We start from the raw sequence: 60,948 nt of genomic DNA, 5'->3' as shown, positions 1-60,948 counted from the left end.
TAGGTAAAGGAAAATTATTGAGTCAGATTTACTGCAATCTGAGGCTATATTGAGAGCTGTAATGAGCCCCCACAACAATGTGGGAAGTCCACCTGAGATACTGGTTCGCAGTTTGAACTTCCCTGGTTGCTGCAGCTGTTGCATTTATGGCTAGCTGAGAACTCGCTCCTCAACCTGCTGTCTGAAGGTTATTCACTTCTTGTACCTTAGAGCTGCTGCCTGGGTGGCAGGAGCACTGCTGCCCAGAAGAGGGATGAATGTGTCACTGCTTGCTTGTCCTTCTGATACCAGTCTTCTAGGGCTTTTACTCCCTGGAGAGTCAGTAAAAATTATTCTCTGGAGAACAGCCCAGGAAAATAGAGATTGTGTTTGTCTATCATAGCCACTTAACACTTCAGTGTTATTTATCTTTCTCAACTTTGAGTGGAGTTGCTTCCCCCCTGCCCAAGAATGTTAGAAGGGATACCTTACTGATACTGTTTAAATACCCTTACATGTCACTTATAACATCTGGCTGGTATTACACTCTTACCTCTCAATGTACAAAGTAATACATTTTTCCCATTATGACAGTTTAACTTGACACTTCCTACTAGAATTGGACAATTCAATGAATCTTGTATTTTAGGATATGATTTCTTAGGTTTGCCTTAAAACATTGTTTGTTTCTGTGTGATGATTTACTTTTTTATAGGATAGGATACATTGTGAGTTTGCAGAAGTTTGGATGTGAATCCTGGTTTGGTAAGTCTAAGTAACCTCTAAATAAACCAGGACTTTTAAAGAGATGACTCAGCCCTATTGCTTTACATACTTTTCTCCCTCACCTACTGACTCTGCCTAGGTCCAGGCACCCTGAACAGAATCCTTTTCCACAACAGCAGGAGTAAGAATGAAGGGACATTTCTCTTGATTCAAGATGCAAGAATATTAAGACAAGTCTTCAGGGACAGAAGACTGGAAAGCAGGAGCTTTTTTTTTTTCCTTTTCCTTTTTCTCCCACATAGCTTCCAGCTTCTTCACAAGAAGAAGGATATCTCCTTCTCTTCATTTTGATGTTTTGTCTACTGCTTTACAGACACTCCCCAATGACCTTGATGATGGTTTTCTATATGAAAAACTAGTTTTTGTTAAATAGAAATTTTCATCCCTTTCCTAAATAAGCTTTTTCTGGAAGAAATGTGAAGAAATGTGAAGAAAAAATGAGTGATTGTAGAACATTAAAAGAAAACGAAATATGCAAAGCTTACACATTAATCTACATAAACTCTTCTTCCAACTTGTGAAGTGATTTTACGCAGAGAAGGTGGAGTCTATAATGATAATTCCTTTAATGGGATTTGCAGACAGCTGAGGTGGGAGGTGTGTCCTCCTCTATACTACCTTCCCAGAGTGCAGTGTCTTTTAGGGCACGTTCCCACATGTTCACTCATGTAAAAGGTGTTTTGCCTGACTTGTTCAGCTGTCTATTTCAAAATTGCTTAGGTGTTTTTTTCCAGAGGAATTCAGAGATACATAAGGAGGATGATTACTTCTAAATTCTAGACTTCAGAAACAAAATACTAGAAGCCTAGGACATTGATGATGTATGAATTCTTCAGTGCTGTATAGGGTCTTTATGAGTGGTAAGACTGGTGGTGAGCTACTTCTAAATCAGACACACCTTTGGGTTGGGCTATTTTGGAAACTAAGTACTTGATGAGGCTCAAGGTATGGTCTGCTAGGGACAAGTGATTTTATTTTGTGTTTTTACATGTACTTTGATCAGCTGTTTGCAGCTGACGGACAGTCTCCTCGGTAAGTAACAGACTGAGGGTGGAGGAGTCGTGACCTGTACTGAGCCTTCCCTGACTTTTTCCTAAGTGGTGATTGCTGGCTTTCAGACAGCTAGGCAAGAGAGAAAAAGGGACGTGCTATGGGGGTACCTTTATTTGGGGATAGCAAGCCCTTCTATTTCCGGATCTGGAATGGACTAAGTCAGAAGTTGCAAGGCAAAAAGTCCTGGGATAAACATCTGGATGAACTCTACTTACTCCAGCAGAAAAGGTACAGTACATTTCATCCCTCTTGTCTTCCCTTTCTTCTGCTGCTCTCTCCCTGTAGCTGATTCTCACTCTTTTCCCTTAGGCTTTTCTGCTAGTAGATAAACTTTAAACAACCCTGGAGCACTTTTCTCTATCAGATATATTCTTTCAAGGTGGAATGCTTCTGGAGTTCCAATCTTATCTGCTTTCACAGGTGGGTTTACTGGGTCGCAATTGAATTACCCTGAGTGCAGGGCTTCAGTAACAAATGAATAACGTATACTTTTGTCTTTCCTGCTTCATTGGTAAAGTTCACAAGAAAATGCAGGAGGGTTTTTTTGTTGATTTTTTTTTTTTTTTAATTATTATTAGGAGCATGTGTCATGTATATGCTGCAGTCAGCTGAAATTACGGCCTTTTTGCAAGGATTCTGCTTTCTGTCTCTCTAAAGTTTGCCCTTACTGTGGGATAGAGTGGATTCATTGTTGTTCCACATTCTGGTGGTCAGTCACTACCTGGATCAGACTGCTGTTTCTCACCCCCATGGCCCAGGTGTCAACATGTACATTTAGACCTCACATTGTCAAGAATATTGACTGTGTCTTCACATTTAAATAGTGAATCAAGGCTGTTTTTACTGCTGTGCAGAGTTGTTCCCTCCACACACAGGAATTCAGGAATATTTATGTAAATCCAGCTGAATCTGTTTTCCATTGTCTCTTGTCATTTCTGCATGTACAAACACTGCAGTACTCAAACAACAAATTGCTTCCAGTTGCTTGTAAAATTTGTTTTTGCTTTCCTCACAAAACTGAGGAAACATCTAAACATCTCTTGGGACAAAAGGGTGGCTGTGTGGGACAAAATCTATCTATCTGTACGTGTGTACAGATGTATGTATACACACATATACGTATAGAAATAAGTAGGATAGTACCTTCAGAGGGACAAATGTACATATCTGTCTTTAGGGAAAGAACTTGCATATATCGTCATCTAACTTCTGAGGAAATATCAAAAGCCTGTTCTTTTTTACTTCAGAGCAGTGGGACTTAAATACACTTAAAATGGGAGAAACAGTGGGAACAATAGTGTCTCCATAGAATGCTGACGTGTTTACATCTTGGTATGTCCATGAAAAGCATCACAGGTAACTTAATAATAAGTTCTCAGCAGATTCTGTAATATACAAATGAATGTGTGAAAAGTCTAAATATATTAATATTTTTATAAATATAAAATACAATTTTAATAAATATATATTCACATTTTTAAGTCATAGAGATGTAGAAGGGACCTCTGGAGATCTCTATCTAACCTCCTGCTTGAAGCTGGACTATTGCCAGCAATAGATCATGTTGCTTTGGCTTTGTCTAGCTCAGTCTTGAAAGCCTCCTGGGACATGGATCCCACTGTATGTCGGTATGTGTTACAGTGTTGTAGTAACCTCCTCAAGAAAAAGTTTTTTCCTAACGTTCGACCTGAACTTTCAAAATCATCATTTTATGCTGTAGCCCCTTGTTTTACCATCTGCTGTTGCCAAGAAAGATTTGGCCCCTTCCTTTTTGCTGCTCCTTTTCACATAGGCTGCTGTTAAACTGCCCTTCAACCTTCTCTTTGCTCGACAATCCTAATTAGTCATGTGCTGCAGGCCCATGAACAACTTATGTGTTGCTACTGATAGATGAAAACAGAAAAACTCTTAAGCATGTAAACCATTCTTCATAAACTTCTCTTAGATCACTATAGTGCAACCCTAGTGCTCCCCCAAACTAACATTTCTCTGTTTCATTATAAAACTCTGCATAATGACATATGTAGTGCATACGATATCATTGTCTGTGAAATCACAGTTGCATGTGGACACAATTGTTCACTTGCATTTTAGGTCTATGTTTCCCATAGCTTTCAACTGACATAAATTAACCTCTGCGATTTGTTCAGAAATTACATGGTGCCAATATGTAGATACTCTTTCCCTAAAGAGGGGCAGGACCATTTCTCTCCATCTCTCTTATTATCCTACTCTTTCCTTTGCTTTCCTTTCTTGTCCCCAGAGATACTCAGAGTTTGAGGGGAAAGAAAATGAACAACTTGCAGAGGACTGGAATCAGTTTTATTGCTTTCATATTCTCAGTTATGTACTGATAGAAAAACACAACAGGAAAACATTCTGTGGTGACCTGTGTATGGGAACTACTCTTATAAACCTTTGCTTTTGTGAAAGAACTGTTGTAAGCCAAGAGGGCTTTTACTTCATCCTGTCATTTTGTTGTGTGGAATTGCAGTGTTGTGGCTTCAGCTTGAGTTCTTCTTAGTGTTAATGGTGTTGGAATACATACAGTAATAAGCAAGAATTAAATTCTATTATTGAAAGCCAGTGGTAAACATCTTATTATTAAACTAGTATGCTCTGACTGCACACAGAAAGTCTGCAAGAGAACAATGTTTTTTCCTGTCCTACCACTGGTGATAATACCTGAAAGCTGTTTCGGTAGTTCTCACCTTCACTGGAATTGCTGTTCATTCTCTTTCTTCATGTGCAATAGTTCTTAGAATCTTATCAGCCGCTGATCTCAACATTATCCACAGTGAGGGATTTCTTTGGCTTAATCCTGCACTATATAACATTTCCCAAAGGGACATCCAAGATCAGGAAATGTGATACAATCTCCTAATATTAAAGAGGAGTTTGAGTTTATTTTGCCTTTCTCTGATGGTTTCTTTCTGTTCAAGACTCTCCTTTTTAAAGAGATTGTAGCTCAGTGTGGTGTCCCAGGGGCAGTGGTCACACCTCATATGTCCCTTCTAGAATTATCTTTGGAAGTAAACTCCGGGATCTACATAGCCTGGAGCATATGAACATAAAACCCCAATATAGTCCATAATCATGGGAAACAAAGAGGTAAATACTTATGAAAATTCAGGTCTGATAGATGTAAAGAGGAATCACATGCCTGTCACAGTCTAATAGATCTTGCAGAAATTATGAGAGTTATTCCTTGTTTTATTTTTTTTTAGTCTGGCTTTCAGTGTAAATGGTTCTAAGGAAATGTGTAAAAAATCTTCCTAGCATGTAATTTTAGAAATTCTACCGTATGAGAATTGAACTGTTCATTCATACAAAATAATTAATAAATAAATTAGGGCAAGTGAGTACATGGATCCAGGACAATTATGTTCTATTTTTCTTTCTGCTGTTGCCTGCCTCTGTGATTTCTGCGTGTCTCTTCTCTCTCACAGCTGCTGCTTAGGGATTAGTGGTATCACCTGGCCTTTGTGGGTTGCTCTGAGCCTTAATTAGTCTCATGACAATAAAATACTTAACTTGTGTGATACATTAAAAAAAAAATTAAAAAAACAAACCAAAACAAAATATTTTTACACATTAATTAGTTGTAGAAATCTGTTCTATGAGAAATAATACTTTAGAGGTGCTTGGGAAAATTTGCATAACTTGCAGAAAGCTATGGTCATTCCAAACATGTCACAGTAAAAACTTTATATCCCCTTTAGTTTCCAAATTTTTTTGTGGTTCTTTAGTCTCACAGACATATTAGTGAAGTGCTTTTATTTGCTTACCCTTAAAACAAACATGGCACAAATAAATAAAAAGTAGCTCAGCCTAATGCTATTAAACTGAGTTGCTTAAGAGCTGTATAGGGACACATAGAGCCTTCAGCTTCTAGACAAATATTTCTTAAGCTGGTAGTGAGAGATGTCACCATAGTTCTGCTCTTCATTTGTCTAAACATTACTGAGTTTTCAGTGTAAAAATTGACATAGGACTGTCTTAAAATCAACAGTGCCTGTCAGTATTAATTGGTTCCTTTGCTCACAAAGATGACAGTGGAATAAAGATGTCAGCTCCCAGTTCCACCACTTAATTTGTAATATGTGTCAACAACAGTGCTTCTGAGTAGTCAATATGCAAAGCCTGTTGGAAACTCTGCTGCTGCATGTAAAATAAAGTCAAAAGTATCACTGTCAGCATTTCTGGTCTTTTCCTATGCTGTTACACCTTCATCCTAATGGAAGTTTTGAGTCTAGTAATGGAAACCAAGCCTCCTTAATTTCACAAATGTAAAGGTCCTTCAGAACTCACATTTCCCCAATAAGGCACACACATATGACCTCGGTGCCCAAGACATGGCTTAGGCTCACAGATTTAGAAAGCTATTTGCCTTCTTAAACTGAGCTATAGGTTTCCTTGAGAGGAAGTAAACATGAGATTTGTGTTCTGAAAAAAACCCACCCCAAATTAAAAAAGTTGTTAGAGAAAACTAATTAAAGGAAGGGTAAGGAATGCATCCCAGAATAAAACTGCCAGAAAATTCCTATTGAAGAAGGTTGGAAGTTTTGATGTAGGATGAGGTTATGCTTCAGAGAACAAATTAGTTTTATGAATAATGCAGTGATAATAAATAATAACTAACATCTGCTGCACTGTTAATCTAGTTCTAGCATGAGATTATTTTTAGGATGGTTTCAGATGCAGAATTTAAAAAAGGAGATTAATGCAAGTAGGTTGCTCTGCTGGAAGTGACTGAGCAAGATTTCTATTGCTTAATGTGTTAGAATGCTAAATATATGAAGCGATAAGGTTTCCCCATCAGTTTTTTGTCTAGTAGCATCAGCAATTAGTATCCTGTTTAATTTATTTCCAGAGAAGCTCTGTTTACTGTCAACTGAAGGGTCTTCAACATACATGCACAAAAGGTTCCTGTTAATTTGCCTAGTCTTGCTGTCAGTGCTGAAGAAATTTGCTGACCCTGTCCCTGCATTGATTTTTGAAAGCCCCTGTTGTCTCTCTCCTTTTCATTTCATCCTATTACTTCCTAGCTCATTCTTTAGCATCTTGTTAGATGATTGTATTGATCCTCTTTCTGGCTGGTTAGCTTCCTCTGAGCACTCCTCTGCTCTCATGAAGTCTTGCACACATTTCCATAAGCATACTTAGGAAGGGAGAAGATGAATCTCTCTTGGCAATTTCATGATGGAGTGTTGACCATGGATATTCTGAGCAGCATAACAAGGAAAGAAAAGAAAACTGAAATAATATACTGCTGATAAATTTATAGGTCAGTTAGAAAGAATTGCTTTAGACCCTCAGTAACTGACATAGTTATGGGGATAAAGCATGAAGCTAGCAGATGCCAAACTTATACTAGAGAAAACAATAGGAAAAGTCCATAAAGTGAATGACTCAAGTTGTAGAATCTGACAAGGGAAGGAAAGAGGAGAAAGAGATGCTCTGTTGCACCTTTGGTGAGCTCAGTCTTGAAAAAGAAGCTTCAGATTGGTTGTTGTCCAGACAGTTCACATATTTAACATATGTCCGTGTTTAAAAAGAATAACCATGTAAATCCAAAATCTTCTTATAACAGAGTTAGGACTTATGGACTTGTCCTTGCATTCTTAATCTCTTCATAAGTGTAATGAGCAGAATGCATTTGAAAAGAACTGCTTAAGAAGCTGTAAATCCAAAAGGGTACATATTACCAGCAGAAAGTGCTTGTGAAATCCTTAACCTTGTTAAAACTATTTTACATGACTCCCTCAGTCAGAATCTGACCTACATTCTATCTTCTCTTTGTTTCACAATGGATTTTCGGGTGTTCCTGATTTTGTCCTCACCTATATTGAAAAACAACTCACAGCTTCCTGAGCATATTGAATCACCTGTTAAGAAAACTGACTGATAGTATTGCATGATCAAGTCTTACTAAGTGTCTCAACACAGCTACATTCCTTAGCTCAGTAAGAAGAAGCCAGGAGCATTCCAGGTGGCTTTCATTGCCCATCAGAACTACTGGTTAGCTATGTGCCTGTGCTTATCCTAATCTGATCCTATAAGGCAACGTGAGTACTGCCTAGTATTACAGACCTAACTTAGCTGGTTAAATTAGGACCTTAGTGTCTCTTGACATGAATGATTTAGAACAGGAGCTTAGATGTGCTGAATTACCTTTTCAGAGTGTTTCTGATGAATCATTCTCTGAAAGCCACCCTCTCTATCCAGTGACATAATGGTACTCTATGGAAACTAAGCATCTAATCTAGGCAGGTCTGTTAAGAGACTAAGCCACAGATGTTACCTGCTGCTGCTTTGACACACGGGAGCTAGAACTGTAAAATATAAAATTCATACTGTGTTTGATGGGTCAGGAGGAAAATTGGTTAAACATGCAGAACTTAAAGAAATTAAAGTGTTTGGAAGGTTCTAGATTCAAGTGACTTTGTTTTATTTTTTATATTAGTGAATTTGTCTCACCTAGCACTTGATATTTATATGCTCACCACATTGCTGTAATGTAGTAAAAATGAGTTGATAATTATAATGGTATGTTTTAAATGAGAGTAAAATATTTCCCCAATTATGGGACAGAAAATTAAATGAGAGTAAAAGCTTATGGTATAAACATGTAGGTCATGGACCTTTGAGGCATCAGAGGCAGTGTGCCATGACATTTAACAATGCTTCTGGGTTCTTCACCAGCTTGCTATTTGACCTGGGATCTCTGGTTTTTTAAGCCCAGTTAGAGGTTCCTACAATAAGTAGAAAAGTTTTGCAATTTTGCACTAAATTTATGAAATCTAAGTATAGAAGGTATTAGGTGTCTCCATCTTAGCAGGCTTGTAATTTAATTAGTTGTTTACAAGGTCTTTAGAGAATTTTGTGAGAAAGGTATTGTTTATGTCCTCCCACATTGTCTCTTGCTCAATCCTTCCTCCTCTGTGAGGTCATCGGAGGGATAAAGGCCTACCCAGTAAAGAATCAACATACTAATTGTAGCATTGTTTATACTATTGAAATCTTTCCTCCTGCCCACTTCCTGCCTCTGAAATTTACATTCTCCAGGAACACAGAGCCTTTCTCAGCCAAAATAATGGCAGAGTTGGCAAGCTTGCTTCACTGATACCGAATCTTACAACTTTTGCTCAGAGTGCCTCTTTATTTTGTTCCTGTTTGTCTGATCCTAGATGCAATGTTCTCATCAAATAATCTTGTAATTAGCAACTAACACAACTAATGCATGAGTAAACTAAAGAAGGGATACTTCCTAAAGTAGAAAGGCTAAGAGTTTGAAGGACACACAAAAAATATCTCAGGATGGCTCCCTGGTTTCTTCAGGATGGTTTTTTATATTCTGAATGTTTTTATTTCTCCTCTGTTCTTTAGCGGTTTTCTAGTCTAGTCTCTAGTGACGTAGATAATAAGGTGCTGTTGGTGACAGGAAATGCTCCTTTTATGGAATTATAAATATAATGTTCAGTTATGATTTTATTACTTCTAGCTCATGCCCAATAATTAGAATTATTCCTATTTATTTGTGTAATTCTGATACTCCTCTTTTTTTTGCTTTATCCTCCAAGTTCTCTCAAGTGTGTCAGTGTCTTTCGTCTATAAAGGGGTGCAGAACTCACACATTTTAGGTGGATTACATCCAGAGATAATGGCATATCAAATAATACTTTTTTTGCTTCAAGTTTCTATTGTTCATAAATGAATAATTTAAAGCAAGAAATACATATTTCTGTAAGCCATAGAATTTATGTTTCCTGTTTTCCTATGGTTTTATCATTAAATTATGCTATACCTAATAAGCACAAGTTCTGAGAAAACATTTTGTTCAATAAGCTATTTATATTCTCTCTCTTTCTCTGATGTGGATTTTCTTGTGGCTTATGATAGAGCTATACTCATAGATAATGTATTCTAACATCAGTGTTATCACTTAATGCAAAACACCTATTGCTTTATACAGTATTTGTCCTATAAACTGTATCCTCAAAATCTCATAACTAAATAATACCAGAACAGAAGGAAGAAAATTGGGACATTACAAAGAGAAAGCATTGAATATATGTCCAGATATATGGTTTAATTAATGTATTTGACCCACATGCTCTGTGTGTATGTGAGACTAACATCCAGTCTATTGGCAGTTGTTAGATTGTAGGAAAAGGACAGACTGGGGCTGATAGGCAAATGAGGGCTGATGTTCTCCTTGTACATATCAGCTTGAATTTGTCATTGTTCTACTATGTTCCTTAGACTTATTTCATATCACACATTATAGCTTGAGCTGAGCCATGCTAGATAATTAAGAATATATTAAACATCTGTATTACAAGAAGCAGGGGTTAGATAAATGTAAAATTTACATCTGAACAGAGGTCTAAAATTGAACTTATCGTATCTGGAGAGAGGAATCTCTTTCTATTTCATACTGAAAATTCATGAGACATAGGCTGTTTCTTTGGGTTTGAAGGTCTTTTGTCATCTAAAGCCTTTAGCTCCTGAATTTGGGCTAGCTAGAATTCTTTATTTGTATAAAAAAAAAAAAACAAAACAACCACCCCAAAACACTTATGAATTAAAAGATGAATCTGAAAATATTCAAGGAAAACAGAAATATTTACTATAAATTAGTAGATTTTGTTCTATTTTTTGTGATTTTTGGGTGGCTAACCCATTATTTTGAATATTGTCAAAGCTTACTTGGATGCTGAGCAAACAGGCATTGCAGGTAACTCTTTGCACCTTAAGATACTTATACACATGGATAAGAACCCCATCCAAGCCTTCTCTTCTCCAGGCTAAACAGTTCCAGCTCTCTCAGCCTTTCCTCGTATGAGAGGTGCTCCAGTACCATAATCATCTTTTGTGGACCTTTGCTGAACTCTCTCCAGTAGCTCCGTATGTCTTTTGTACTGAGGATCCTAGAACTGGACACAGGACTCTAGGCATAGCCTTACAAGAGTAAGTAGAGGGGGACGATCAGCTCCCTTGACCTGCTATTTGCATCAAAGGACCTTGCTGTCGTAAAGTTTGGTGACTGTACTTGCACATTCTTCATCATCCGCAAAGGATCTACTCAAATAATCTAGAGGCTCATGGAAGACCCAAGGACATTCTTCAACTATAAGTGAACCATTTAGTCTGGGATTTTCCCAGGACAAGCATACATTTCAGTTCTCAACAATTTCCTCAATTTTCTCAGCATTAGAGAAAAAAATAGTATAGCTAAGCTTTCAAATTTTTTTCTCATAACTTTGTATGATGAGAAACTACATTTCAGAGCTCATTCTTTTAATTATACCATAGGAAGTGTTGCTATGACACAGGAGGAATTATTGTTTGTACTTTTTCTTTTCCATCCATTATGGGAGTAATTCAGATGCCACCCTTTTTTATTTTATTGTGCTGTGTAAAAAAAACTACTGGCTTTTTCTGGCTCCTGAGATTACTAGTCTACTGGCAGTAGGGCTATCAAATGACCCATCGTTCTCTACCTTCTGTGCCTCAAAATGTGGGCTATATAAACCAGAAACTTCTGGTTATTCATTTCTCCTATCTTTCCCTCTGCTGCCACCATATGGTTAAGTGTCAGTAAGCCAAGAGATGGTGAACTACCTGCGTTTTTTAGCACTGCACTTGCCTGCTTTTGCGAGTTCTTTTTTTTGCACTCAAAAAATATGTCAGATAGTAGGTGTGCCTTACCAATCTTTCAGTGAAAATGTTGAAGATACGTACTGTCTCAAGCATTGGCCATGCTAAGTCTGGAGAGAGGCACCATGTGTTTGACCGTGTTTCTTATCAGACACGTTTTCTTGACTACAGGATCTGGGAATCCCCGCTCCTCCAGGCTGCCAAAGAGAACAACCTCCCAGTCATTAGGAAACTTCTCACTGATGGAACATGTGATATCTATCAGAGAGGTAACTCAATTATTTGTGACAAATGGTTTTCTGTATAAGGCAAGAACCTGCTACAAGTAGTATGTTTGTTAGTTTGCTAAAACATTTGCATTAGCAGACTCAAACTACTTAACTATATGTCAGCAGCTTTGCAACAAAGTGAGTTTTCTAACTTGGAGAGCTCATCAAACCCTAAAGGAATGATGAAGATCGGAGGTTTACAGCTCGAATAGACCTTTTTTTCTAGAGGGACTGAGGGAGGTGGTTTACTGTGGAAGGTGGTCCCTAGAAGGCCTGTGTGCTCACCCATTTCATGCCTAAGTCTGCTGTCACTCACAAACACCTGAAGTCTCTGTTCAGCTTTCAGATTTTGGACAGGGTGAAGGATAGTGGCTATGTAGTCATGTGGCTTTTACCATGTCATATGGTGAGGTGGCACCTGGCAGTACTCAAGGGAGGACCAAGCACTCCCATAATTCTCCATGCCAATAAATCCATTTCTGCTTTTGTCCCATATAGTTGAATGTCTAGATGACTCACATGTTTCTCCTACTGTTTTTAGGTGCAGTGGGGGAGACTGTCCTTCATGTAGCTGCCTTGTATGATAATGTGGAGGCCGCAGTGATTCTGATGGAAGCAGCTCCTGAGCTTGTCAATGAGAGGATGACTTCAGAACTCTATCAAGGTAACACCTCAGTGAATGAGGATGGGCAGGATTCTCTGCTGGGGGAGGGAGAAATTTAGTACATTTAGGAAAGTAGCTTATACTATTCTTGTTCAATATATTGCTAAACTGCTACATAGAAAAACAAGCATACAAATGGCTCCTGACCATTTGTGGAAGGTTGAATTATATTAAATCGAAGTACATACATGTGAAAACATGCAAATGCATAATTGACAAACTCTTAACCACAGGTGGGCCTGTTTCCTATAGCAGGATTGCAAATATATGTACAGTTTACTTTCTGCCATAGTCATGTGTAACAAAGGGGACATGCATACATACATCAGACATTACCTGATCTCCTCTGAAAGGAGAGAAAAAAAGGTTCTTCGGTTGACAAAGAATAGGGACTGAAAGCAAATGAGGGCCACTGCTTTTGAGTCTAGACTCTGAGACTGGTTTTTAAAGAATGGTTCTGATTGACCACACCGCAATGCCAGACAGAATCCTGAAACCACTAAAATAATAATGATGGGTTTTTAGAAATTCTAATACCTAGTTTCATGGATTAGAGCAAACCTTCTCTGGGAGCTTTGTATTGATCTCACCTTCATGTCCCATGAAGGAAAGCATAGTCCTTCTGAGAGACATGACCTTTCAGTGTGCTCCTTGGAAGAGTGTGGCAAGTTTTGCTTTCCCCCAGAAAAAAAGCTAGAAAGTGTATAGTGGGTTTTGGCAGGTTGTAAAGTCAGTTTGCATGAATTCCTAAAAGGTTTAAATAGAATGGCACCTCTGGAAAATCTGTAGTCCACTCTTCTGTACACAACAGGGATAATTTCAAACATAAATCATATAGCCACTATGGATGCAGTTCCAAAAAACTTAGAGTTACCTTGAGTGAAATGTGAACTGCAGGCTACTGATCAGACTGAAGTTGCTTTCTTGGAAGGCAAGGTTTTATTTCTGTGTCTTACAGGGCAGACAGCTCTCCACATTGCAGCAGTGAACCAGAACATCACTTTGGTGAAGGCTTTACTCAAGAGAGGGGCCAATGCCCGTACAGCACAGGCCACTGGGCACTTCTTCAGGCGCAGCTCCCACAATCTTCTCTATTTCGGTACAGCCTTATCTTCTCCCCTTGCTGCTATGAGAGGGAACCAGCAGAGTGGTGTGAGAATATAAGGCAGGCTTGATTTAGTCCCCATCTAAACTGGATGAGCAGAGGTTCCTGTCTCCAAGTGTTGGCAGTCACACACCTTTAAGTAGACAGTAAGACTCCATCTGAGTATGTAAATGCTATATAAATAGAAATAGAAATAGAAATAGAAATATAGAAATAGAAATATCATACACATCTTATATATTTGCATGTATAAAAATATATTGCATAGGAATAATAATTTAATTTCTTCCTAGCAGCATATACTGCAACATACTTGTCAACCTTCTTATGGAGATAATCTGAAAAGAATACTTCTTCCTTTTAGTGTTGTGTGGGGCAGGCCCTCTTCTCCTTTCTGAGTAGGATAAGGAGTGGGGCAGGAAATTTACAGGTTACTGGAAGTAAGTCTTCGTTTCATAACCTCTGGCTTCATAGCATGGATAGTTTTCTCTCAGTGTGCTTCAACCTCTCCTGCCACCTAGGGTCTTAAAGTTGTTTCTCCTCTTTCCTTTCTTTGCAGGAGAGCATGTTTTATCATTTGCTGCCTGTGTGGGAAATGAGGAAATTGTACAGTTGCTCATTGAAAATGGAGCTGACATCAGAGCTCAAGATAGTCTGGGTATGTGCTGTGGGGCCTAGTGAATTGCATATAGTGGATCTGGACACTTTAAATCAGACTGTTATCTGTGCATGGACATATTTTTCTCTCATTACAAGCAGCTGTGGGATGAGGGATGTGAGGAAAACAAAAGCCATTGTTAATGGCATCAGTCAATTGCCAGTCTTTGCACAGGGCTGGGCTATTCCATATACTTTATCTGGTCTGCTTCCTTCATAGGTAACACTGTTCTTCACATCCTGGTTCTCCAACCTAATAAGACATTTGCCTGCCACATGTACAGCCTGATACTTTCCTATGACAGGAACAAAGAGGGACCAGGATCACTTGAATTGATTCCTAACAATGAGGGGCTTACTCCATTCAAACTGTCTGGAGTGGAGGGCAACACTGTGGTGAGTTTAAAAGTGACACAGTTGCCTCCATACAAAAGGGGTTATTCAGAAAAGGTCAACATCATCCAGACCAAGCAAGTTTGTACATGTTCTTAGTGGGTAGAAGATACATAACAAGTCTTTTTTTTTTTTTTTGCCAGAAGTCTAATGTAGGACCAGAAAACCTGTATAAGAAATTTCTTTACCCTAATGAAAGAAATGAGTGCTTAAAGAATATATCTTTTGACCCAATTTTTGAAGCATTTGAGTTAAAAAGATATTGACAGAAAGATCCACTCCAAGTATGTTTTTAAAAGTATGACTGAAATTATTGTCTTCGTTGTCTAGATTTTATCACCCTAAATATGACACACAGGAAATTTCTTCAGGTATCCACAGACCTATTCATAGTCAAGAACTCAATATTTAATGTAAACTTGCACCATTCCCCTTAATAAAAAGTCAAGAATGGTTAGTGTTTCTTCTGTAGATTCACAAAGGACAGGATCACTTCCCTTACCACACCTTTTTCCTGATAACTTGTAGAAGAGTATAAAATATTTTTTTTCTAATCAACATATAATTCCATATGAAATCTATTGCCAAGATGTATAACGGTGTCAAATAACTTTGACAGTTTGATTAGAATTTAGAATAAAAATCACTCATGCTTTACCTCAAGCACAGGTTAATAATCAAATGGGAGTGAGAAAAGTTCTTCCACTTCTTAGCCTGCTATAATTGTTCCTGAGGGATATCAGAACCACAACAACTACCAAGTTCAAGGAAAATACATTCTAATTAGAGAGTTTTTAACAACTGTATTTGTTTTCACTGCAAATACACTATGCACTGGAAAGCTTCTGATATCCTCCACCCCCTTCTTTTCTCCTCAGATGTTTCAATACCTTATGCAGAAGCGGAAGCACAATCTCTGGTCCTTTGGCCCCTTGACCACTGTTCTCTATGATCTCACAGAGATTGACTCATGGGCTGAAGATCAGTCCTTCCTTGAGCTCATTGTCTCAACCAAGAAGAGAGAGGTATTGTGGGCAACATATGCTTTCTATGTGCAGACCATGATGATTATAAAAGGAGAAAAATGATGAGTTTGAAGGTTCAAGCTCTTTTATATTATACATAGAGCACCATGTGCTGCAGGAAATACAGGAAATGTAGCAGCTTTTTAATGATCTGGCTACATCTGATGCTTTACACACAGTTTCTTCTGAGGTGTAAAACTTACAGATTGAAAGAACTTAGTATGAGCAAGCTACAGGAAATGACACTGTGTGATTCAATAAAGGGTTCTCTCTCTTTCATCAGTTTCAAACATATCAGTAACAAGTATCTTTAGAGTAGCTCTAGCAAGCAGCTTTTTATAACTGTGATACTGATTAATTCTTACTATGTCCCTGTGAGACAAGACTATATTCAGAAATCCTAACCTGGAATGCATTTTAAAACCACTCACTATTATTCTACTCTTCTTTTAATGACATTGCTTGTCCAGGCTATGACTCAAAACAAAGTAGGTAAATTATCTCTGCTGTAGGCTCAAAAACTTGTAAAGGGATCACGAAGACAAAAATAGGAGAGTGTAATGGCAATCTTAGACAGATCTGCTGAAGACTTTCAAGGTATACTACCCTATCAGTTGTAATCACCTTAAATAATCCTAATAGGACAGGAAATTAATAAGAAGACACTTTAATTAGCATAGTAATACTCATGCTGTATTATTTCCATCTATCAAAACTTTAGTCAAACTTCTCTAACAAATGTTTCAGCTAATGGAGGGTGCTGCACAACGTGAAGGAAGTCTATGAAACTCTCATTTGCTTTTATTTAAAATCCTTTAAATTTCTATGTGTTTTCCATACAGAAATTCAGGGGAAAGACGTCTATGTCAAAGAAATAGAACAACCTTAGCAGTTGTCTGGAAAACTAAACCATAATCCTAAAAGAAAGAATATTGTGCCTCATCTTCTCCCAAAGCATGTAGTGCATTCAGATCCAAGATTCCTAATTTCAGAGGATAAGATGTCCCCAAATACCATGAAATATTATGATTTCTTTATTTTCCAGAATGCTCTTAAATATGAGTAATTGTTATTTTTGCATGCATAAAGAGTACTTTTTTTTTTGTATTGTATATATGTTTGGTCCAAAATGTTTGCTGTCTCCTCTAGAAGAATGCAATGTGTGACCCCATCCTCTGATATGGTCCCTGGCCCTCCCAGTCCAGTATCGGACTAGAGTTGCATCTTTGGGCCCCAGTCAGCAGGTTCCTCTTGTATTAAGGGGGATGCATAAACAAATAGGTACTAAATATATTTTCTGACCCTTAAGTGGATGAAAAGTGGCAAAAATAGAAGGGAACTAAGCTACAGGAAGATTATAGTAAGCTCCTGAACTTACATCATCTTTTTGAAAATGAAATCTACTCTCCTATGCAAAGAATTCCAGAATACTGACTTCTAAACAAAACAGAACACCTAAGGCTATCTAGCTAGGTTCATTATCTCTCACTTCCTTTTGATCCTTTAGGATATTTCTTAGGGCATTCAAGAGTCATACCCATTTACTGAAACATACATATTCCTCACAATTTGTGCAATCTGTCTTTGGCAGACTTGGAGGAAGCAGGGCAATGTAGAAAAAGGAGGAAAACATCTAGAATGCAGTAAGTTTTCCTTTAAAGTAACCCACTCATGCCACTTCAACTTATGTCTCCTTCTTGCTTATTGCAGTGGTCCCTTAAACATTACAATAGAAAGAAGGTCTGGAAGCATTTAATAAAGTGTGAGGGTCCAATTCATAAGCAAGTACACACTGTTTGTCCTACTTATGCTCTATGCATCAGTTTCTAGCGGGAGCTAAAGGCTTCATATAGAAGTTTCAATTAAGTATCATGCAGATAATAATGCAGAAACTTAAAATGTAATATTTTCATATAAACCATGGAACTTTAGACAAGTACTAATCTCATTTGGAAAAATGTTCCACTTTTCTTATCCTAAATCATCTGATAAAAAAGACATGTACTGCTGTACAACCAGGAATATTCTGTCATCCTCAGTTCTATGTTCACACACAACAAAAACATTTCAAAGATTTAGCAGATAAATTTTCGTTGTTAGTCTTTTGTTTTACCCTCAAGATGCCATCAGAACTGAGGGTAATTTCCAATCAATTACATAAATAAAACAAAACAATTATATATACAAAACATACATATATACATATATATGCCTTTGTTTCCCTCTTACAGAAAAGGCCTTGTTGACATTTTGGCACTTGGTTGGCAACCTCAGAAAGGATTCTCATGTGAATCCTGCATATGTTCTGTGAGAATGGCAAAATAAATTCTTTACTTTTTATAGGTAGAGAAACTGCAAATGAAGTAACACTGACTGTCTTAAAGTAGCTGAATCCAACTGCTTTTGACTATCTCTGGAGTAGACCTAGGCCCTTGACCTACAAAGCAAACTTTGATACTTCATAAACATACCAGACATAGTCCTATTTCTAGACTTTGAGTATTTACATACTCTTATATCAATAGAAATGACACTTCCACATAGGGAAGACAGACAAAGGACCGTGGATTCACTCTTCAACTATAGAAAACCATTACAACTATAGCTTCAGTTCAGTTTTACTGATTTCTTGCAGATTAGGAATGGAACCTGAACAATTATGATGAAATGACAGAAAAACACAAAAAGACTCCACGCTAATTATCCGGGCTTGCAGGTGCCAATAAACAAAATATCTCTGTTTTACTTTCACTTTAACAGAGTATGGCTTATAACTAAGTGAAAAAGATAATTTTGTTTTGAAAATGTTTCAGGATGATCCATTTGATTCCAAAGTAGAAATCTAGCTCTTCAACTACTGCAGATTTTGGAGGCTGTGATAACCTGAGTCAGTATCATCCATATACTTTGAAAACAACATTTGTCACTTCTGTGGAATATACTTCCTTGCGGTGGGACTCTATGTAGTTTATGACCACTAGGTCAAATTTTTCAAAAGAACTCAGTATGAAAAGACCCTAATATTCTCTGTTCCATTTTATTCATATCAGCATAGTGCTCTTGTCACTATGGTGTTGAATACCTCCCAGTAGTGCGTTACATACTAAAATAACATATTTCCCATGTGGTTCATTCTTTCTTCACAGACCAGTTTACTAAGCAGAGCGTCTAATTTTGGTAGGCTTGAGAGTGATTACTTTTTGGCAGAGAATATTGTGTTCATATTGGACAAATTTAGTTAAAGTGCCCTTGGCCTACGTTCATCTTATCTAATTTTGTCACCAACTGAGGTGTTTAATTAAGGAATACAGATTCCCTAATTTTACATGTGGTTGATAGAGAAATCCAAGTAATTAAGTATCTCCAGAGAACAATTTAGATTTTAGGTGAGCTGAATGGCAATCTGTAGGACCGTATTGCCTACAAGGAGAGAAATCTTAGGATAACAACATCACTAATGAAGATACTTCCTTTAGGTGCCTAAAGTTATGTGATGGCTTTACTTGTAGTAGTGATATTCTAAGGACATAGATAAGGCAAAGTTTGTAGGAAGAAGTAATGACATTTATTAGACAGTTCATGTAGCCACAATTTTATCTTGTCCTAGGAAAACAATTACAGGAGTGACATTGATCTTTCCAAGTTTTATAGTTGTCATCCCAGCAGCAAATTAATAGATTCACTCAGAGGCACAGATTAGCAATGTTCATCAGAGGAAAAGATGTTGAATTCTTTTTCCATATCATCTCACTGTATTTTCTTTGTCCTTTATATGCATGTGTGCAAATCAACCAAATCAGCCATGAGGACACTTGAGAAAATTTCTGGATTCTTCCTGTTAGTTTTTGAAATGGAATTGTATGATAGGAGAGGATTCTTCCCTCCAGTGCTCATAATTCTACTGCTCTTACTTTTTGTGGAGCCTCTTTGTCACTTCTAAAACTATGGTCTCAACTTCTTTTGATGAAGCTTTCTTTTTGTATAGAATTCCTCAGCTACACAGTATGCATGGATATATGCAGATCTTTGACAGAAACACAACCCCAACTTATGCACCAGCACGATTTTTCATATCATGAAAGATGCTCACTGAAGGTTCTGTTTGTTCCTGGAATTGCATGTGGTCTTCTAGATATATTTGAGCTGCACTACTGAGATTCTAAAAAGAAGGACCCAACTTTGTATATAATATAAATAATCTAAAGCAAGTAAGTTGAAAGAGCCTGGGTTTTTCACAGTATATCTCACTGCGGGTATACTTCAGTTTTTATGATCATAGCTGAATGGAGAAAACTTTTGAAAATCCAGTCCATTAATTGGCTGCATTTAGACAGAAATAAAAGAACTTTGGAAATCTTTCCAAAGTTCCCTTAGTTGCCTGCTAAATAAAGGTAATATCAGTGTCAGTTTTTCAAAGAGAGCTAATGATCTAAATGACCTTTAGATATGTTTCCTAGAGATGAAAAATTTCCACAAATGCTGCTGAAATTGATAGAAATAGCTGTTGAAATTAATGTTAACTTAAATGTTTAAATGTAGAACTCCAATTTGGAGAAAAAAAAGTAAATGAATTTCACAAGTTTGTGCAGAACCTTTTTTCCGTAGCTGAAAATAGATCCCAAATTATTTTATTTTCAATTCTATGTTCTAATAATGATGTATATTTTGTGCAGAGGAGAATATCTGTCTGCTGTAAAGTGCACTGTGTTGTCTTGCTTAACATGAAATATTCTTCAAAATTGATTCCAGTTACAGTAAAATATAATTCATGAACTGAATTAGTTTTGTACATATTTGAATTTGAATATTCAAAGGATTTATAAACTTTCTGATACTGTAAAGTTAGTCCAGCCCTAATATGTATATATCTTAAAATAATAATATTAATACTGATACTAATACATTATTAATAATACCTTTTATTTTCTGTAACACATCCTCATATATTTGCTTTCATTGACCCAGATCACAGGTCTGTCTGAAGTGCATGTATGCATCCAGGCCTACACAGACAACAAACTTATTCTAGTATCTAACATACTTCTCTTGCATTTCCCACTGGTACTCAAAAGCTGTTCTCTGCAGGATATATTTTTTAGTTTTTTTCAAAACTCTTTGCTGGAGAACTGAGCAAATCTAAACCCACTTGAGGATGCCATTTTTGCAAAATAAATTCAGCTTCCTAATGCTGAATGGAGTAGGTGAGAATAGTTTGTTAACATTCTCCCAGGAAACGGTGTGAATGATGCTTATAAACAAATGTCCTTATGGCAATTAATTCTATCTTTCTCAGGCACGCCAGATCTTGGACCTAACTCCTGTGAAGGAGCTGGTGAGCCTGAAGTGGAATATGTATGGTCGTCCTTATTTTTGTTTCCTGGGTTTATTCTATATACTCTACATGGTCTGCTTCACTATGTGCTGCGTCTACCGACCACTGAAACCCCGAACAGGCAACAAAACAAGCAGTAGAGACAATACAATCTATGTCCAGAAAATGCTGCAGGTACTGTGGCTATAGGAGTCTGGGCCCCATAGGCAGCATTGGGCAATTCTAATCTAACATACTTAACTGGGAAGTCAAAGTCTTTCCCTGTTGCCAGCTATTGCAGCTGTCCTATTTCTCTCTTTCCACCTTTGTCAGTGAGGAATATTGGGTATGCTCTGCTTTCCGTTGCTGGGGCTGAGCTGGTTCCTGTGGCCTTGTCAGGCCTAGTCATGTTTCTTACACTAACGGTGGGCCTTCTTTTCCCACATCCCCTTTTTTAATTTCCTTCCACTCCCTTTAAAATTTAATTTTAATTTCCTTTTGTGCCTTTTTTTTTTTCAGGAATCATATATGACATATGAGGATGAGCTGAGGCTGGTGGGGGAGCTGATCACAGTCATTGGAGCTGTAGTAATTTTGATCCTTGAGGTAAGAGAAACAGTGAGCTATATAGTCTCGAGTTTAATCAAGACAGATTTTACTTACTAGACAAACATGAGTTTGTGCTCACAACTTGGTAGGTGTTATTTGCTTACTCTAAGTTTTTGGTTATACACCTGAGGCTATAGACACTGCTATCTATTGGATGAAACAGAGACTGTGACAACATACTAGTAAGACTCCAGGTGTGGAAGAAGCAATTAGAAGGACTGGCCATGCTATCAAATACTATCTGCAGGGTAATACCACAGTACCCGTTAGCACTGTGGGTCCAACTGAATCCCAGCTGTTGCATGAGATTCTTAGAGATTCTTCACCCACCCTTCAGCCTAAGCAAATATTCATGTGCTTAGGGGTGCTGGCTGAAGTGATTTCTGTGCGTACACGGAAAAGTTTATATCTAATTGAAGATCAGTGACGGTATGGGCCTATAACAGCAACCTTACTCAACCAGAGTACATGTTTTCTCCTTACCATGAACTCTCTCAAAAAAAAAAGTTCTTTAAATTAAAACAAATACATCCCCCACTTGATTTTAATATAATATGAAATAGAAGGCTGAAACTTTTATATGAGAAAACTAAAATAATGATGCCAGGATGAACTGAAGCAAAATGGGGCTTGTAAATAGCTTTCTCTCTGCCCATATATGTTCCAGAAGGACAGGTCCTTCTTCCTGTGTTTGGTCAGGACTCTGGGGCTACACTACTAACTTTGATTCCCCAAGAAGGTCTTTTTTGTCTTCACTTCTGTGGCACAGCTGTTTGTCTGGTCTCTTCTCAGTAATCTATACGGACTTCAGGCTCACAGCTCAGTGCTGCAGCATCTCTCTGCCACATACCAAAGTCTCTCAATCTGCCCAAGCATTCTTAGGTTTTCCATCAATCTCTGTCACATCCCAAGAGGGGTCACTTGACTCAATCATTCAGTTTTTAAAGCAATACAGAAATCAAACTGTGAACAAGCAAACAAAGCAGATGTGGCTGGCCCCAAGATATTGTGAATATTGGCTGTTACCATGCCATTGAATAGTATAATGGAATCCATCTAAGTCCTAAAGTCAATAGGATGTCTCTCTTAGATCCCAGATATCCTTAGAGTTGGAGCAGCGAAATACTTTGGACAAACCATCCTGGGAGGGCCTTTTCACATAATTGTGTAAGTACATCACTTTTTGAGTCTAATAAATAAATTGTCCCTCATTTTCCTCACTGATGTCTTTTGCCAGATGAGTCAATTTCTCCATTCTTTTAGAGTATTCCTTCTCATGATTTACTTCTCTTACTGACTCAACTGGTGTGTATGAAGACAGGCAAGTGGACAGGTAGAGCTGATAGTGCTGAGAGGTCTCTCTCTATGGGGCTGGTGGCTATATGTGCCTGTCTTGGAATTTCTGAAAAGAAAAGAAAAAGGAAGGTAAGATTCCTTTACTGAACTTTTTTCACTGTCTCTTCTTTTGCAGCATCACATATGCTTGCATGATTCTAGTAACCATGGTGATGCGTCTCACCAGCACAACTGGTGAGGTGGTGCCCATGTCCTTTGCCCTTGTGCTAGGATGGTGCAATGTCATGTACTTCGCACGAGGCTTCCAGATGCTTGGACCCTTTACCATCATGATCCAGAAGGTATAAGACACAACAGATATGGGCTTGTTACATTTCTCCTGGCACCTCTTTGCAAATAGGGAGGAACTGAAAGAATACTTTTTCTCCCTCAGGACTAGCATTAACAGCAAATGGACAAGTTCTTGTCTGCACAGAGGGTTTTTGACTTTCACATTCTTTCTTTAGTGAAGAAGTTTCCTTTAGTCTACTCATGGTCTTAGAATCTGGAAAACGTTTTACATAGGGTTGCATTGTGGCTTGGTGGGACTTCTGGGTCTTATGGTGGCTCTATGTTTGCTCTACAGATGATATTTGGAGATCTTATGCGCTTTTGTTGGCTCATGGGTGTGGTGATACTAGGCTTTGCATCAGGTGAGTCTTTGAAAGGAAAACAGCATTGTTACACCTGCCAAATTCTTTAGTATGAATTAAGTGCATGGAATTTTATTTCTTCTCAGGTTGCCCTTTGAGTTAGCTCACAAAGGTGGTGATGATGTATAGCTTCTGTTTTTTTGAACATAGTCACTTTCCCAGTACTGATTTCTGTTCTTATGAGTTTGGTTTTCAATTTTTGCTCTTTCCAGGGTAATAGAAATTAGGACAATACAGATAATTCCACATATATATAAATCAAGGTTTAAAAACATACTGTGTTTATTATATTTGTCTTTGGAAAATGAGATTAACACACACAGCTTTATTATATCCTTGAAGAAGAAAAGATCACTATTTTGAGAACAAATAAATAAAGTAGTTCTGAGTCACTTTATAATGGAGACCAATGATTCTAGTCAGGGATTTGTCCTTGTTATGCTAGGTACTGCACTAGCATAGAAACACATGCAGCTCCTTCCCAGACCACTTTGTGTTGTCAGCATCTCTTATAGTACCCTATTGTTACTCTTGGAATATGTTTCCCGATATTAAACTACCTCTCTCTGTTTTTCCCTATTGTTCTCCTCTAGCTTTTTACATCATCTTCCAGACAGAGAACCCTGAAAACCTTGGGCAGTTCTACAACTATCCCATGTCCTTGTTCACTACCTTTGAGCTGTTCCTCACTATCATTGATGGCCCTGCAAACTATGATGTGGACCTGCCCTTTATGTACAGCGTGGTATACTTTGCCTTTGCCATCATTGCCACTCTCCTTATGCTCAACTTGTTAATTGCCATGATGGGTGACACCCACTGGAGAGTGGCCCATGAGCGGGATGAACTCTGGAGAGCCCAGGTAACCTAATTCAGGTGGTAGGGGGTTCACTTTGAATAACGAAGGAGAAAAGTTGTCCAGAGGAAATGTGCTGAACAGTGCAATTACTTACTCTGTCTTCTGTGCTCTGCTCTAAAGGAGGTGCTTTAAAACCTTTCCCTGCTCTTCACTTTTCTCAGAGGTTAATAGAATAAGCCATGTCCTTTTAATTCTGTTTTACAGTTTCTGTATGTCAGCCACCAAATTTCTTTCATCCTTTCTATGAGTCCAAAGTGTCTAAATGCAAGACTGCTCTTCTGCACATCTTCCCATGTGAAACTGTCTTCCAGTATATCTTTGCTGTGTGGGTATTCCTACCTTATTTCAAATAGCAGCTAGAAGCCCATCCAGCCTTTCTTGTCCATCGTGTATCTTCCTGGCTCTTTGTTCCTTACACATGGATTGCTTGTTAAGTAGAATTTAAAGTTCCATCTTTTTTTTGCAAATCACATTTCTGTGTAACTGAGGGTTAAATTATAATTATAGGGATTGACTGAGGGGAGATAGAATGCAAGGTAATGATTACAAGTAGGTCAGTAATGTCTTTACATTCACTAAGAGAAGTTGGTCTGACTCTCTTGCTCAAAAGGTAAAAAAATTCCAATAGATCAGTTATATAGCTGCTCAACAGGAAATCCATTTCCTAGTATTTTTCTGTAAGAAAGCAGTAAGTCAAATGGTTAAATGTAGTTGTGTGGCCACACTCTGATGATAGTTAATGCAGATATAAATAGTGTCCTCTCCTCTAGCTAGCAAATTAATTACCCTACTCATTGCCATCAGGTATAAAAGGAAAGAAATTTAACAGTGTTTTAAGAGCACCATTGCTTCCTCAAAACATGGCACAGTTCGGACTAAAACAGTGATTTGCCCTATAATAAACAGAGTATTGACTCTATGATTTTTCTTCATTACATATGGAGCTGTAATGAAGTGTGGTAATGAGTCAGTATTCATGAACTGATAATTTTGAAACAGAGTCTGATTTTTTTCTAATTCATCCAAGTTCTCTTTTTTTTCATTCTAAAGGTTGTTGCTACTACTGTCATGCTGGAGCGGAAACTGCCACGGTGTCTCTGGCCTCGCTCTGGAATCTGTGGGCGGGAGTATGGACTAGGGGATCGATGGTATCTCAGGTGAGTTCTCTTCTAGTATATGCTCATAAGGACCACAAAAGAAGAATCCAATGTATGGATGTTAATAAAGAGCCTTTCCAGTGGCCTGGGGAGGAGTGTTTACAGTCCTTCCCTTCCAGAATACAGACCCCAATCTGTTTTCTGCCTGTGATTGATAGACAAACACTGTTCCCCTCAGAAAGCTCTGCTGTGCAATTCCTTGTGAAATCAGCTGGTGTCGTCTTATCCAGTAGTCACAGGAGACAGACCACAGAAATTGCATGGGCTATAAGGCCTGAATTTTTCTTTCAAACTTCTTATAATGAGTATCACAAAGCTTCACTGCTGTGCTTGGTTGGCTGTCCCTATCTATTAGATACATGAAATGGCAGAGGCAGAATCAAAAAACTAGGCATTGAGCAGCAATGAACTGCACTACAGATTATTCAAAAACAGAACAGGAATAATTAAAGGCAAAATTTCTTTCTGGTGTCAACCTAGTAACTATATTATACTTTGCAAGGACAGCATCAGGTGACAAATTCTTAGGTCCAGGATTTCAGTTTAGGCACTGAAATAACAAACAAACTATCTGTAGTCTAGATAACATTAGATTCCTCATTATTTCTGATTTTAATCAATATTTATACCAGGATGAGAAAAGATACCATTTTGTTTGGGCATGTGTCTTTTCCAACTGCGTCATCTTTTGCTCATAAAGCCAGAAGGGGGAGTGGTGACAGTATGAAATATGACTTTCTTTAGGTTTTAGCAGAGAAATGAACCTTACGGGTTTTCAGGTTTGCTGGGCAGAACAAGTGGACCTAAAATAGTATCAATATGTAACACCTTCAGTCCAAGGTGTTGGACTGAATATAACTTTGCAAGAGCAATGTCCCAGCTAAAATTCTTCATTGGATGCTAAGACAAAAGGGTGTTGGTATGATCTAGTTCTGTCAAATTACATATAAGTTCATTTTAACTATTGTGGGATAGTATTTCAGAAGACAAATTATAAGTAATGTAAAGAAGAGTTGGTGGAAGTGGAGCAGTTAAATAAAAGTTCAGCAAAACGTAAGTGACACCCTGAGGCTAGCAACCATGGGATATCAGAGAAGGAAAGACAAGAACAAAGGAAATGGATGAATATGTGTGTATATACAAAGGATCTGGAGCTAGAGTCAGGTGGGATAGGTCTGCCAGTAGCTTACAGCTGGCAAAATAGAAGGGGCAAATCATGACTGGGGAATGAGTTAAAGGACAGGAAACCACAAGCAGTTAAGGGTAGTGAAGCCAATGATGGGGATGAAGGTCTAGGAGATAATTGTGTGCTAGCAGCTGCTAGCACCATGTCTATAATCAGTTTCCCATTTCTGTGTAGGTTTTCTGGAATGTCTGGGTCAGTAGACGTATTTTTGGGAGAGGCTAGCTCCTTGAGACTGCTTGGTTTTGTTGATAAACTGGCATGTTTCTACTTTGTTTCAGTTTATTTTTTTTAATCCTCTTACAGAGTTGAAGACAGGGTTGATCCCAACAAACACAAGATGATGCGGTACACAGAAGCATTTAAGGTTCAGGATAGGGATAACTATGACAAAGGTTTGGAAAAGCTGGGAATCGATAGGAACATCCTGTACAAGCAGGAGTGGTCTGCTCTGTCATTGTCACGAAGCACATCCAGGACTAGTTCTCACCGTGGCTGGGAGATCCTGAGGCGCAACACCTTCCACCAACTTCGTGGAGAGGTCAGTCATGCCATGGAAGAGGAGGTCTATGATGTCTAAAGAAACCTCTTTTTTTACTGCACAGCATGGATCACTTTTGCCACAACAGTTATCTTCAACTGTTCATACACACTGCAGCATACTACACACATTTGTCAGCCTTGAAGAATTCTGCTGGTGAACAGTTCATGGCATCTATGCTATGATATATGAATGCAGTCTTTTCTCTCCTACTTTTAAGTGTCCCTGCTGTTGCACTGATACTTGCACCGGTCTGTAGTGGTTTGTTATGCTTTGTAATGCCTTACAGAAATGAGCAAAAGAAGCCAGCAATGGGATTCTATCCATTTCCAAAGAAGTGATAGTAAGGCATCTTCCAGACTGTTACATACAGTATAATCTCTTCCTTCAGCTTCACAAAATCCCAGTGCTCTCATAGCAAAGAGAACTCACTGAAGTTCTGTTTCGTGATTTGTTGCAGAACTGAAAAACACCCCCTGTAACTAAGCTCAGGAATGAGTTGCTGACACTGTGATGATTAAAAGGACTATAACTACTCAGCTGGCATTCAGAGCCTGACGCATTTTGTCCTCTAAAGAAAGGCAGTCTCTACTAGATGCATTTTCAATGTTGCTATCTCAGCAGTTTTCTTTTGGTTTGTTTGGTTTTATTTGGTGATGGGTTTTTTGTTTGTTTTATTTTGTTGTCACATGAATGCACTTTAAGCTTTTGAAAAGAAATGATTGCTATCCCTGGGAGGATTCTGAAGGATCTGAAGTGGAAACTTCTTTTCCTAATGACAGCATGTATGACCTGGTTAGGTGACTTTCAGCAGTGTGGGATTTCAGCAGAGCTATTAATCTCCTAAGTGAGCTGAAGCTGGTCTTTTTTTTCTGCGGAAGAGTGGGATTCTGAAACACAGTTCTCTGACTTGTTGCTGAGCTGTCAAGGTTGGGTAGTGATCTACAATATATCACTGAAAGAAATTGAGAGGAAATATTGAATAGATGAATAAGAGCTATTGCAGAGGCAGTTCAGAAACTTGTGCATGCGCTCTCTCTCTCTCAAAGTCTAAAACTATACAAAGAAAAACTCAGTCATCCACATAGTTCCTTTCCAGGCATGACGCTGTGCCAGTCTGTCAGTTTGTCATCTGCCTAGGGCCACTTTACGAAAAATGGAGAAATTGACTGTCATTTCAGGTTTTTTTGTATTCTCAGGAATGTGGAGTTTCATTCCAATAGCAGAAATAAGTGGAAAGCAATCCATGGTCTTAACATTTCCTTCCAACAGGACTAGTAACAGAAATTTTGTTTTTTTAAAAAAACAAGGATTATTATCTAGCACTAGACTTTGAGTCAAATCACCCTGTGGTAATCAAAGCAGATAATGAAAAAGCTGAATCCAGTGGATTTCTGATTGTATTGAAATATCACAGTAAACATGTCCTATATCTCCTCTCTTGCAGGTACTGTAATAAGCATCAATGATCTTTGCAATTATGTGTGTTCCTTTAAATGTCGTCTTTCTCTTACTTGAATGTGTATTTATGTTTCAATGGGAGACTGACAGAAGTCTGGTTCTCTGGAATTCAATTACATACTTTTGAGTTGACTCATTTTGTTGAAAGTGTTGCCTGATCTACATCACTTCAGTATTGTCAGTCCTTCCCAAAACCTTTGGGGTTTGTACTGGTGGTCTATGGAGATGGGAACAATGTGGCACATTAACCAGAACTGTGAATTGCTGCTCTAATTATAGATGAATTTCCTTTCATAGTGAATAGGAAGAAGAAAGGAAGGGACAACTGATGGCTTCCCCCACCCCCCCAAGTATAGTAGTCTTTTCACTAGCTTGAAAACCTGCAGAAATACAATTGAGATGGAGCCACTTATAGCCATTTTTACAAAAAGACTTCTCTTAGTGACATCATCATCATCATCATCATCATTATTCAAAAGCTAGTTTGAAGTATAAGCTGTGTAAGGCCTGGTTCTGATTTTATGTTCTTCTTCATCACTATAAACACTAATGAGAATTTTAATCTTGGAACTCCGAACAATATGTTGGCATTGCAGGAGGCAGAACAGAACTCAGTTAACAGTGCTAGGCCTTTACAGATTTCTGTATCTGCTCTCCATAAAAAGAAAAGAAAAAATCCAGTAGCAGGTATTTCTAAGGAAGTGCCTTCTCTTGTAAAATTACATTCTGTAATAGTTAGCTTTCAAAGTCCTTGCACAGAACCCATGCACAGAACAGCATCAGACCTGTGTGATTTATTTCCTGTCTTTGGAGTTGACTAATGTACTTATGAACGAATCATAAAATCATAAAAGCTTTTGGGTTGGAAGGGACCTTTAAAGGTCATGTAGTCCAAGCCCCCTGCAATAAGCAGGGACATCTTGAGCTAGATCAAGTTGCGCAGAGCCCCGTCCAACCTGACCTTGAATGTTTCCAGGGCTGGGGCATCTACCACCTCTCTGGGCAACCTGTGCCAGTGTTTCACCACCCTCATTGTGAAAAATTTCTTCCTGACTGCTATTGGAATTTGGCTTCCAGTTTCCTGAGGTGACTTACATATTAAAAAAAAAAAAATCCTGGATAAAGACCTTACACAGAAGCGGGCAGAATATTTTACCAAAAGTAAATGATTCCCCAGTCAAACTTGCATAGTATTTTTGTTGATGATGGGTGGTGCTGGCCATTTTTAGCACAATTTATTTCATCTGGAGGATGAACAGCTAAAGAAGAAAATTTGTGGTGAGAAAAGTCAGCAGATATAGTGGGCACACCAGAAGCTGGAAATACTAAATTTAACATGTAAATGTGGAATACCTACCCTCTTCCATTAGGACATATACGCATGAGCTGTGCCCATGTGAACCTCAGATGATGAGGTAATAGGAGGCATTAGACTAATGTTTGAGCTGGTTCAATCCAATCTGGCTGAGTCTCGGAAGCAGCAATGACTACAGTCACACAAAGGCACAGCACTTTTGCTGTAATATTCTGCATGAATGTGCTGCTTCAGGATTTGCCTCAACTTTTTGCATTTTGAGTTATATCTTAAAATTCCAAAACAGTATTGCTCCTCCTTGCTATTGCAAGGTGACTTTCCTCTCCCTCATAATAATTTTTCAATAATTTCAAAGCAGATACTCCTCCCCTTCTTGAAACTGCTAAACCTCAGACTATCTTCTATGTTACTGAAGTGGATTCTGAGTGTTTGATAACGTGATAAGAATGAATGTTTAGATCCAGTTGCTTGTAGTAAAACAAGAAGTATTTTGCTGAAAATAAAAAATATTAAACATATGGATTATGTTGTCTGTTTGTGTCTAAAATAAATATCATAGGCCAATTTTTGTGTTTGTTTCTCTAGTAGAAATCACAGACATTAGTTGACAAATTTCTTGAACTGTCATGTTTGGGTCCATGCTAAATTTTTTTGATTAAAGCTGTTTTTCCACAGCCATCCATTTTAGAAATTTCTTTATACAAGATTTATATAGAGTTTCAAATACTGATTTCAAGTCCAAAAAAAGAACTATCAAGGCCCTTTTTTTTTAAATCATTGAGTGTTTAGTGAAGATTGCAGTACAAGATTTTTGGAGGAAAAGCCGTATTTTCATGTTAGTGGAATGACCTATTTTGGACAATGAGATAATAGTCCTTGCTATAGCTGCTTGCAATAAAATACACATAGGTACAGAGAGTTTTCTACATAATACACATGCAAAACAGATAGCCTAGTTTTGCATGTATAATTATGGTTCTCTGAATTTGATGTTTACACCATTTCTTAAGTGATTACTATAATTTCCTTTATAGCCTGGTTAAGGGCTTCATCTTGTATTACACATTAAAGCAAACAAGGCAAAGAAACTGCAAGTCAGACTAATAGGATGAATCTGATTAATGAATTTCCATAAACTCCTACTGAAGTGCCTTCTGTACTCTTGAGAAACTCAGCTGTAAACAAAGGGTCTTCCTTGTTTATTAGATTCAATAAAATTACTAATATACTGAAATAATAGTTTAATTTGGCTTCATATTTGCACTTTTTTTTCCTCTTGTTTGCAATATCTAATTTTAGTCACAGTAATATGTGCTATTTTTTCAGAGTTTTCTAATAAATACAATAACAAAACCATCCTTATCTATGTCTTGTACAGAAACTCACTTTAAGTTGATTTTTTGAAAGCTTTCTAAATGGGAATAAACCACCAAATCCAACAAATACTTGGTTTATAGAAGATTGGGGTAATATTTAAAGCCATTAACTACTGATTTTAAGAATAAGGTTATTTTTATTTCTGAAATTGTAGCATTTTAATCAAGCTCTCAAATGTGCACAGAGAACTCTTGAGTTCCCAAGAGTTTTGAGCCTGCCTTGAGAAATCTGCAATCCAAGACAAGAAATTAGTGAAGATGTAAGCAAGCATCTCTGAGATAGGCCATATGATAAGCCTCTGGTCTTGCTACTGCTTTATGCTGGGTTGATAATTACAAAGTATGTAAGATCTGCTGCTATTTTTCCTCTCTGCTGCTCCAACAGAAGCACACTTTACCATCATCCCTCTGCATACATGAAAACCTTGTCCTTAGAACACCTTCCTACTCAGTAATCAAATGCAATGGTTGGCTGAAGTTCTCTTTTTGTTACAATGAATTAATTGAGCCTGTACCTCAGAAAGAAGCAGAACTGGGAAAGAAAATACTACAGTGTTCCATAAGCTCAACCAGCCTATGGTATCAGAATGAATGATTTTTAAAAACCTCCGAGAAGTTCTAAGTTGATCTAGGAATTTTAATATAAAATACCAATAAATTAAAGTTTGTTGGGGGACAATATCTGCAACACACACTAATCAACTATATTATTGGTATAGTCAAGCTGACTGACAGCCACTTGTCAAAACTGTGCGGTGCATTGATTCTAGCTCTACTTCTGTCTGGGACGTGGAGGGAAAGTTGAAAAGAAAGTGGTAGCTTCCTAGAATTCCCAAGGGGATAGCTGGGCAAATAAAATGTCAGCAACCAGATGGAAAAATGTATAGATTCCTTGTCAGATGTGCTGATTTCTGTAGCATTTTGAGAAAGCAGTTTTCAAACTGCCCAACTGCTTAAGTACAGAACATTTGAAGCTTTGACTGAGATGTGTGAAGTACTTCACACCTCTTGTATCTGTGGTTTCAGGCTACCCACAGACCCAAACAGATGTCAGGGTATCAGTTACTGTCTCCTCACTGTTTCAGATTATCTCCATTTGGAAAACTTTTCAAATAGAAAAAGATGAGATCTGATTCTGCATCAATAATTTTATGTCAAATTCTAAGAAGCAGAATGAAGTCTTTCAAGAAATAAGAGTAAGTTACAAAAAGTGCTATTCTCATTTATGTTGTAAACTGTTCTCTGGCTTTTCCTATTCTGCTTCTGATAAATAACAGAAAATTCACTATCTTGCCCCAAAAAACTCTTCTAGAAGGAAATTTGACTCATTCACCCTGTCAAAAGTGTCCAGTGCTTGATAAATAAAGCACTAGGATTTCACCTAGAGGTGAAATAGACTGAATTAATTCTTCTCACAAATAAATACAAGTGATCACAAATCAGTGGCATTATATATGGAGGAATTTTACAAGTCAGCTTGGATTTGAAAATAGAAGTGATTAAAAAAATGAATGAAAGATTTTAAGTTAGCAGATTTCTAGTAAGATTTATCCATTGGCTCATAGAAGTATTGGTTGTAAAAGACATCTGAGATGATCCAACATCAGACTAGGTCTGCCATGTCTTCCAGAGTCTCGAAAATCTTAAAGATGGAAATCCAGAACTCCTCTGTGTACCCGTTTCTGTGCTGCATCACCCTTGTGATAAGATTATTTTTTCTAATGTCCAACCTGAACCTCTCAAGTCACAATTGATCATTGTCCCTTATTATTCAGACATTAATAGCCTTCTTTATTTGAATCCTCATCCCCCCAGAAAATGAAGATTTAAAATAAAATGAAATTGCAAGTCCATCTTTACTGTCTCCTGTAATTTCCCCTCTCCCATCTGGTCTTTTGCCTATATTTTGTCCTCCACCAGCATTTTAGAGCTCAGTATGAATTTGTAAAGGCCTAGAAAGATACATTTATTTTTTGGGTTGACCCTGGCTGGATGCCATTTGCCCACCAAAGCTGCTCTATCACTCCCCTCCTCAGCTGGCCGGGGGAGAGACAATATAATGAAGAGCTTGTAGGTCGAGATAAGGACAGGGAGAGATTTACCGATTACCATGACAGGAAAAAGAGACTCGACTTGGGCAAAAATGAATTCAATTTATTACCAATCAAATCAGAGCAGGATAAGGAGAACTAAACCCAAATCTTAAAAGACCTGCCCCCCACACCTCCCTTCTTCCCAGGTTTAACTTTACTCCCTATTTTCTCTACTTCTTCTCCACCAGCAGCACAGGGGGATGGGGAATGGGCGTTGTGATCAGTTCATCACACGTTTCTGCTGCTCCTTCATCCTCAGAGGGAGGACTCCTCACACTCTTCCCCTGATCCAGCATGGGGTCCCTCCCACAGGAGACAGTTCTCCACAAACTTCTCCAATGTAAGTCCTTCCTATGGGTTGCAGTTCTTCACAAACTGCTCCAGCCTGGGTCCCTTTCATGGGGTGCAGTCCTTCAGGAACAGACTGCTCCAGCATGGGTCCCCTGCAGGGTCACAAGTCCTGCTGGCAAATTTACTCCAGTGTGGGCTCCTCTCCACAGGTCCTGCCAAGAGGCTGCTCCAGCATGGGCTTCCCATGGGGTCACAGCCTCCTTTGGGCATCCACCTGCTCCAGCATTGGGTCCTCTATGGGCTGCAGGTGGATATCTGCTCCACTGTTAACCTCCATGGGCTGCAGGGGGACAGCCTGCCTCACCATGGTCTTCACCGTGGGCTGCAAGGGAATCTCTGCTCTGGTACCTGGAGCACCTCCTCCCCCTCCTTCTTCACTGACCTTGGTGACTGCAGAGTTGTTTCTTTCACATATTCTCACTCCTCTCTTCAGCTGCTGTTGCTGTGCCATTTCACCCCCACACCCTCCTCCTTAGATACATTATCACAAAGTCACTACCACCATCGCTGATTGGGCTCAGCTTTGGCTAGTGGCAGGCCTGTCTTGGAGCTGGCTGGCATTGGCTCTGTTGGACATAGGGAAATCCTCCAGCAGCTTCTCACAGAAGCCACCCCTGTAGCCCCCCTGTTACCAAAACCTTGCCACGCAAACCCAATATGATATACACACCACATTAATTGCTGCAGTACTGAAGAGATGACGTTTATATTCACAGGTGAAAAATTTGAACTAAAAAATTTACTTAATACCACTTAGCATACTACTTAGTACTTAATAGCCACTTAGTAGAAAGATGGACATTTGCCTTGGTGTTTTTCTGATCCCCAGTATGAACAGTAATCTTGTATCCCTTGGGGTTAAGGGTAGAATCATAGAATCATTAAGGATATACTTGATAGTGCCATTCAGATAGCCTTATGGGTCACCTTACAAACTAATAAAGCCCTTACCAGCTGAAAGACATCAGCTGAAGCATATTGAAGGGCCTCTGGAGATAATTTAGTAGGTATGGGTCTTCATAAAGTTCCTAGTAAGCTTCACACAAAACATCATCTATTGATAATTAGGACAAGAACAAGAGTTTTGTAAACTCCCTGAGAGACTTGCTTAAGGCACATCAACAAGACAACAGAAGGCTGTTTTTACTCTGTAGCCTCAGAGAAGACTTTCTGAAGTGCTAACCTCACCATCATATTTTGCAAAGTTCACAGTTTATGTGCTACAGAAGGTAAGGCTTAAATAATTTAGTCTAAAGAAAGTATGAGGCTTTCCTCCTAAGTGACTGAATCTACACCTTTTTCTTAAATTGTACTTCATGTGCAATTTTTTGTGATTCAGCCTTTCCCTGGTTTCACCAAGCTTACAGCACATACACGTAACATTTACAAAACCACCCCAGGGTATACTCAAGCTTGCTGGCCATGGCTGAGCTCAGACTAATGAAAAGGTATCAGTCCTGTTGATTAGGTCTGTACATGCTGAAGAAGAAATTGGTGGCTGTGTCATGCTGTCACACAGTTTTCAGAGTGTCCCTGTGAACAAGTCAGGAAAGCTGATTTTTATAAACAGTGTTTCTAAACTTTGGGGCAATAAAATGGGTAAATACTGAAGAACAACTATTTAGCTCCTAACTTTAGAGGAAGTTGCTCACCATTTTAAAACTTTGCTTTACAGCAAGAATACACCTTTATAACATTGTGATGTTGTGGCACATATATAATGTCTTTGAGTTGATAGATTCCAGAAAACAGAACCACTTATTTGGCAGAAATAAGACTGGAATTTAGTGATCTTAAAAATTTGTAAGTGCTAATGCAGACATTTCAGGATTAACAAGGAACAGACATGGGTGTTTAGATATCGGGGTATTTGTGATACAATCAAATCGTATGGGAGGAAGGAAGGAGGGAGAAAGGAGGGGAGAAAAGAAGGGAGAGAGGAAGGGAGGAAGGAAGTAGGAAATGAGTGAAGGCGAGAAGCAGGGAAGGAGAGAGGGGAAGAGGAAGGAAGTAGGGAAAGAGATGGAGGAAAGAGGAAGGAAGGGAGGGAAAGGGGGAGGGAAGAAGAAAGGAAGGGATGGAGGGAAGGAAGGATGATGAAAAGGGAGGGAGGAAAGGGGAGGATGGGGGGATGGAGGTCTATACAACTTATTTTTTCATCTGAAGTGGAGCTGATATGCTGTTACCTGACTAAGGCAACATCCATTCTTTAATAAATGACAGTAGGGCCACTTTGCCTCTACAAAAAATTTCCACATCTCCTTAAAGGATCTTTTTTCTCTTTCATTAGAGAAAGAGTTTCATAGTACTGCTATAGTGAGAAAAGGAGAAAAGAATTACAGAAATCCAATTCCTAAAGCAATTTTTACACTAAATCAATGAGAAATGTGCATTATAGGCTGAAAGTTTTCTCTTCAACTATTTGTTTAAACTGGCTATAAACTGTGAATTCAGACTAGGTTTCTGAAGAAACTGTAGCTGTAGATAATGATGGTGACTTGCATAGCAAATGCTAGAACTTGAACTAAATGTGACAAATCCAAACAATTCAAAGTTGAAAAGACTAAGTGGGATATAATTAGTTTTCTTGCACTTGAACTGAAAGATAAGACAAGAATAGGTTTTGAGGAGGTACAAGGCAGATGCAAGCAGAAAATTAGAACTATGATCCTTAGTTTCCTTTTTTTTTTTACAAAGCAATGAGATCACAGCTGCTCATAATTTTCCCAGAACTCCATCTATGCTGCTTCTCTACATAGATGTACATATTGCTTCCTCATATTATGACACACATGAGACAGAATCTAATGGATTCAGATAGGAGCTAGTTCTTTACTCAGACTATGCTCATGGTAATGTTAGTTTGCTTGGTCTCCTGGGACAGTGCCATGGACTGTAGAAGCAATAGATGTTAGCTCACTCTAATGTGATACACTGGGGATGTAGCTGAGATGCTTGAGAACACTGGCATGCTTATTCCTCCTATGTCTCAATGTTTGAGATGGGTGTAACCAACTCCCATTAGTAAGACTACATGATATTCCACATATGAAATCAGGAATGAATCATAAATGTCAATGTGCAAAAGGTCACCTTCATGGCATTGTGTCAACAGTTAGCATTGGCTCTGGACAGCCTGCACACACACATCTGGGTGTTAATCATAATTCTAAACCAAGTGACCTTTAACAAATACTTATCTCACCAGGGAGGGGCTGATGAAGGAGTGGCTCACCAGCTTGCAGACTGTGATCCTAGCTGGACTTAGAGCATAACAGTTTCATCAGAGTTATGGTCTGGTGGAATCTATGCTGAAAGAAGGTATGTGGTCAGTCCAGGTTATTTGGTTGTGCTAAGATCTTTAACCATCACCACAAGCCACCACCTCCTATTCTCTGTGAAGGGCAAAGATAGGACATTTTGAAATGTTTTTTACATATGGTAGCAAAGCATTTCCCCGTCTTCATCACTCCAAACAGGAGTTGCTATTTATGGCTTTGTTCAACATTTTTCCTTCGTGAATATTTGATCCATAGCCTTCAACACTGCTCAGGTAAAGCAAGCATCATTCGAAGTGACTTTTGAGTGTTTTTAACAGAGGTTTCCAATACCAGTAGTTGTTGAACTGGGTGTTAGGAGAGCCTGAGGGAGCACTCCCTTAGGAAGGTACAAATGCAGCCACAACGGTGCTTCTTTTATTGGCAGAACTATCAATACAGACCAAATGATCTAGTGCTAGAACTATCTCCTCACAATACAAAATAGGTGACCTATTTAAACTCAAATATATATGAATGCTGAAAAATGAGGGCATTTTCTAACTATAGCACAAGTCTTCACTATTAAAAGAAAAAGCATCAAGCGATACAGTCAGGAACTCTGTATTTTCTTGGGAAGATGCCTTTTGTTGATCAGTAGCACTGGGGCCACTCCCTGACAGGAAAAGATATAATCAAGACTTTCCCTAGTTTTATTACATGATAGGCTTAGAAGCTGCTTTAGAGGGTTTTGAAGCTCTGTGACAAATAAAATCTGCCTCTTTAAAATCATATGCAACCTGATACTAAAACCAGTGTGCACAGTCTGTTAGAAAATGACATTTTATGGTAAGATCTTATCATGGGGCTAAAATACAGGAAAAATCTCAACCTTCTGAGATATTCACAGAATAACAGAATAATTAAGGTTGGAAAAGACCTTTAAGATCATCAAGTCAAATCATCAAACCAACACCACCATCCCCACTAAACCATGTCCCGAAGTGTCACGTCCACACATTTTTTAAACACTTCCAGTGGTGGTGACTCCACCACCTCCCTGGGCAGCCTGTTCCAATGTTTGACCACTCTCTCAGTAAAGAAATCTTTCCTAATATCCAGTCTAAACCTCCCCTGGCACAACTTGAGGCCATTTCCTCTTGTCCTATCACTAGTTACTTGGGAGAAGAGACCAACACCCACCTCGCCACAACCGCCTTTCAGGTAGTTGTAGAGAGCGATGAGGTCTCCCCTCAGCCTCCTCTTCTCCAGACTAAACAACCCCAGTTCCCTCAGCTGCTCCCCATAAGACTTGTGCTCCATACCCCTCACCAGCTTCATTGTCCTTCTTTGGACACGCTCAAGCACCTCAGGATCCTTCTTGTAGTGAGGGGCCCAAAACTGAACACAGTATTCAAGGTGCGGCCTCACCAGTGCCGAGCACAGGGGCACAATCACTTCCCTACTCCTGCTGTCCACACTATTTCTGATACAGGCCAGGACACTGTTGGCCTTCTTGGCCACCTGGGCACACTGCCGGCTCGTATTCAGCTGTATTCAACACCCCCAGGTCCTTTTCTGCCAGGCAACTCTCCAGCCACTCCTCCCCAAGCCTGTAGCGTTGTACGGGGGTTGTTGTGACCGAAATGCAGGACCCACCCACGCTGAGTCAGAGACGCTGCTCGTCAGGAGCCCGCTCTGCCAGCCTGGGGTGGGGTGAGGGGGTTGAGACACCCTGCGCTGCCACCTTCGTGGTTTTGCCGCTTCAGGAAGGGTCCCCCGGCACGATCCTTCGCTCTGGAGCCCTTCGCCTCAGTGGCTTCCCAAGGAAGAATATTCCCGAAGAATATTCTTCGCATATATACTTTCTGCTGGGTCTTCTTCTGATCTTCTGTCCACCTCTTAATTGCATCAACTTCGTCTTCAGACACAAGCTTCTCCTGGAGTAACATACAATTCAAGGAAGCCTAGGATCGTATTTGTCTGTGGGGCACCACCACTTATGCACTGAGCCCTATGCAAAACGTATGCAAACTAGTACATTCAGTATAGGTTCATAATAAAAAGCAAAGGAATCCAATTAAAAATACCTGAAATAAAGAGAAACATAACTGCACCTGTTGTAGTGCTGACTGTGTATAACAATGTACTAAAAAGATGGGGCCCATGAGAACAAAGGCATAATTATTTATTTACACAGTAATGTGAAAAAAGTCCCTCCTCATAATGGACTTATTCAGAGTGACATTGGAGAAGGTCAGAAATGAGACAGCTTACCTATTGACAAACCAGTTTTTCATTATCATCTTTGCAGACTCCTAATTGCAGAAATCCATTAAAAGGTCTATCTGTACATACCATCACTTTTGCAAGACACTTATACCTAAGTTCTCCTCTGTTTCTCAAAAGCATATTTATTTTCTTCTCAGGAACCGCAGAGTTTTATTCTTGAACTTTTCTTGACGGCCAGACACAAATGTTACAGTGTTATTAGAATCTTTATTCTTAGTGGCCATTGCATAAGCATCTTCAAAAGCATTTTGAGAACTACAGAGTAACGTAGGACTTACAGAAAAGTTCAGGCAATTTCCATAGTATCTTCTTTTCTGTAGGCATACCTGAAGAAATAGGATGTAAATAGGATATAGAAGCAAATAATATATATAGAAGCACATAAGATAACAGGTACTCAAATGCATCTTGCTTTAAATCATTCTCCTGGGGCTGCACATTACTTCATTAGACATCTGGGCTGAGTTTGGAGGTTTGGGTGCTCGGCTCTTGTCTTATATCCTTATTGTACTGACTAATTTGGGGATTTCTCCCACACTGGTATCTTTTGCTGTCATTTAGGCATCTAGGTTTCCTGCACAGTAATATACAGAGGAAATTAATTGAATGTACTGTTTTTTCTTGGGATAGAGTTAATTTTATTCATAGTACCTCATATGGTGCTGCATTTTAGACTTGTGATTAAAAAAGTGTTGGTAACACAGGCATGTATTAGTTATTGCTGAGCAGTGCTTGCACAGCATCAAGGTCTTTTCTATTTCTCACACTGCCTGGGCAGCAAGTAGGCTGGGGGTGCACAACAAGTTGGGAGATGACACAGCTGGGTCAGCTGACCCCAACTGATCAAAAGGATAGTCCGTACCATACGAAGTTGTGCTCAAAAACAAAAGCTAGGGGAACAAGGAGGAAGGGGGGGACTTTTGTCTTCCCAAGAAACTGTTACACGTGGTGAAGTCCTGTTTTTCTGGAAATGGCTAAACACCTGCCTGCTGATAGGAAGTAGCAAATGACTTCTTTATTTTGCTTTGCTTGCACATTCAGCTTTTGCTTTACCTATTAAGCTGTCTTTATCTCACCCCACAATTTTTCTCACTTTTATCCTTCCAATTTTCTCCCCCATCCCACTAGGCGGGAGGGAGTGTGCAAGTGTCTGTGTGGGCCTTAACTGCCTACAGGGGTTAACCCACAATGGTGAAACACACACAAAAGAAATTCATACTACACGGAAACTTTTCAGCCTTTTTCAACCTGTCCTCATGAAGGTACTCTACTTTGGATTTGACCTTCTGAACACCATATAAGTGCCTTAAAAACCCAAACTACAGTGAAAATCTACTAGTGTTTTACTTGTACTCTGATCTGATTTTATTTAAACTCTTTATTATTTATAAAACACTATGACATCTAGTAAAGGGAAGTGCAATATTAGAGCTCAGTAGTTTTTGTTCTCTTGAGTAATGGTATCTGAATTCCTGCAGTCTCTACTTTTTCTTTTCTTTCTTTCTTCTGAGTATTTCAGGTAGCTCATTAATACGTGCTCCTTGTTCCCATTTACCTTCAAAATCTCCATTAGTTAAGGTTTTTATGTTTTCAGGGCACACTTAGTCATGCTGTTTCAGCCCTCTTCTATTATCTGCAACTGAACCTCAATTTCTGCCTCTTTCTTTCATTTTCAAATTAGTATGTTTGTTTTATGAGTTGCATGCTTTTGAAAGAAGACTTCTGAACCTTTGGAGGCACTTAGTCTATTTCTGTTTGTTTTGATCACATCAAACACACACCCACATACACACAAGTGGGAATTGCTTGTTTGTAATCATTGAGCATTTTCTTCACTTACAAACTTCAGTATGCATACAAGTAACTCTTTCCTGTTTGTATTTGTCACTTACTTGTATATTTCACCTTTGAGACTGGGAAAGCCCTGTCAGGCATTAAAAAAATCAAGTCACCAATAGTGAGAGTCCTGTTTGACTAGTTCAATATGTCACTAAATAAAACAAAATTCATTAAGGACAGGAGAGTTTTAAAAAAGTGATTTCAAGGAATGTGAATACATGAAACAAATCCAAAAGTGTTTAACCACTATTTAACTTTTCTGTGGGTGATCCATTGTCTTGGCACTGAAAAGTCAAAAGAAAAGAAACCCATTTAATGATATGGATCATAAAGCTACAAGAGAAGAGGTGATTTAGTTTTTAAATGAGACACTGACTTTTCAAGTTTAGGTCCTTGTTGCCATATAAGCTCAAAAAGAGTTACCCAGGGAAGCCTAAAGGTAGAACTAAGAATCTTCTCTCTAAACGTCTTATTCTGTATCTTTAGGAGGTTCATGGATAGAACAGGGCATAATATATTTTGTTTGACATAGTATCTGTTGGGGTGGATTCCTATGATTAGAGAACTAGGATCACGAGATCATGAAATAATTGAGGTTGGAAGGGACATCAGGAGGTTATTTTGTCCATACTCCTGCTCAAAGCGGGGTCATCTATGAAGTCTGACCAGGTTTACTCAGGGTTTTCTCCAATCTGATCTTGAAAGCCTTGAAAGGAAAGAAACGGCACAAATCCTCTGAGAAACCTGTTCCAATGTTGAACTGTCCTCACAGTGAAAAGCTTTTTCCTTTTATCCAGTTGGAACCTCTCATTTTGACTTTGTCTTTTGCCTCTTGTCCTTCCACCATGCACTGCTGTGAAGAACCTGGCCCCATCTTCTCAATAACTTCTTCCTGTGTGCTTCAAGCCTTCCGTTTCCCAGGCTGAACAAGCTCAGTTCCTCCAGCATCTGCTCACAGGGCAAATGTTCCATTCCTCTGACTACTTTTGTGGCCACCTTCTCATCTCATTCAGTTTGTCTTCCTTGTATTGCGGAACCAAAACCTGTATGCACTAGTCTAGATGTGGTCTAAGAATTGCTGTGTAGAGGGGAATAATCACTTCTCCCAATCTACTTGTTACATGCTTTGAATACAGCCGAGGTTGTTGTTTGACTCCTTTTCTGTCAGGGTACACTGCTGGTTCATATTCATCTTGCTGTTCACCAGGACGCTTTTCAGCAGAGCTGTTCCCAGCCAATCAGTTCCCAACCTGCACTGTTGCAAGTGCAGACTTCGAATATACACTTGCTGAATTTCAGAATCCTTCTTTTGATCCATTCTTCCAGCATGTCTAGGTCCCTTTGGATAGCAGTGCTACTCCCACATGTATCAACCAGTCCTCTGAATTTGGCATCATCTGTAAAGCTGATGAGCAAGCACTCTGTCACCTCCTCCAGGTCATTGGTAAAGATGTTGAACAAGACCCCTGCCATAACCCACTGGTTACTGGTTTCCAGGCAGAATACAACCAATTAACCAGTCCTTGCTGAGCCTGACTATTCAATCAGTTTTTATGCATGTGGTTGTCCACTTATCTAGACCACAGCACCCTAACTTGAATACAAGAATACTGAGCAAGAAAGCATTGAGGGCTTTGCCAAATTTGATGTAAATAACATCTGTTGCTCTCCCCTTATCCACAAATCAAATAATTTTATCACAGAAAGCAATCAAGTTGGTCGGGCATGATTTAACCTTGGCAAATCCATGCTGACTGTTCCAAATCACCTTCTCCTCATGTCCCCAAAAGATTTGCTCCATAATTTTGTCCAGTGACTAAAGTGAAGCTATTCAGCTTAAAGTTCCCCAGCCTGTGATCATTGACTCAGTCTTCCACTGGTAGTTCTCCTTATTGAACTCTCCTGCCAAGCATAGAGGTCTAAGAGAGCATGTTGATGAAGACTAAGCAAAGGCAGCATTATGTACCTCAGCCTTTTCTATGTCCACTGACTCTAAATTACCCACCCATTCAACAATAGGCCATAATTTTCTTTGTTCAGGCTTTTCCTACTAACGTAGCAATAGAAGCTCTTTTTGTTGATGCTGATGCCCTTGCGAGAGTCACTTCTAGTTGAGCTTTAGCTTTCCTAACACCATTTCTACCTGGTTATGCAATATTTCTGCTTTGTAACCTGACCTTGCCTCCACTTCTGTACGCTACCTTTTTGCATTGGAGCACCATCATGAATTCCCTGCTTAGCCAAACCAATCTTCTAAGACATCTATTCATGTTCCTGAATTCTGAGATGAATTGTTCTTACACTTGGAGGATACTGTCCTTAGAGACCTACAGGTTTTCCTGAGCTCTTTAGAGTTAACTTTAGAGCTTCTTCCTGTGGAATCAACCCACCAGTTTCCTGGAGAAACTGAAATCTGCTTACCTGAAATCCAGGGTCTGTACTCTGCTACCCTCATATCCTTCAGTACCTTGAACTCACGTATTTCAAGGATGCCACTGATTATCACAGCTGCAACCAGTTCTTCCTGCTTATCAAGTCCTTCTGAGAACATTTTCATTGTAGCTGCATAATAATCCAAAAAGATTTTAACTGAAGATTCACTGATTTAGCATAACAAAACAATAGTGCCTTTTTTTTTTTTTTTCATGTGGGCAGCACTGGGATTAGGTAGCCCTTCCAATCCCAATTTTTCTGTGCTTCTGGATGTGGTTTTGCTCGGTTAGTCTGTGGGACCAGGCTTTATGTAAATGCCCATACTGATCTATATAATAAATAGGATCTGTGTTCCTTAGGGCACATGGAGATGTTTGAAGCCTTGAAAATTCTTTCCTAGTCAGTACTTGGTACTCTCTTTTCAATAACATTTCACTACAATGGCAAAAAGAGTGAAACATTTTGTGCTGGAATGAATGTGCCTTAATTTGGAAAAGGTGTGCAAACTAAGTCCTAAGAATAGATGCTGTCATCCTGTAATGTAATCTTACAATATATGTAGCACATTAGGTGCTTAATTATCTAAGTGATTTGGGGGGGTTGATTTATCAAGCAAAATGAATCAACACAAGTTAATAACATGTCAAGACACCTTGATGGTAATCTCTTCATTCTGCCTTCAAACAGTATTCTTCCACTCTCTCTAAAAATTACCCACGTCAGAGTAAAGGAATGATGTAGTGGTGTTCTCAGAAGAAATTTCTTATCCACCTATGTTCAGGCATTGTACTATAATAATCATGAAAATATACAGAATGCATCCATCAGATATACTAGAGGTAATACCAATAGAAGCAAAGTGTCAAGAAAAATGGTGTATTTTATTGCTGCTGAAGGTCTCCTAAGTTCATCTTGATAGGCCACCTTGGCTGTGCATGATGACCTAAAGGGTGGCTTGTCCCTTGGAAAGCCAGCTAAGCCAATGTACTTGTGCTGAAGTACAGCATGCCTTTGCTAAGTTCAGGCTGTCCTGTTTACCTCATCATTCTTTGCTGCTTACAGCAAGTAGGAGTGAGCATCCACAATAGCCATGCCCTATTTATTACCCAGTACTGAGCAAGGACAAACTGTTATGAGATATACTTGGTGCTAGACTTCAAATAAAGAGGCATGAATGTGCCTGACCCATCCATACTCTAAACAATTCCATGCTTGGGTCTACATTGTTTGTCCTTATCCCCTTGCCCAAATCCTTGTTGGTGCATGATTTTTATGCAAACAGCCTGAATGCATATGAAGTAAGTCTGTGTCTGAGTATGGGTAGGCCCATGTTCTGAAGGCAGGTCAGACCCAGCTATTACTGGTGTTTATCTGAGATGCCTTCTCTGGAAATGGGGATAAATAGGATCACATTAATCTCTTCCTTAAATCCTGTATTAATCTATTCACAGCAAACACATGGATGACTGACAAAGCAAAATCTGAGCGATGCTCTTTCAGCAATTGTAATGTCATCATTGTACATGTGTGTGTAACTTTGTTCTGCTTGGTCACTAATGGGTGAGTACACATTTCATTTTCCTTCACCGTATAAATGTGCTCTTACTTTCTGCTTATATAACGGAAGCACACATCTGATTTAAAGTCAAGTTACTGTGGATGATGGTAGCACAAGTAAAGGAAGAAAGCTGAAACTCAGCTTTTTGTCAGCATCCTATATGATCTTGAAGTGCTTGAAGTCTGCTTCAGAGTGAACTTTAGCATAGTATCTTACAGACTGAACATCTGCTTGTAAAATACTAAAAATAAAAAAAAAAAGCAGACTGAGGATCTCTTTTGTGAGAGGAAAGATGCCAAGCAGTTTATGGACAAAATGAGGTTTAGTATAGCTACTAGGTGAGAGTAACTATACCATTCAGACTATGACAGAGCCAGGGCTTTGTTACAGATTTTACAGCCCTAAGACTCTATTCACTCTTCACTAATTACCACAGCTACTTCAGCTGAATTGATTAGCATAAAGAAGTGTGGCTAGATATAATGTTTTGGATCCAGAACTAAGTTTAAAAAATTTAAAATCAGTCTATTTCAGTAAGACCCAGATGATTTAGAGGCCATTATGCAGTCATGGGGAATTGCAAACTGTAAGATCTGATAATCATAAGAGGAGATACACACCCTCTGCATTAGAGCAGGACAAATGGAATTTGGACAATTTCCTTGGACAAAAATGGAAAAATCTCATACTGGATTGTCTGCAGATGTAACACTGTGTTGACTATGCATAGGTAAATTAAAGCAATAAGAACTTGATTGAAAAGAAGTGTTTTTCCAAATTACTTGAAGAAAATGAGAGTTTTCCACATATTACTGAGTTTGAGAAAACATAATCACAGGTGATGCAGTGAGTGATTGGTTTCCTAGTAATCTGATTTTATATAGTAGCTGGAACAAAGCCCATGATGAGTTCAAAGCCTATTAATGGAGGTGTTTTTACAGGGTGGAAACGCCATGTGCTGCTGTATTATGAATATTTTTTAACAATGAAGAGGAAGATGTACAGGTACTTTTACACGTGAGGCTGAGGAACTATTCTTGGAACTATTCTTATGTAGCTCTGCTGGAGAATTTAAAAAGAAGTAGTATATGACAGTTTATATATGGAGCAATGGAAACTTTGGTGATCTGTCATGTTGGGAATCAAACCCTTTCTGCTTTATTCACACAGATGCTGGGAAAATCTCCAAGTATAACATCAAAGTTACAGTGTAATTCCATTTAATTGACATTAAGTCTTGTCGGATCAGGTCCTAAGTATAACTAAAGAAAAAACAGAAAAAAAGGCATTCAAAAATTATGAGGAAAATAATTTGAAGATAATGATTTATTGGGATCTGAAAAAGGTAATAAAGAAATTGCCCATTCCTCTGACAGAATCCTTTACACAGTCTAATACTGAAGACTCTAAATACTCTTGACCCCATGTTTCTGTCCGTGAGACATCCTAATTGCTAACATTTCTTTGATAAGACATGCATGCAACCACCCAAATCCTGGCACACTGGAGGGATTCTCAGACTCCTCTGGAAATCCCATGTGCAAAGTGTGATCTTCTAGGTATGTTTTTGGGCTGTGCTAATGGCAGTGTTGAGCCTGCACCTTGCGGGGACACAGTGCTACAGCTCTTACATCCCATATTCTGTTTGAATTGAACTTCTGTATTCCACATTGGCACAAGACTCTTTGGCAGCTCTCAGTTCTTTAAAGCTTTTCTGCTTAAAAAATCCCTTTGTGTCTCTCTCTCAAAACATTATGATGGAGAGTTTGTTTTCAAGGTAGGTGAGAAAGAAAGTAAACAATCCATGAATCCAGCCCCAAGTATTTCACAAGGCTGGATGGGCTTCCCAGCTGTGAAAGTCTTAATATTAACGTTAGACTTTAAATATTGATGCTAACACCTATTTGCTAGGGCTTATTCAGGCCCTATTTTCCAGCTTCCGGAATAATCAAAATGGCAATTGTCAGTAGCTGGGAGGAACAGGGTGTTAACCTTGTTGTGTCAGGCTGGGTCCCAGACATCCCTGGAGATCTTCCACAGTCAGATATCCCTGATGGTAGGGTTGTACTGTCCCACTTTGCACTCAGGTGGATCATTTCTATGAGGTAGAGAGCATCTTCCAAATAGTTTGATCTTTACTGGTTGGTGAACTGCTTCAAGCTGCTGCTTGTTGACTGGTATGGCAAGTAGACAGACAAATATTCTTGTGTAAGGTTTCTTTATGTCAGTTATGTGGAGTTTTTTTCATAACACCTTTCTAATTGTGCTTATTTAACTAGAGTTACTTCCCTGAATAGTAACATAGAGAAGGTTAGACTGTGGACCTCTGACATTACCCTAACTATTCAAGTTATGCCAGCTCAGTAAGTCAAGACACTTGCCTCCAGAAATTAGGAACTTATGCAAAATGTTGTTTGACCAGTCTCATAATTTTATTACATTTTTACATTTCTATTGACTGACTAGAAATGTGTCTGAGAAAAAACAGAATTATGAGAAGCAAGAAGATAAAAAAAACTTTTAGCAAGTAAATGAGGCAAGTTTTTTATGATCAAAACATCATGATGTTGTCAGAGACACCTCCATTTGGGGATTCATTTAACTCTTGTTCATTTAGTAAAAATTAAGTTTAAAATTAGGTCCAATGCTCTAATTGCTTCATTCAGGAACTGCTATACTTGAGAATGACATTGTTCTCCTCAGTGATAGTACTACCTGCATATTTTCAGAAAGTTTTGTGACTGTGGAACTGAACATATAATCATTTTGACTGTAAATGAAAATTTTCTGCTAATCTCAGACCTATATTTGAGAAGACAAAATTAAGACAATCTCTAAATTATTTTTTAATCTAGTTCATTTCAGTGCATTTCATCAAGATTATTTTATGGACTTAAAGTTAAACCTAAGTAAATATTTTAAACTTATCCTTTTCTAACATCTATAAAGAAATGTCCACCTTGTTGAGTGTTTTTAAGATTGTATTACCACATTATCTGAAGAGTTCACATGTTTTAGTACACTTGGCCTCTCAACCTCCTGTGAGATGAGTAATGCCTATAGCCCATGCAGATCCCCAAAGAATCCTTCCTTAAGTAGACTCCTGAATACTTTATGGTAAATTACTTTGGACAAGAATTTTGATATCATACAGGAAGTGTGGAAGACTAGGCAATTGATCTCCAATCCTCCAGTCTAGAAACTGGCTCAAAATTGGAGGGTTAGGTGTTAAGATAAGAGAAATGCAATTCCTAGCTGTAAAAGGACAATTGTAGATTCAGAGTCCTTTCTGACTAGAACAATCAGACTTTCTCCATTATCTCTTTCTACTTTCTTACCTTCCACATTTCTAATAAACATATTTCTTCTTGTGGGAGAAGATGAGGGGAAGGAAAAATAGTAGGACCAGAAATGGAGGAATAGAAGATAGACAGAAATAAGAGAGAAAAAAAAAAAAGGGGAAAAGGCAAGTGTTAAGTGATTCCCAAAAAGTTGTGGATCAGATCTGTAAGATTTTATGCCAAAATGAAAAAAGCTTCTCTAAGTCACCACAGGAAGTGAATGTTCCCTCTAAAACACAGCTTGAACCCTGTTTACATATCACCCATGTGATCACAGATCTGCAGGGAGTAGTGATGAATGTTCATACAGCCTTGACTTGAAGATCACGAAAAGGTAAACAACATCTGTAGATGTGCCGACAGAGTGAGGATGTGCTCCTGCTATAAACAGCAGAGCACTGCTAACTCCTAGCACTCATCCTTTCTCATCAAAGCAATAAAGAATATCTGAAGTATTTTCTTTATGAAAGGACAGCTTGGGGCATCTGTTTTAGTGTCTCTTAAGCTTGCTCCAGAGCTGTGTGTATGATTTACTTTTTATTTGAGAAAATACATGAATCATTCCATCTGGAGATGTGGATTTAATTATTCCTGTTCCTCTACTGCTATGTGGTATCCTCTTTGCCAAGTCAATTTTCCTTTCCAGTAACTTGTTTCTTCTTCTGTTTTTCAAGACAATAGACATTGTTTCACAACGCATATTGTCTAATAGAACAATGTTGGGGGGCTTTTTTAAGACTTCCAAGCATTAACACAGTAAGCACACAGTAGTTAGAAAATAAAGACACTAATTATTCTTTCAAGCTACCTCAATCAATCATCACTAATTATTCTTTCAAGCTACAGAGTAGGAGGAACAGAAATGAGAGGAACAATAATTTGCTAAGACGTCCAACATTGCCCAGGTTTGCTAAAACAGGAGTGCAAATTATTTTCCTTAACTTATATTGAAATTCTGGCACAGCAGAAATCCAAGTGAATCAGGTTTAAAAGATACTCTGAAATTTCCATTTGTGGCTCCGAGTTTCCTCCATAGCAGCCTTGGCCAATGCATGGCTAAGATGAGCAATAGAACCTGAATCTCACGAACGTTGTTTCCCCAGCTCAGAGACTGACAGCACATATGTGAGAGAGAGATGTTTCCCAGAGACATAGAGCAAATGCACCAGTGAACCCTAAAACATTGTGACATGAGGATGGGTCCAATACAATGCATGCAGCACATTCTGCCAGGTCTTTTTCTTCATGTTTTCTGTTTAAGGCATAAATAGAAGACAACAGTAATTGTTCTGCCAGACATAGTGTGAAGTATGGTTTTGGCTTAACATTAAACATAGTGTCCTGGTTTCAGCCAGGGTAGAGTTAATTTTCTTCATAGAAGCTAGCGTGAGGCTATGTTTTGGATTTGGGATGAGAAAATGTTGATAAGGTGCTGATGTTTTGAGTTGTTGCTAAGTAGTCAAGGACAGTCCAGCTTCTCATGCTGTCCTGCAGCGAGCAGGCTGGGGGTGCATGGGAAGCTGGGAGGGGACACAGCTGGGACAGCTGACCCAGGCTGGCCAAAGAGATATTCCCTACCATATAACGTCATGCTCAGTATATAAAGCTGGGACAAAGAAGGAAGGTGTGGAGGGACGTTCAGAGTTATGGTGTCTGTCTTCCCAAGAAACCATTACGAGTGATGGAGCCCTGCTTCCCTGGAGACGGCTGAACACCTGCCTGCCCATGGGGAGTAGTGAATGAATTCTTTGTCTTGCTTTGCTTGCGTGCGTGGCTTTTGCTTTACTTATTAAACTGTCTTTATCTCAAACCATGAGTTTCCTCACTTTTACTCTTCCGATTATCTCCCCCGTCCCACCGTGGGGGAGTGAGTGAGTGGCTGCGTGGTGCTTAGTTGCCGGCTGGGGCTAAACCACGACACATAGATAAGATTCAAGATAAAAGAAGAAGATAACAAAGGATCAGAGGGGTTAAAGGCAGATAGACTATTCATGTTTCTCCCTATGAATTCAGTGTCTCCAAAGAATACAGAGGTGAAAAAATCCTGTGTAGACTGAAGAAGGTAGAAGTAGCAAATAGCTCTGATTTCTTGTTACAGACAGAGGAGTGGCTATGAGGACATGGAATGAAATAGAGAAAAGCAAACTAGAAAAACTATTGGCTATTCAGAGGGCCAATGACTCATGGATGTTTGGATGTTCCCACAGTGCTTACCAGGGACAGCAATTTCATTACAGAGGATCAACATAAAAAATGTTATCTTTAGGTAAGCATATAAAGGACTCCAAGCTTTGGCCTTATTCATATGCATGTGCCTGTCACTTTGTGAAAATTCATATGTGCACACTCATGTGTATGAATTTGCTTTCAGATTCTGTCATATTTTTTTCCTTTCTGTACCTGTGGAAGGTAGATGTCAGTCTGGTGGCAGTCTGTTAGGGTTACATTTATATTAGGTGGTGTTTTTAGCTGAGTGGTGTCATATCAAAAGCTCATTCTCAAAACAGCTGCCTAATTTACTTAATAAACTGTAAAATTACAGTTGACAGTTTCAGTACCTGTTCGTGTTGGGTCATGTTAGTATTCAGACCACCATGCTTCAAAGAGAAACAACGTCAACAAAGTCAAACTTTTACTCTGAGGAAAATATGAGTGCTGCAAAATGATAATGGATAAATGGAACTGAAAAAAAGAATTAAATGCATTTGCTAAATCAAATAAATTAGGAGTTAGAACTGCAAAGTCAACTTTGAAGGTAAAAGTGGCAGAAGAAAGAAATAATATAATTTATGTTTGTGTGGTTTGTGTGTGTATGTGTATGTTGGAGGCTGCTGACTGCTCTAATTAAAATAATGACAAAAGTAAAAAAGTGAAAACAGATTTTCCTTTTCTTAAAGTAGAGGTCACTGGAAAATAAAATGTTAAATAAATGTTTAAAAATCTACAGCTGTTGTTAGTGTAGATGAACCTTATATACAGAATTGTCTCCTTTTTCGAAAAAAAAGACTAAAACTCAGAATTCTGTTTACACAGGTTTAAGCAAATCATTCTCAGCTACAACCTTAAGTGATATCCAAATATTTGGTTTCATTTTCTGACTGGACTTGATTGTCAGTGTGCCTGATAAGACAGACAATCTTTCTTCTCAGCAGCAGCAAACTTCCCTTGCTACTTTTTTTGAACAGTATTGTCTCTGTTTCTGCTCCCCAGGAACAATCTCTTCATATCTCCTTCTTTAAACTAATAGTATATCTTATTTTTGTCTTCTTGTTTACACTGTAAAAGTCTCTCAATACAAAATGCTCTGCACTAGTAAAATTCCCTCCAAATTTACCACAGAGCATAAACATTTTTCAGGAACTATCAGCATCGTAAACAAAGAGCTTACGCAAAATTCAGTAGCCAAAATAAGGTAACCATCCAAATAAGGTATTTGTCATAGCAGCTCCAGTTTTATGCCTGTATAGTGCTTTTAACCCAGAGTCATCAACTGCTTTGAAATGGTAAAACATATCAGATAAAGGGACATTGTAACAGAGAAATAGAAGGGGAAAAGCCAGGCAGCTTTTTAGACATTTGCATGTCTTCATATTTGAAGCTATTCACATGGTCATTCCTAATACATCATATAAAGTGTTTCTAATGATACCTTGGATTTTGCATATGAGGATCTTTGTTAGCAAATGTAACAGTAATCATCCTTCATTTCATGCAAAGTCAGTTGCATGCTGATCACTTACTTACACTGGTCCCTGGTTCTGCCTTTATAACTATATTTTCCAGAGCATTGAGAATACTCTGCTTTAAAGTTTAGCTCTACCAAGTTAAGCTGCCACTTCCTTGGTAAGGTATAAACTAAAATAAGACAATTAATTCCAGGACACTAGTATTTTCATATGAAGAAGGGAGAAGCCTGAAAGTTTGGTTTTGTAATGAAAATAATGTCCTCTTGATGTGACCTTACCAGTATGCTAGCTCTTCTTGCCCTTCCATATTGACAAGATAAATACTTGTCTTGCTTTACAAGAGCTATTACAGAGGTAGCTGAAGAATGGAATAGAGAAGACAATGGTTTTATATTTCTCCACAATTTCTGTCTTTCCTGTGCAATTTTTTCAATCTTTAATAGAAGTTGCTTTGTAGAGGTAAAACATTATCTTGAAAACGTTGAGCATTTTGTCTTAACAAACAACTCTTCTGCAGTATCTGTCTGTAAGAAAACAATGGCGGAATTAGCACTTTTAGGCAACAGATTAAGCTATTCAAAAGTCTTCTGCTGCAGTTCTTCTATTCTCTGGATCCCAAAGGAGGTTAGAAGATGTTCTAGGCAATAAACTGCTCAGCTTTTTTGGAACTGGGGCATGTTTTGTAGTATTTCTAGACATTTTGTGACCATTATGGTAAAGGCTTACTTTAATAAAAAAATAGCCTGCCTATGGAGAGTGGAAGCATCAGATTTATAATGTTGGACACATGCTCCCAATTTTTAATTGCATCTTGGTCTATAAGACCAAATCATATGGTCAGTTCAGCTCAAAACCTTCCTCTCTTTTTTTTTTTCTGCAGATGACACCAAGATGGGCAGGAGTGTTGATCTGCTCAAGGGCAGGAAGGCTTTGCAGAGGGATCTGGACAGGCTTTAGTAAGGTCAAGTGCCGGGTCCTGTACTTGGGTCACAACAATCCCGTGCAATGCTACAGGCTTGGGGAGGAGTGGATGAGAGCTGCCCAGTGGAAAAGGACCTGGGGGTGCTGGATACGAACCGGCAGTGTGCCCAGGTGGCCAAGAAGGCCAACAGCGTCCTGGCCTGTATCAGAAATAGTGTGGCCAGCAGGAGCAGGGAAGTGATTGTGCCCCTGTACTCGGCACTGGTGAGGCTGCACCTTGAATACTGTGTTCAGTTTTGGGCCCCTCACGACAAGAAGGACATTGAGTTGCTGTAGCATGTCCAAAGAAGGGCAGTGAAACTGGTGAGGGTTCTGGAGCACAAGTCTTACAAGGAGTGGCTGAGGGAACTGGGGTTGGTTCAGTCTGGAGAAGAGGAGGCTGAGGGGAGACTTTATCGCTCTCTACAACTACCTGAAAGGGGGTTGTGGCGAGGTGGGTGTTGGTCTCCTCTCCCAAGTAACTAGCAATAGGATGAGAGGAAATGGCCTCAAATTGCACCAAGGGAGGTTTAGATTGGATATTAGGAAAGATTTCTTTACTGAGAGAGTGGTCAAACATTGGAACAGGCTGCCCAAAGAGGTAGTGGAGTTGCTATCACTGGAAGTGTTCAAAAAATATGTGGACGTGGCACTTCAGGACATGGTTTAGTGGTGTTGGGTTGATGATTGGACTTGATGATCTCAAAGGTCTTTTCCAACCTTAATTACTCTGTGATTCTCTGATATAGCAGGCTTTCACCTGCTTTTGATAAGCTGAATTTAAAGTGTTGACTGTTAAGCTGAGTAGCTATATTGTGTGAATTTAGCAAGATTGTGCAAACTTGCATGCCTTACTAATCGCCAATCTCCAGAGGAGGAACTGAAAAGGGGGCTTCAGGGACTGATAAAAGAAATGTCTTGCCACAAGGATGATAATAAGAATAGGTGAATGCTACCAGCATCAAGTCAGCAAAATTTCACGGTAACTAGGGTAAAAGGCAAAGGTGGCAGGGGGAGATCACGACCACAGACTCAGTTGAGGAGCTATGCAAATTACCCACACACACACTTTCTAGGAGCACGCGTGCTAATTTAAATACATGTAACCAATAGCAAGTGATATAGTAATCACTAATCAATGAATGTAAACTTGGGCAGGGTTTTTTATTGCTTTACTAATCATGTAACAATATAAATACGCTGTAGTTTTTGTACCGAGCTAAGCTAGCTTTGTGGGATACCACCTAGCTTCCTGATTTGCGCAAACCTACAGTAAAAGGAATACCTTGACCCTGTGTGAATGTTGGCCTTGCATACTGGGTAAAGATCCCACTTTTTGGGACAACACTTTCTTCTAACTTTATTTTGGGTGTTAGGTTGTCAATAACATTTTACATTTCTATATCCTGAATCATGCAAAGATGTCAAAACACTTGAAATATCCTGTGAAATGGGACATAGTTATTCATCCTAGCAATAATCAAATTTAAGGAACTGAAGACTCATTTAAAATTCCTACAGTTTAGAGGGAGCTTAGTTACTGCATCTGTCAAATCATGCACACAAGATCTGAAGATCCCTGAGTGTTCAACCTAAATGCTGTCCAACATTGCATGAGAAACTACTATTAGACTTCAACATAGAAAATTGCTCTTCTCTTTGTTCTTCCATGTTCCGACCACAGAATTTGTCAATGACCTTCTATGGCAATGTCTTGTGGTCCAGCTTTACTGAGATTTTTAATTTGGCTCTTTGTGGAGAGCCAAGCTGATCTAGAGTAAGATTGACTATCATACTCATTAGGAATGAGCATTTCCTGTACCACGGCATCTGACTTAACAGAGTAATTTGGTATTTACTTTCCAGGAGCAGCAGATAGGGTTTAAGGTCATTAACGGCAACTTTCCATGTTGACAGTGCATTGCTCTGTTCAGTCCATAAAACTCCAAGTAATTTACAACTGCATGTTACTCAAGCTTGTTTTTCCCATTGGACATATAGGGAATTGATAGTGCTGCTGCCCATGTAAGAACATTCTAAACCTGTTTCTCATACAGACAACAACTCTGTCTACATGGAATCTTAAAGGCATTAGGCTTCTATAGCCAGACCGTATTTTTTAATAGTAACAAAAGTTCAGACACCAGCCACTTAACTGATGGCTATCAGCTTCTAGGTGTATGATGCTGATGATCCATAGCTAAGTGAATATTTCTCTATTCAGAGCAGAATGCACTCAAGTGGACTGTTTCCTCCAACAGCCCCTTTGTAATTGCCTTGTCTAAAGCTTCTTTGTTCAGGAAATTGATGTGACTGAAGAACACATTAAAAGGTTTTTCCTTCATTCCTTATACACAAATGATGTCAGGGTTTGTTCATATGACTATATGAGATTGTTTTCAAAGCTGGAAGGTATGTTAGCTTTTTTCCTAGTGCAGAGAGGTAAAAAATTCCATGGTGCAAAACTTCCTGTGTGCCAGGAAGGGTCACAGAATCTGATTCCTCACTATCACAAGACCATATTACTCTATAATCCTTTTCACAAACTTAACAATCTTTAAATAAATCACACAAACAATAATAAATAAAGAAATCTTATAAACAAATACAGGATTGTGAAAAACATAGGTCATATTTCTGTACACAAGATCATCTACTTGATTCCAGCTAAAACTACTCAGAAGTTCATTTCTGACATCAGATGGTGGATTTCCCTTAACTAAAATTATATGAATATTAGGCAGCTGCACCATTTATTTAATGTTTGAACTTCACACAATTTGTAATTACAGAAAACAAAAGGAACTCAATTCTGTCACTCAGTATTGCTTTGGAAATCTGCCTTCTGCTTTCACTTCAATTGCCTCATTTGCAGTATGAACTGGATGCTTCCAAATCTCAAAGTTAGGGCTACTTTTCAATGAGAAATCCAGAAAGATTTTTAGCATGTCAAGAAAGTTTACTGAAAAGTGCTGGTCACAGAGTAGCTGAGTTCTAATGCAGGATGTTATTTCACAGGCATGAGGTTCATATTTTCTGTAACTAGTCTGATTCCAAATAAGATTAAAATTTAAGATACTGTAAATACAAACTCCCTAAAGTGTAAATGAGAGACTGTACTGATTATTTCCTCTTAATATTCTTTCTTTTTTTTTCCTATTTATTCTTTTTTTTGTTGTTGTTTACTTCTAATTTTTTCTGGGCTGTGTCTTCAGTTCTCCTTACTACATATTTTCCTCATTCTGAAGGGCTTTTGCTTCCTTTCCACCCATCAAATTCCCTCCACTACCCATGCATTTTTCATTAGCTCAACTTCCTCTCTTCATCCTCAACTCACTATGAGATGTTACTTTAGCTTGTTCTCCCCATCCTCTACTTCAGAAAGCAGCAGGAGTTACAAAAGTAACCAGACTTATCAATATGGCTAGCTCTTCGTACCTTTTGGGAACCTGACCATACAACATTCAGTGGTGTTACTGAACTGTTGAATATGGTATCTAGAGATATTTTTTGAATTCTTCAGAGAAGAATTTGTGACGATCACATCCCTCACTCCATGCTATTCCTGGAATGCTTTTTTTGAGTTGAGAAGATTTTTATATTCATAAATGTTTATCAGTCCTTAAATTTGTCTGATGATTAGGATCTGAAAAGCTGCATCAAAAAGAATTTTCTTATTTGAGGTATTTGTAATTTCCATGCTTTAAAAATTTCAGTAATCCAGTCAGAGAGAAGAGCCATTGATATCTGATTTTGAAACTCATCACAGTTGAATATATTTGTTTTATTTGCTACCACTTAAAATCATTGTACTGATGTGTGAGAGCTGTCATCATGCACTGCTGATCTGTTACTGTTTTGATATGTACTTTGCAACATTTTATTTTATAGGATGACTAAATTGGGACAACAAGAAACAAGACTGCTTGCCTCTTAGTCCCCAGGTTAAATTTGTGAAATTAACAGTTAATGTGGAGCTAGACATTTTTAACTTCCAAATAAGTAAGTTGAATCAGAGAGGGTACTACCAAAGAGTATATGATAAGTATGGAGTTCTATGTAGGCTCCATATTTAGGGTTCACTTCCGAAAGCTGAACTACACTGGAAAATGGCTAAATAAGAAAATAATAAAATCAGTATCCTCAAATATCAGATTTTTGCTCTTGGTTCTGTTTTATGGAGGGAAGGAAGGAAATGGGAATGCGGGAATGAATTTCCACCTGAAGTTAGCTAACTCATGATAAAGTCCTAACTGAGAGAAGGTTCTTGTTACTGTTAGAGTATTAGAGTAGACAGTACCATAGCCCACTTAGGCTTAAACTTGACTTGCTAACACCAGTGCAAACTGTAGTCTCCACAGAACTACATATACTTCCTCCCCTGCAATAGTTATTGCCATCAGCACAGCAAATTCAATATGTAATTAACTGATATTCTTTCTGTGCCTTGCACAATGACTCTTAAGCATTTCCTAGCATCTCTTGCCTACAAAGACTTGTAAATATTAAGGACATAAAATCTGGGCTTCAGTAAGGTCTTTTACATGGTCCCCCACAACATCCTGCTCTCTAAATTGGAGAGATGTGGATTTGATGGGTGGACTGTTGGGTGGATGAGGAATTGGTTGGATGGTCACACCCAGAGGGTAGTGGTCAACAGCTCAATGTCCAGATGGAGTCAGTGACGAGTGGTGTCCCTCAGGGGTCCATACCGGGACAAGTACTCTTTAATATCTTCATCAATTACATAGACAATGGGATAGAGTGCACCCTCAGCAAGTTTGCAGATGACACCAAACTGAGTGGTGCAGTTGACACACCTGAGGGACAGGATGCCATCCAGAGGGACCTAGTCAAGATCTAGGAATGGTCCTGTGTAAATCTCATGAGGTTGGACAAGGCCAAGTGCAGGGTCCTGCGCCTGGGTCAGGGTAACCCCTGGTATCAATACAGGCTGGGGGATGAAGGGATCGAGAGCAGCCCTGCCGAGAATGACTTGGATATACTGGTAGATAAAAAGCTGGCAATGTGCCAGCAATGTGCACTCACAGCCCAGAAGGCCAACTGTATCCTGGGCTGCATCAAAAGAAGTATTGCTAGCAGGTCGAGGGAGGTGATTCTGCCCCTCTACTCCGCTCTGGTGAGACCCCACCTGGAGTACTGCATCCGGCTCTGGAGCCCTCAGCACAGGAAAGAGACATGGACCTGTTGGAGCGGGTCCAGAGGAGGGCCACAAAAATGATCAGAGGGATGGAACATCTCTCCTATGAGGACAGGCTGAGAGAGTTGGGGTTGTTCAGCCTGGAAAAGAGAAGGCTCTGGGGAGACCTTATTGCAGCCTTCCAGTACTTAAAGGAGGCCTATGAGAAAGATGGGAACAGACTTTTTAGCAGGGCCTCTAGTGATAGGAGAGGGGGTAACAGTTCTAAACTAAAAGAGGGCAGATGTAGACTAGATAGAAGGAAGAAATTTTTCACAAGGAGGGTGGTGAAACACTGGCACACGTTGCCCAGAGAGGTTGTATACACCCCAGCCCTGGAAACATTCAAGATCAGGTTGTACGAGGTTCTGAGCAACCTGACCTAGTTGATGATGTCTCTGTTCACTGCAGGGGAGTTGGACTACATGACCTTTAAAGGTTTCTTCCAACCCAAAGATTCTATGATTCTATGAAAAGCCATTTACCATAGTAGTGTTTGAGATTATCGTTGAAGATTGGAAGCTAATTGGTCACATTAAGATAAATAAAATTTAGTATTATATTTTGCATACGATGGAATAGTGATATAGAGTTGAGCTGCCCAAGAAAATAAAAATAATTGGTAGCATAGCTGCTGTCACATTAAATGTCACTTTAGTACAATACCTGAGATATAGTGATGTAGTAAGTAAAAGAAACATCTTTTCCTCAATCTGTCCTGCTTGACATATACAACATGTACTGAATGGGCTCAGATCACCTTCAGGGTCATGCAGCCAGCCAGAGGGACCTTGACAGGCTGGAGAAATGGGCTGACAGGAACCTCATGAAGCTCAACATGGGGAACTGCTAAGTCCTATACCTGGGGAGGTGCAATCCCATGTACTATATATGCTGGGGGTCACCCAGCTGCTGGAAAGCAGCTTGGCAGAAAAGGACCTCGAAATCCTGTTGGACACCAAGTTGACCATAAGCCAGCAATGTGCCCTTGCCACAAAGAAGACTAATGGTATCCTGGGCTGCATTAGACAAAGTATTACCAGCAGGTTGAAGGAGGTGATCTTTGCCCTCTACTCAGCTCTGCTGAGGCCACACCTGGAGTCCTGTGTCCAGTTCTAGGCTCCCCAGTACGAGAGACATGGACATACTGGAGAGAGTCCAGCAAAAGGCCACAAAGATGGTTAAGGAACTGGAGCATCTGTAATATGAGAGAGGCTGACCGTTCAGCCTGTAGAAGAGAAGGCTCAGGGGGAATCCATCAATGTGCACAAATACCTGAAGGGAGTATGCAAAGTGTAGAGAGCCAAGCTCTCTTCAGTGGTGCCCAGTGACAGGACAAGAGGCAGTTGGTACAAACTGAAACACAGGAGGCTCTGTTTGAACTTCAGGAAACACTTTTTTTTTGAGGGTGACTGAGCACTGGAGCAGGTTACCCAGGGAGGTTGCAGAGACTCCATTGCTGGAGAAACTCAAAAGCAGTCTGGATGTGGTCCTGGACAGCCTGCTTTAGGTGACTGTGATTGAGCAGGAGCGGTTGAATTAGATGACCTTTTTTATATGTTTCAGTAGCATCATTGGATTGGTGCTAAAGACACACAAAAACATTTGAACACTTAAATCCAAACTCTGATACAACTCAGAAGTTGAGCTCATTTATCTATGCTTTTGAGACCCACAAGTGTGAGGGGGAACATATTTTAGATGACCAGCAATAGTATTGTACAGAGATAGGTCATTTAATTTCAGTAGCATTTTGCAGCTTGATTTCATTCTTGTTAGGTCTTCCCTCTCACTCTAAACACTGAAATTCTTGATAAAAAGAATGCCTCCTTACTCAGTCAATTCAATGTATCAGACTGCTGCAAAGCTGAATTTTCTAGGATAAGAAATAGCTGTCAGAAATCAGCAAATAAAAATAGTGTAAAATTTGGAGGAAAACGATAAATTTTAAATTATAAGAACAAAAGCCCATCTGCACTCAAATAATTGAATATTTTTTTAAAACCCTAGAAAAATATTTTGATATTCCACAATATTTTCCCCACAAACTTTAGAAAAATCAGTCAATCAAACAGTATCTTAAGCATTTGTTACATAACCTTTTTTGTCTGGACAAATTTCCATTTTCTTGTGTGTGTATTGGAATAACCTTATTCAAAACAATAATTCTCAGTTTGACTCTATGTTTGTAACGTACTTCAGCCCCCTCACTGGTCTGTAGGAAATCCCTCTTGGTATATGCACCAATGTGAACACTGTGGCATCCAAACTTGTCTGTGTCCTCTTGATAAGCTTGTAGTTTGTTTTGGTGGCTGCTGAACTGCAAGGAGAACAAATTCTGTCTATCATCTGCTGTGTCTGATTTGACTTTTCTGAGTAAAGATAATGGCCCAGCTCTTTTAAAGCACCTAAATGATAGGGAGTGAGAGATAGTTTGTTTTGAGAGGGCAGTATGGGATTTTACCCCTTTTAGGCCTTTTCCTTGTCAAAGTCAGGTCCTTGATATTTAACCACTTTTCAAGAGACTGTTCTCCAGTTAAGAGA

At 38.9% G+C, this 60,948-nt stretch overlaps 1 protein-coding gene across 1 annotated transcript; it reads left to right on the top strand.

Moving 5' to 3' along the window:
- Positions 1-1,817: 1,817 nt before the first annotated feature.
- LOC309409930 (transient receptor potential cation channel subfamily V member 6-like) lies at positions 1,818-27,281 on the top strand (the record flags this gene model as incomplete). The annotated part of the gene is made up of 15 exons (XM_082006191.1): positions 1,818-2,046; positions 11,653-11,750; positions 12,292-12,414; positions 13,373-13,513; positions 14,079-14,177; positions 14,397-14,572; positions 15,448-15,594; positions 20,888-21,100; positions 21,425-21,511; positions 22,605-22,681; positions 22,986-23,151; positions 23,436-23,502; positions 24,096-24,364; positions 25,412-25,518; positions 27,008-27,281. Exons 1-15 carry the CDS (start codon positions 1,916-1,918, stop codon positions 27,279-27,281), a joined length of 2,175 nt encoding a protein of 724 aa, XP_081862317.1. The 5' UTR covers positions 1,818-1,915.
- Between the last annotated feature and the right edge of the window lie 33,667 nt (positions 27,282-60,948).

The sequence above is a fragment of the Phaethon aethereus genome (genome assembly GCF_964289735.1).
Source record: "Phaethon aethereus genome assembly, chromosome: 1".
NCBI lineage: Eukaryota > Metazoa > Chordata > Aves > Phaethontiformes > Phaethontidae > Phaethon > Phaethon aethereus.
Note: the sequence above shows the minus strand (reverse complement) of the source record. Positions and strands in the feature narration are given on the sequence as shown.